The following is a 63,263-nucleotide window of genomic DNA, read 5'->3' as shown; positions in this document are numbered from 1 at the left end:
AAAAAAAAAAAAAAAAAAAAAAAAAAAAAAAAAAAAAAAAAAAAAAAAAAAAAAAAAAAAAAAAAAAAAAAAAACTCCTCTCCTACCATAGCATTTTAATGAGTTTGTAAATTATATTTTTTAATGTAGGTATCAGATGAATGAAGCAAGAACTAATCTTTACAAGGGATCAGAGTTGAAAGCAATATTCATCCTCTAGTCATTATGTTAGTGGACAATCTTTTACATGATATATTCGGTTGAATAAACAATGTTAGTTTGCATTTTCATATAAAAATACTTTTTTTGTTTTAATTTGTATGGAATTTAATTAATATGTAGTGTACTATGCTCAAATATTATTGAATAATATTGAATGTTATTATTTGACAGATAATAGTGGTTACAATTGATTTTCTTTCAAATTAAATGTGTATATAGAGCTTATTTGTAATTGTAATACATATTTGAACATACAAATTTATGATAAAAATATAAATAAATGGTAATTATAAAAATATAACTCTGTAATTATAAATAAAAATATTTTTAATGGTGGTTTAGAAACTACAAACCTTATTATGAAAAAAAAATTATTAACGACACTTAATAACTGCTACTAATATTTTAAATAAATAAATAAAGAAAAATATTTAGCCACGGTTAGAACCGCCACTATTATTTAACAAATAAATAAATGAATATAGTTAGCAGGGGTTATAAATGTCACTATTATTTAAATGAATAAATAAATTATATATTTAGCAACGATTATTAAATGCTGCTAAAATCAACACTGGTCGATAATTCTCACTGTTGTAAAAAATTGCTGCTAAATTCTTTGTGACATACTATTTAGTCACGGATTGAGAACTACCGGTAGGTAGCTAGTATCATGGCAGTTATAAACCACCGTTAAACAAAAACATAACCGTCGCTAAATGACGATTTTGGTTTGTAACGATTACTCATATATAGTACGTAGTTGTAAATGTGCATTATGTGCAATTGGATAATCTCCAATAAAAAACAAAAAGCTAGTAAAATTAAATGATTGAAATAAATAAAGAAACACATAAATCTTATAAATATTAGAAGATTGACTTTTAATTTTTAGGATAATAATAATTATTATTTGTTAGAAACTGTTGTACTTAGATTTTGATGATGTTATGATTGTATTTGGACTTAGATGTAACGGTCATATGAATGCAGATCGTAAAGATAAAAATAAATGAGCGCTAATTCAAATAGTGAACACGTCATCCCATAAAATACCATTAACAATGTCATTTAAAGTAACATTATTAAATGTACGAAACCAAATAAAATGTGTCACTTCACTCTATATAAACTTAAAATCAGCCATAGTCTGACATTGGATACAATATTAAGTCTTAACATTCTCATCTTGTAACTCTAGGCAAATTACATGACTCCCATGAAATCCCAAACCTTTACTTTCGTTGTTTCACTCATCTTCATATCCTTCATCTTTACTGTCTATTCAGAAGAGAAAATCAGGCTATGAAACCAAACCATAAGCTACAGCAACAATGACTTTAAGCCCAAGAAAAAGTGTTCCACGATTTTGAAGGCCACAAGCATGAAGTTCCTAGCGAACCCAGCCCGATATCGAATCGGTGAGCAAGCACGTATGTTGCACGATCGAATTTCCTTTCCAATATGCCATCACTAATTCTTAAGCAATTTAACAACAATACTATGTCGAAAATTAGGGCCTTTCTCAGATGAATTAAGAATGCACATTTTATTAGTTTGACGCTTTTAGTGTAGTGATGGAGAACTACCACAACATTTTTTGCAAGACACTATTTAATTGCAGATGGAGAACTGCCGGCAGACAGTATTGTGGCAGTTATAAACCGCCACTAAACAACAGTATAACTACCTCTAAGTGACGCTTTTAGTGTAGTAACATACTGATATCAGGTATATATACTTGAGATTTTTACCCTGGATTGTTGTTAATATGTGTTAACCTTTCATTCATTTGTAGTTATTGTAAGTTAGGTCAGTATATTGATTTATTATTTATTTATTACTTGGTTATATTATATTATATTATATTTAATTATTTATTAAGACATGCAATTCACAAAGTAGTGCAATTTAGATTCAGATTTATCTTGACTATTGTGCTATTTGTTTCCTCATATGAATGCTGGCTGGGCAAGATTATATACAAATTAGGGCAAGATTATATACAAATTAAGCCAGTCATCAACGTATCAATTCATAAAATCCCAGTAACAATACCATCAAAAGTAACATTAAATACTGAAAATCATATAGAATGTGTTACTTCACTATATATAAACTTAAAACCACCCGTCTAGCATGGGGTACAATATTAAGTATTGACAATCTCATCTTGTAATTCTAGGCAAAGTACATGGCACGTATGAAATCCCAAGCACCTTAGCTTTTGTTCTTACACTCATCTTCATCTCCTTCATTTTTAGTGTCTATTATTCTGTGTCGGCATCTGATGTGATGAGAAAATCAGGCTATGGAATCAAACCATCAGCTTAACAACAATGAGCTTAAGCACAAGAAAAGGGGTCCATGCTTCACATCCTTCTTATTCTGCTGCTGGAGGGAGTTTGAAATGTGGTAGCTAGCACGTATGTTGCACGGCTAGTAAATTTTGAACCAATGAGTTAATCGTTTTTTTTTGTTTTTTTTTTTTTTTTTTGTTTTTTTGGGTCTGGTTGAATTTAAAATTCTTGATCCAAATCCTAAACTTCAATTGTCGAGTTTATTGACAAACCCAACTAAAACTTTTGAGGTTTTCAAATTAACATTCAAAACTTTCAATTTAAATAAACTAGTTCATTTATACTTATGAATATAAACTTAATTATAGATCAATCAATCAATATAAACCCCCATTTCTAAATTCCAACTAAAAATAATTTATGTATTTACACTATAATATAATAATTATAATAAATTTTTTTATTTTCATAAAAAATATTTTATGTTGAAATTAATATGTCAGATCAAAATTTTATTTACAAATTTAATAAAATTGCTAAAAATGAACATACATATAAATTACGTATATATTTTGTGTCATATCACTTGTGAAACAAAGAATAACCTTAAGTGACTTCAGTAATCAGGTTATCCCAATAAATTTTGGCCTAGCCCATTCAGGCCATTGTACTTATCAATACCGTGCTTATCGAGCTAATATTTATTGGCCCTAACCTTAAAAGTTTTTGGTGCTTATCGGATTAGCCCATCAATTTCGATGTAAGAATTACTTCTCTAATTTTTATAGTCCTTGTAGTTTTATTATTACTATTATTTTACCTTTGCAATGTACCAAAAAGGATATATTATTTGGAATTTGAATATATATATAATAAATTAAAAGCAATGAACATATATAAAATGTACAATAATAATATACTTCGACTTTTCATATATTTGATGGCATACATAATACCTAATTAAGGTCCATTTGAACAGCTAGAAAATGACTTCTGAAAGTTATTTTTTAATATTTTACTGTGTTTGGGTGTTCAAAGAAAACAAAGTCAAAAGAAAATATTCGTTTTGGTCAATGGAAAAAAGTTCAATTTGGCGAAAAATATCCCTAGATTTTTAATCAGGAGATATTTTCCTGATATTTTATTTTCCGTCTCTCCCTTCTCTCTCATCTCTCTCCAAGTTACTTTTTAGATTATTATTACCATCATCGCACGTGTTTGTGACTGAGATTTATTCTGATTTTTTAGATTTATTTTTGGGAGTGAAGTTGATTGATTTTAAAATAGGGCTAAAGTACAAATAAGTCATGAAACTATTTGGAAAACAACATTTAAGCAACTCAATTCGAATGAGCTCCAAATAGATCTATGAATTTAGAAAAATGTAGCTAGTAATTGACATTTTTAGCAGGTAATTAACTTGCTGGTTACTGCTGACTATGATCGTGAATTTTTAATTTTTTGTTTTATTTTTTAGTTTTCACCATGCGTAATTTTCACCGTGGCAGATGCAAGGACTGACGAGGGAATCTGGGAACTAATTCCTTGAATCCCTCCACTCCATCGATTTCGACTACCTCATTTCTTATCTGGAAACAAACTATCACATGAAAAAAAAAAAAAAATCCATCGCGGAAAATTTTGAAAACTAAAAATTAAAAAAAAAATTCACGTGGTGATCCTAGTCAGCAGTAATCGACAAGTTACCTGCTAAAAAATGTTAATTGTCACATTTTTTAAGTTTGTAGATTTATTTGGAGTTTATTCCAATTGGGTGACATAATTGTTGTTCCAAATAGTTGGATGACATTTTGTACTTTATCCCATCTTGACTTTATAAATGTTGGATGTCGTGTCATGTTCATGAGCAATATAGATCACTCACTTGATTTGTGTGAGGGCACCAAATTACTCATCCATCGATTAGCATATCATATTTTGGAACCAAATTAAAGATTATGAGTGGCAATCATGCAAGAATGTTAGTTTTGATTCTCCAAATGTCATTGACACAATTGAATACTAAACTACTGTTTAAGTTCTAAATGGAACAATTTCCCTTATTAATGATTTCGTATGTTATGACTATCAACAAAATTTAAGGTCAAACTTTAAAGCTTGTTGGTGATGCTTTTGAAGAATTCGATCTTTAATCATCGACAACTTTTCGTGACTTTGTCATGGGTAAATAGTCCTAAATTAAAGGATTAAAAAAATTTATTTGTAATGATTGAAATGACTGTTGTAGTAAAACTATGAATGTTGTGTACAAAGAAGTCTTTTATAATTTGTAATTTAAAATTAAAGTTAGATTGTTGATAGTTTGTTTTTTGTGCTATTTTAATTTTCAATAAATATGAATTATAAATTATTTATTTACATTTAGGATTTTCTTTGAGCATGGCATATAATGTAATATAAATAAATGCATTTATTTACATATTGAATTTGTCACTTCGCTATATATAAACTTAAAATCACCATTCTAGCATAAGGTACAATATTAAGTATTGACATTCTCATCTTGTAACTCTAGGCAAATTACATGGTACCGGCCTATGAAAATCCAAACCTTTGCTATCGTTCTTGCACTCATCTTCATCTCCCTCATTTTAACTAGTGTCTATTCTCCTGTAGGGTGCCCACATCTGATCTCATGAAAAATTCAAGCAACAATGAGCTTAAGCACAAGAAAAAGCTTTCATGGTTCACATCCTTCATTTTATTCGGCTGCTGGGGGAGTTTGAAGGTGGCAGCACGCACGTATGTTGCACGGACAATATATACTATGTGGAGAATTAGGACCATTTCTCACATCAATTAAGGATGCACATTTTTTTTAGTGTTAACATTCGATCTTCTCATTTCTAAATCATATATGTAGTTCCGAATGCATTGGAGAAGGGTTTTCCATTAGGCTACTTTGCAAAAAAATATAGCAAGGAAATCAAAACTCAACATCATTTCTTGGTAAGTATCCTAATTCCTAATGATAGTAAATTTTGAACCAATGACTTAATTGTTTTTTTTTCTTTTTGGGTATGGTTCAATTTAAAATACTTGACTCAAATCTTAAACTTCTGCTATCTAGCTTATTGACAGGTTCAATTAAAACTTTTGAGGTTTTCAAATTAACATTCAAAACTTTCAATTTAAATAAACTAGTTCATTTATACTAATAAATACAATTTTTTTTTAAAACTAATTATATATAAACTTAATTATATATCACTCAATCAATATATAAACCCCCATTTCTAAATTCCAACTAAAAATAATTTACATATTTACACTATAATAGTATAATATAATATTATAATAAGTTTTTTTCATATAAACTATTTTATGTTGAAATAAACATGTCAAAATTTTATTTACAAATTTAGGCTCTGTTTGGCAGAGCTTATTTAGGCAGTTCTTATATTGTGGACCGCGGTCCCAAAACGACGTCGTTTCAGTAAGTGGGAGGCGGATCGCCCGTAATTGACACTACAGTTCATCTCAAAAGATACTACCTTACATTTGTTTTGATATTATCGAATGAAACTGTAGTTATATCAAAATGTAACTGCAGTTATGTTGAAATGTAACTGCAGTTGTGTTGAAATGTAACTGCTGTGTATATGAACTAAAAGTGAGTGGCGCAAATTCATCCGTCTGTTTTCATTAATCAAAACGACGTCGTTTTGATGCGCGGTCCACAATGCATTGTGGACCACAGTCCACGATATAATCTGCGTTAGGAGCTTATAGCTTATTTTAAGCTACTAATAAGCTATAAGTTCTGTTTGGTAATGTTCCTAAAATAATCTAGTAGCTTAAAATAAGAGCTTATTTTTAAAGGCTACCTAAGGTAGCGTTTCAAAATAAGCTAGTAGCTTCCCAACTTTTTTCCATCTTTAACCTTATTATTTTAAATAAATGACATCCTTAACCTTCCCAATTAAAACTTTTTTGTCTAAACCTTTTTTATTTTTTCTCTTCAATATGTTTGATTGTAATTTCAATTTGACATTTGTGTTTGAACATTGATTTTTGTATGAACTAATCTTATGAATTATAAACATTTTGTTTTACTTTATATGTTTTTTAAATATATGTTATTACTTTATATTTTATTAAAATATATTGATTTCACTGTTTTATATTTTAAAACTATTTAAAATTGTATGAAGATGTTCTTTTTAGTCATTTTACATTTATCAGTTTATCAAAAAACTAAATTTATCAAACACTTTTAAGCATAACAGCTAGCTTAACAGCTCTTCAAATTTCAGCTTCGAGCTTATAGCTTTTTCAGTTTTCAGCTACTTTTTAGCTTTCAGCTAGGTTTGCCAAACATAGCCTTAATAAAAATTAGGGAAAATTGTAATTTTTGCCCCTCCATAATATGTCAATTATTAATGTCACCCCTAAATTATTAGTGGTGTAAATGTTGCCCCTCAATTTTCAAAAACGGTACATATATTGCCCCTCCCATACCAACAGGAGGGGCAATATTTACACCACGAGAGGGCAATATATGTACTATTTTTAAAAATTGAGGAATAATATTTACACCACTAAAATTCAGGGGTGACATTGATAATTGGCATATTATGGAGGGGCATAAATTATAATTTTCCCTAAAAATTACTAAAAAGGAGCTTACATATAAATTTTGTATATATTTTGTGTCATATCATCACTTGTGAAACAAATAATAGCCTTAAGTGTCTTGGGTTATCGGGTTAGCCCAATAAATTTTGGACTAGCCTGTTCGGGTCATTAGACTTATTAATTGCGTGCTTATCGAGCTAACATTTATTGGCCCTAACCCTAAAAATTTCCAGTGCTTATCGGATTAGCTCAACAATTTCAATGTAAGATTGACTTCTCAAATTTTTATAGCCCTTGTAGTTTTATTATTACAATTATTTTACCCTTGCAATGTACCAAAAAGGTTATATTATTTTGAATTTGAATAATAAATTAAAAGCAATGAACATATATAAAATGTACAATAATAATATGGTTGTACTTTTCATATATTTGGTGGTATATATAATACATAATTAACAAGGTGTTTGGTTGGAGGGAATTACAATTCCATTCCCACTTAATTTCACCTAATTCCGAATGCAACAAAATTCATTCATTTGGTTATCCCATTCCTCTCCCCCCCCCCCCCCCCCCCGGATTTTAATTCTATGGATTGTAGGAAGAAAAAAAGAAAGTCTTGAGAAAAAATTACCACTCCCTTTTTTAATCTAAAATAGATAAATGACCTTCCATTCTAAATTATAGTGTGTATTATTCTTCGACTTCCTTTTGTGTATGTTCATTTAATTTAAATCTTTATATGCAACAGCTATTCAAAATTTGCATTATTTATATGCGTTATTTATATACAACAACTTTCGTGTATGTTCCTTTGAATTCTTTATATGCAGAACTCTTCAAAATTTGAATTCTTTATACGCATCTTATGAGGTATGAATGAAAACCAAACACTTTAAGTTTGACCTAAACGCAAAAAGATCAAATTGCGACAGCATTTTTTCTTCAATCTGTGTTCAATCTAAACGGTCCTCTTTAGCGAGATCAACGACTATCATTCAACCTCATCTTTCACCTAGACACATACTGTCTCTGCATACGATCTCTTTTCTATATATATGAACGTTTGTCTTTTGCAAAGTTGACCAATAGAAATAGGAGTATCAGACCTAGCTCTTCACTTCCTCCCATAGATATGGATGATCAATTAGGTAGCATGTACGGCATGCAAGATATGATTTTGGATGATAATGGTGGAAGCACTAGTAGAGCTCGAAATGATACCTTACAATTAGATATGAGTCAACAAAATCAAATACTACAAGTGCGTAAAGACATTGCAAATGCAATATGGGAAAATGTGTGGACCATGGTCCATGGAATAATGTTATGGTTCACACAAATTTATGGTTCACACTAGATGTTAACCATAAGAGCAATTAGGTAATTTATAACATTATTCCATAGACCGTGGTCCACAAATTTGTTAATATTCACTCTCCCCGGAAACTCTTCCAAACAAATGGAACAGCACGATTCCCGCAACACTACTCTTGAACCTTTCCTGCTCCAACCTGTTAATTACACAGAAAGCATTATATTTGTATACAGATCGAACATGCATAAGATAACATTGTTGACTTTGTTGTAGAATTTGGTGTGAAATCTATCATGCTGTAACTTAACAAAGTCTATGAGCATTAAACTATGCTCATTAAATTGGCAGGCATCACTACAATTTAGAATCATATTTCTGTTCACTATTATATATTCTTTGTTTCATGATATGAATGCTGATGGCAAAGATCATAATAAATGCTTTTTTTTTTTTTGAAAACAGATCATAATAAATGCTAGTTCAGCCAGTCAATGTCTTAACCCATAAAATCCCACTAACAACACCATCTAAAGTAACATTAAATGAGCGAAATCATAAAATGTGTCACTTCACTATATATAAACTTAAAACCACCTATTTGACATGGGGGACATCTCATCTCGATCTTGTAACTCTAGCAAGGCAAATTACATGGCACCTATAAAATCCCAAACCTTTGCTTTCGTTGTTGCACTCATCTTTATTGTCTATTCTCCTATAGGGTGTCCACATCTGATCTCATGAAAAATTGAGGCTATGAAACCAAACCATCAACTAAAGCAACAATGAGCTTAAGCACAAGAAATGGGAGTTTAAAGGTGGCACGCAGCACGCACGTATGTCGCACTGCACGGATTTCCTTTCCAATATGGATTGGCTAATTCTTTAAATTCTCAAGCGATTTAACAACAATACTATGTGGAGGATTGATAGTTAAAGAAGATTGGGCACTACTATTGGGTGAACGAATCTTAGTTCCATTTGACAACTTTGGTACACTATTCACTGAAGCAAGTAGATTATTTATTAGAGCACTTGCAGCACGCTGGGTTGACACAGGAAAGTAGCTCATTTTCAATTAATTATACTGATTGGATATTAATGTCAAAGTAGATATATATATTTACCAAAACAATCAAGGTAAAAAAAAAATTAGTTTTAATTATTTGCTACATTAAAAAAAAAAAAGTGTATAAATGCTAATGATTACATTTATCATGACTTGAAGCCAAAATTCCACTTCGGAAATGATATAATTGCAAAATATTAGACACTTCAAATCTAGGTTGTAGGTAGAGTCCTATGATTATCCTTTGTTAAATCAAGATGAACTAATTAGTAAGTGTCCATTTAGAATTCATCCAATCCGATCCCGTGGTAAGTTTTGTCATCTATCGATCGTTTGTGTAACAAATCAAAGGTAATGTATTCTAATATCTGTTTCCTTATTATTGTAGTCATGTTTGCCTAATGTATAAGTATTTTACTCTATTATTAGGAAATGTGAAGAAAAAATATTGAAAGTAGGAACACCAAAAAAATTGCATATACTTGTGGATCAAAGAGCTTTGTTAAGAGAAGGGCTGGGATGGTATTTCATTTTTTTTAATTGCCTAAGTTAAATGTTCATAGTTTCTTACTAATAATTTAATTTTCATATTGGAAGGTTGAGCTTGAGTACAATGTTAATTGCTCATAACTATAAAAAAAATATATATATATATATATATAAAATAAAAACTATCCAACCATAGCATTTTAATGAGTTTGTAAATTATATTTTTTAATGTAGGTATCAGATGAAGGAAGTAAGAACCAATCTTTACAATGGATCAGAATGGAAAGCAATATTCATCCTCTAGTCATTATGTTAATGGACAATCTTTTACATGATATATTCGGTTGAATAAACAATGTTAGTTTACATTTTCAAATAAAAATACTTTTTTGTTTTGTATGGAATTTAATTAATATGTAGTGTACTATGCTCAAATATTATTGAATAATATTGAATGTTATTATTTGACAGATAATAGTGGTTACAATTGATTTTCTTTCAAATTAAATGTGTATATAGAGCTTATTTGTAATTGTAATACACATTTGAATATACAAATTTATGAGAAAAATATAAATAAATGGTAATTATAAAAATATAACTCTGTAATTATAAATAAAAATATTTTTAATGGTGGTTTTAAAACTACAAAAAAAAACTTTATTATGAAAAAAGAATTATTAGCAACACTTAATAACTGCCACTAATATTTTAAATAAATAAATAAAGAAAACTACCACGGTTAGAACCGCCACTATTATTTAACAAATAAATAAATGAATATAGTTAGCGGTGGTTATAAATGTCATTGTTATTTAAATGAATAAATAAATTATATATATTTAGCAACGATTATTAAATGCTGCTAAAATCAATACTGGTCGATAATTCTCGCAGTTGTAAAAAATTGCTGCTAAATTCTTCATGACATACTATTTAGTCACGAATGGAGAACCGCCCGTAGGTAGCTAGTATCATGGCGGTTATAAACCACCGTTAAACAAAACATAACTGTCGTTAAATGACGATTTTGGTGTGTAGCGATTACTCATATATAGTACGTAGTTGTTAATGTGCATTATGTGTGATGATGTATAGATGGGAGTGTAAAAGTGGGTGTAAATGTCGTTCCGCTGAGAATTGGGGCTATGACACGTAATTGTATGAATTAAGAATACTAGGCACTAGAGTATGTGAATTAACTAGAATCCAAGTAACTAATAATTGAATGATGAAAATTAAAAGAAATAAATTGACTAATGAATTAACTGTTTGATAAGGGAATGGGTCAGATTACGGGAATTGTAATCTTGATGTTCCAATCAACTCAGAATTAGGGAAAGAATAATTAACCAAGGAATTTATGGGCAATGCACATAAGAATTCAATTCAGCTACTTTCGTAATCAATGAATAGAATTAGGCTACAATTGCCCCACTGTCGTGATGCATCAATCATAACCTTAAGCACCTAAGTATTGTAAGCCCCAAAAATTACCCCTATTCTCATAGTAGGAAAATTAGGTTGAAATTGGTAAGGCTTTAGGTCTCCATCCAACTTTCGTTGTAATGAATCCCTCTCCCAGACTAGCAATTAATTGTACCCATCAATCAATAACAAGTAGAAAGAAATTCCCAAATCAACATAAACCCTAGGTAAAAGATTCAATCCCTTTATGCAATAATTACCAACTGAACAGCAAGATTAACAATGGATCCCCAATCCAAACCCATAGGCGAATTACTCACGCATGATTGGAGAAAACAAAGCAAAGCAATAATAAATAACCATAAACATTGCAAGAAAGTAATAACTAGGGTTCAGACTCTGTAAGGGAACCCTCCTCCATTGTAGAGAATAGGTAGAATATATAGGAGATAGATGGGCCTTGGCCCATTATGCAACTTCCAATTCTTTTCCAATTTGTATTCTTGTTTCCTTTCTTCCTTGTAATTCTCTTTTCTTCCAGAACTTGTCCAAAATGTTCCAAAATTCCTCCTTTGTTGTTCCTTGTAGATAATTCAACACTTGGACAATATAACACACAAACAATTCCCAATTTCACTAGGATAAAAGAAATACAATTAAAATAAGGGGTGAATTATTGTATAAAATAGTAGATATCAATGTGCAATTGAAAACGTCCAATAAAAAAAAAAAGCTAGTAAAATTAAATGATTGAAACAAATAAAGAAACACATAAATCTTATAAATATTAGAACATTAAATTTTAATTTTTTAGGATAATAATAATAATTATTATTTTTTAGGAACCATTCTACTTAGATTTTGATGATGTTATGATTGTATTTGGACTTAGATGTAACGACCATATGAATGCTGATAGTAAAGATAAAAATAAATGAGCCCTAATTCAACTAGTGAACACGTTATCCCATAAAATACCATTAACAGTGTCATTTAAAGTAACATTAAATGTACGAAACCAAATAAAATGTGTCACTTCACTCTCTATAAATTAGCCATAGCCTGACATTAGATACAATATTAAGTCTTAACATTCTCATCTTGTAACTCTAGGCAAATTACATGACTCCCATGAAATCCCAAACCTTTGCTTTCGTTGTTTCACTTATCTTCATATCCTTCATTTTACTGTCTATTCTGATGAGACAATCAGGCTATGTAACCAAACCATCAGCTATAGCAACAATGACTTTAAGCCCAAGAAAAAGCGTTCCATGATTTTGAAGGCCACAAGGATGAAGTTCCTAGCGAACCCAACCCGATATCGAATCGGTGAGCAAGCACGTATGTTGCACGATCGAATTTCCTTTCCAATATGCCATCACTAATTCTTAATCAATTTAACAACAATACTATGTGGAAAATTAGGGCCTTTCTCAGATGAATTAAGAATGCACATTTTATTAGTTTGACACTTTTAGTATAGTGATGGAGAACTACCACAACATTTTTTGCAACATACTATCTAATTGCAGATGGAGAACTGCCGGCAGACAGTATTGTGGCAGTTATAAACCGCAACTAAACAACAGTATAACTACCTCTAAGTGACGCTTTTAATGTAGTGATATACTGATATCAGGTATATATACTTGAGATTTTTACCCTGGATTGTTGTTAATATGTGTTAACCTTTCATTCATTTGTAGTTATTATAAGTTAGGTCAGTATATTGATTTATTATTTATTTATTACTTGGTTATATTATATTATATTATATTTAATTATTTATTAAGACATGCAATTCACAAAGTACTGCAATTTAGATTCAGATTTATCTTGACTATTGTGCTATTTGTTTCCTCATATGAATGCTGGTTGGGCAAGATTATATACAAATTAAGCCAGTCATCAATGTCTTAATCCATAAAATCCCAGTAACAATACCATCAAAAGTAACATTAAATACTGAAAATCATATAGAATTTGTCACTTCACTATATATAAACTTAAAACCACCCGTCTAGTACAGTATTAAGTATTGACAATCTCATCTTGTAACGCTAAATAGGCAAAATACATGGCACCTATGAAATCCCAAACGTCTTTGCTTTTGTTCTTACACTCATCTTCATCTCCTTCATTTTTCCTGTCTATTATCCTGTGTCGGCATCTGATGTGATGAGAAAATCAGGCTATGGAATCAAACCATCAGCTTAACAACAATGAGCTTAATTAAGCACAAGAAAAAGCGTCCATGCTTCACATCCTTCTTCTTATTCTGCTGCTGGAGGGATTTTGAAATGTGGTAGCTAGCACGTATGTCGCACGGCTAGTAAATTTTGAACCAAATCGTTATTTTTTTTTTTGGGTCTGGTTGAATTTAAAATTCTTGATCCAAATCCTAAACTTCGATTGTCGAGTTTATTGACAAACCAAACTAAAACTTGTGTGGTTTTCAAATTAACATTCAAAACTTTCAATTTAAATAAACTAGTTCATTTATACTAATAAATATAAACTTAATTATAGATCAATCAATCAATATAAACCCTCATTTCTAAATTCCAACTAAAAAAAATTTATGTATTTACACTATAATATAATAATTATAATAAATTTTTTTATTTTCGTAAAAAATATTTTATGTTGAAATTAATATGTCCAAATTTTATTTATAAATTTAATAAAATTACTAAAAATGAGCATACATATAAATTACGTATATATTTTGTGTCATATCACTTGTGAAACAAAGAATAGCCTTAAGTGAATTCAGTAAACGGGTTACCCCAATAAATTATGGGCTAGCCCATTCAACCCATTGTACTTATCAATACCGTGCTTATCGAGCTAACATTTATTGCCTTAACCCTAAAAGTTTTCGGTGGTTATCCGATTAGCCCATCAATTTCGATGTAAGAATTACTTCTCTAATTTTTATAGTCCTTGTAGTTTTATTATTACTATTATTTTACCTTTGCAATGAACCAAAAAGGATATATTATTTGGAATTTGAATAATAAATTAAAAGCAATGAACATATATAAAATGTACAATAATAATATAGTTCGACTTTTCATATATTTGATGGCATACATAATACCTAATTAAGGTCCGTTTGAACACCTAGAAAACGACTTCTGGAAGTTATTTTTAATATTTTACTGTGTTTGGGTGTTCAAAGAAAACAAAGTCAAAAGAAAATATTCGTTTTGGTCAATGGAAAAAAGTTCAATTTGGCGAAAAATATCCCTAGATTTTTAATCGGGAGATATTTTCCTATTTTTTATTTTCCCGTCTCTCCCTTCTCTCTCATCTCTCTCCAAGCTACTTTTTAGATTATTATTACCACCACCGCACATGTTTGTGACTGAGATTTATTCTGATTTTTTAGATTTATGTTTGGGAGTGAAGTTGATTGATTTTAAAATAGGACTAAAGTACATATAAGTCATGAAACTATTTGGAAAACAACATTTAAGCCACCCAATTTAAATATGCTCCAAATAAATCTATGAATTTTGAAAAATGTAGCTAGTAATTGACATTTTTAGCAGGTAATTAACTTGCTGGTTACTGCTGACTATATATGATCGTGAATTTTTTATTTTTTTTGTTTTATTTTTAAGTTTTCACTGGCAGATGCAAAGGCTGAGGAGGGAATCTGGGAACTAATTGCTTGAATCCCTCCACTCCATCGATTTCGACTACCTCATTTCTTATCTGGAAACAAACTATATATCACATATGAAAAAAAAAAAAAAAAATCCATCGCGGAAAAATTTTAAAATTAAAATTTTTTTTAAAAAAAATTCACGTGGCAATCCTAGTCAGCAGTAATCGACAAGTATTCCCTTATTAATGATTTCGTATGTTATGACTATCAACGAAACTCAAGGTCAAACTTTAAAGCTTGTTGGTATGCTTTTGAAGAATCCGGTCTTTAATCATCAACAACTTTACGTAACTTTGCCATGGGTAAATAGTCCTAAAGGACTAAAAAAATTTCTTTGCAGTGATTGAAATGACTGTTATATTTAGTGAAACTATGAATGTTGTGTACAAAGAAATCTTTCATAATTTTTAATTTAAAATTAAAGTAAAATTAAAGTTAGATTGTTAGTAGTTAGTTTTTTTTTTTTTTGTGCAATTTTAATTTTCAATAAATATGAATTATAAATTATTTATTTACATTTATTAGGATATTCTTTGGGTTATGGCATATAACGTAATATAAATAAATGCATTTATTTACATATTGAATTTGTCACTTCACTATATAAACTTAAAATCACCCATCTAACATGGGATACAATATTAAGTATTGACATTCATATCTTGTAACTCTAGGCAAATTACATGGTACCGGCCTATGAAATCCCAAACCTTTACTTTCGTTCTTGCACTCATCTTCATCTCCTTCATTTTAACTACTGTCTATTCTCCTGTAGGGTGTCCACATCTGATATCATGAAAAATTCAGGCCATGAAACCAAACCATCAGCTATAGCAACAATGAGCTTAAGCACAAGAAAAAGCTTTCATGCTTCACATCCTTCTTTTTATTCTGCTGCTGGGGGGAGTTTGAAGGTGGCAGCACGCACGTATGTTGCACGGACAATACTATGTGGAGAATTAGGATCATTTCTCACATGAATTAAGGATGCACATTTTATTAGTGTTAACATTCGATCTTCTCATTTCTAAATCATATATGTAGTTACGAATGCATTGGAGAAGGGTTTTCCATTAGGCTACTTTGCAAAAAAATATAGCAAGGAAATCAAAACTCAACATCATTTCTTGGTAAGTATCCTAATGATATTAAATTTTGAACCAATGACTTAATCGTTTTTTTTTTTTTTTTTTTTTGGGTCTGGTTCAATTTAAAATACTTGACTCAAATCTTAAACTTTTGTTATCTAGCTTATTGACGGGCTCAACTAAAACTTTTGAGATTTTCAAATTAACATTCAAAACTTTCAATTTAAATAAACTACTTCATTTATACTAATAAATATAATTTTTTTTTTAGAACTAATTATATATAAACTTAATTATATATCACTCAATCAATATATAAACCCCCATTTCTAAATTCCAACTAAAAATAAATTACATATTTACAATATAATAGTATAATATAATATATTATAATAATTTTTTTTATTTTCATATAAAATATTTTATGTTGAAATAAACATGTCAAAATTTTATTTACAAATTTAATAAAAATTACTAAAAAGGAGCTTACATATAAATTTTGTATATATTGTGTCATGTCATGACTTGTATGTGAAACAAAGAATAGTCTTAAGTGGCTTGGGTTATCAAGTTAGCCCAATAAATTTCGGACTAGCCTGTTCAGGTCATTGGACTTATTAATTCTGTGCTTATCAAGCTAACATTTATTGGCCCTAACCCTAAAAATTTTCGGTGCTTATTGGATTAGCTCAACACTTTCAATGTAAGATTGACTTCTCTAATTTTTATAGCCCTTGTAGTTTTATTATTACAATTATTATTTTACCCTTGCAATGTACCAAAAAGGTTATATTATTTTGAATTTGAATAATAAATTAAAAGCAATAAACATATATAAAATGTACCATAATAATATGGTTGGACTTTTCATATATTTCGTGGCAACATAATATACCTAATTAAGCGTCCGTTTGAAAACCTAGAAAATGACTTCCGGAACTTACTTTTCAGATTTTACCATGGTTGGGTGTTCAAAGAAAAAAAAATCCCCATATTATTATTATTACCACCACCACACACGTTTGTGACTGAGATTTATTGTGATTTTTTTAGATTTATTCTTGGGAGTGAAGTTGATTGATTTTAAAATAGGGATAAAGTAAAAGTAAGTCATCCAACTATTTTGGAAACAACATTTATGCCACCCAATTCGAATGAGCTCCAAAAAAAAAAAATCTACGAATTCAGAAAAATGTAGTAATTGACATTTTTAGCAGGTAATTAACTTACGGATTACTGCTAACTAGGATCGTCACCTGAATTTATAATTTTTTGATCCAAATCCTAAACTTTGGTTGTCCGGCTTATTGACATACTCAACTAAAACTTTTGAGATTTTCAAAATAACATTCAAAATTTTCAATTTAAATAAACTAACTCATTTATACTAATAAATATAAAAATTTTTAAAACTAATTATATATAAACTTAATTATATATCACTCAATCAATATATAAGCCCCCATTTCTAAATTCCAACTAAAAATAATTTACATATTTACACTATAATAGTATAATATAATATTATAATCAGTTTTTTTTTTCATATACAAGAATTTATATTGAAATAAACATGTCAAAATTTTATTCACAAATTTAATAAAAATTACTAAAAATGAGCTTACATATAAATTTCGTATATATTTTGTGTCATATCACTTGTGAAACAAAGAATAGCCTTAAGTGGATTGGATTATCGGGTTAGCCCGTTCGGACCATTGGACTTATCAATTTGGTGCTTATCGAGCTAACATTTATTGGCCCTAACCCTAAAATCGAGTGCGAGATAAGAGAGGGAGACCTTAGAGCGTTGTTTCATGAAGTTATATTTCAATATTTTTTATTTTTTATTTTGGAAACAATATTTCAATATGTTAGAACAATGTTGCTTACTTGCTTATATATCATTCTAATGTAAAAATACTTTAAAATGAACATAATAATCACATAATTAAAATTTTAAAAAATAAATTATTAAATCTATAGTTATATTTGCATTTTAAATTAAAATACATCTATTTAGAATCAGAACATCAAAACAATATTTTTTAAATTGTTACCGTGCACTATATAGTGCACTCATTATGACTATATAACATGTAAGTTACTATTAATTTTATCCTAATTGACCAAACATTGTCCCATTATTAACTCTAATTTTTTAATAATTAACTAATCATTGACCGTATAGAGACCATGCACAGAATTTATACATCTTTGAGGTTATGTTTTTGACAAGTAAAAACCAAAGTCCCTTTTCCTGCTTTAATTTGTCCGATCCAAAGCGCCAAACCTTCCCATTTTTGTGTATCCCATGCTGTAAACCTTGCCATTCTGAGCTATGATTCCACTTTTAAAGATGGTCATATAATAGGACTTACTTCCCTTATTGTTAGTATGTATTTTATTAAATTACATAAAAAATTAGTTATATCTGTTACTATGTTTGGAGATAAAAAATAATTGAGAGTAATTTATTTTTTTACTGAAAAAATGTTTTAAAGAATAAGAGTAATTTATTTTTTTACTGAAAAAATGTTTTAAAGAATAAATGTTCATTCAAGTAGTATATATTTTAAGGGAATTTCTATTATGTTATACAGAAAAATGTTTTATTCCTAAGCATTAAAATGACGCATCTTAAGTGCACAAATCACGCACATTTATGATTTACACAACTATGTAGACCATTGTTCATAAACTAATTAATGATTGTACTGTGGGTCATGCCACATGGTTTAATTTGGTCCAACATAGCTTTATATTTAGGGTCATGCAGAGTCACCTTAAAGCATCCCAATAAGAAATTTTGAATGATTTTTACAAGTTTTAAAACTTATGAAGAGCAAAGAGGGAGAAGAGAGAGATTGGTCAAGGTGCTCTTGGCCCTTGATTTTTGCAAGAATAGTGCGCCCCACCAAGAAAGGAAAAAGGCAATTTTGCACGCGTGAGGCGCAAATCTCGCGATCGACTGAGTGCGTAAATCTTGATTTTTTTTCTTCAGATTTTGCTCTTTTTTTTTCTTTTTTTTTTTAATTTTTTTTTCAATTTCTTTTTCCTTTCCTTCCCCATTTTCTTTCCTCGTCACACCTGCAAAAACTCCAGCAATATGCCCATACTTCATTTTCTTTTTATTTCTTTACGTTTTAAACTTAATTAAAATTGTAATAGATTATAACTTTCTACATATATTAGCTCTTTTAGTATCCAAAAATTTTGAGTTTTCTTCGAGAATAAAGCAAACCAATTTTTCAGATTATTTTCAAATTAATAAGTTCAAAGATTATTTATGAAACCACTAGCTGGTATAACACGTGTTGTAACTGTGAGCATAAATGTGCAGTCCAACTATTAGCTTAGGCTTTTAGTTGGATGGAGCACATGCTTCAATTTGGTATCAGAGTCATGCAAAAGGTCATGGGTTCGAAACTCTGCGCCACCCGTAAAAAAAAAAAAAGACAATGGTCCACGTGTTGCTTCAATTGTAACAATAATGTAAAACAACAAGAACAACATAAGGATTTAGAGAAATCTCTCTTACACCTGTAAGGTTCACAAATCCCTTGTGTGACTTGTCCAAATGCTGATATGGATGGTAGTCAATTTAGATATAAGTTTCCAATTAAAGTATATATCAATGAAGATAGACTTATGCCTGATTCTAACTCGATAAAATAATTTTCTTTTTAAAAATCTTTCAATTTTTCATTCTCTCTCCGCCTTTGTATTCAACTCTATGTAAATCCACGGTTAAAAATCAACAGATTTTCGACCACCCAAAAGTGGTCGGAAATGGTCATAATTGGGTCTGAAATGGCCACTATTTACAAAAGGACTCCTTTAAACAAAAAAAACAAAAAACAAAAAATACTAAGGAATCACGCGCCCAACTAGCGCGTGTACTGCACATGTCTAGCTTGGTGAGGATGTAGCCAAAAAGTGCGGCTCAAGCAGCGTGCCTTCTCCATTTTTCTCAACAGTGGGGCCCATAGAAAAACTAAACTTGCAGGAAAGTGTACCAACTATCCAAGAGCGTCCCTACAAAGGAGATCTTTCACGATTTTTTATGATAAAATGTCACATGGAGGAGAGAGAACATATGTGAGAGAAAGCAAAGGTTCATCTGCAATGTAAAGTTATTGGAACAGTTAAATATGAGTCATTGGTATTGCCTAAATCAACGTCTAGAATTAACCTGATTAAAAAAAACACGCGGTGGCAATTTCGTCTTTTTGCATCCAGGTAAAATTTAATATGTGTGGTTTTTATGCTTAGGTGAGTGATTTTTGTACTATGTGACTTAAGGTGCGTCGCGTGTTGAAAATTTAAGTGCATCGATCTAAACCTTTAGGTGCGTGGTTTCCTTATTAAGGTGCGTGGTTTTCCTTTTTTAAGGTGTGTAATTTTCCTTATTAAGGTGTGTGGTTTGTGTGCTTTAGGTGCGCCAGTTGTTGAAACTTAAAGTGTGTCGGCCTAAAGCTTTAGATGTGTGATTTTTTTTCTTAAGGTGCGTGATTTGTATGCTTAAGGTGCGTCAGTTGTTGAAACTTAATGTGCGCCATTTTAAAACTTTAGGTGCGTGGTTTGTGTTCTTAAGGTGTTTTGTCTGTGTGCTTAAAGTGTGTGGTTTGTGTACTTAAGGTGCGCCATTTTAATATTTAATGTGCGTCTTTTTGTGTTAACCGCACGGGATCTTTTTGTGTTAACCGCATGGGAAGCTATATCTATCCACACTTGAACTCATTCCTATATATATATATATATTGGTGATCAGAACTACTCTTTCCATGAGTACGTGAAACTAATTTTGGCCTTTGATCTTGGTAGTGCGGATGGTTGTGATGTGATCTGTTTTAATTATTTATTTATTTAGAAGTAGTATTTTTGGCATTTTAAAATTCTAAACAATTAGTCTCCTTTGTGGCTTGCAGGTGGTGTTGTTGCGTTTGTGTTTCCTGTGCTTTGTTTTTTTTTAATTTGTTCTTTTTGTTATATCCCTTCATGGGGGCTTAGTATCGTACGTTGGATTTGTTGTGCGCTTGGTTTGTCCGGTCATTTTTTTTTTTTTTTGATTGGTTGTTCTATGGGTCCTTATGATGTTTGTATTTTTGTCGGGGGATGAGGGTGGGGTTTGGTGGCAGTATGCATTTGTTTGGTGCGTTGTGTGCATTGTAGAGCGGTGATGAATTTTGGAAGTGGTTTTGTAGAGTTGGTGGTATTTTTTACTTGCGTTTTGTCATCGTTTTCATTTTTTCAACGTATGGAGCTCAATCGAGTGTACTTGACGGGTGTGTTAATGATATTGCGCCCAGTGGAACAAAGTACTGGTCGCCAACTTCAAACGAGTCTATCAATTAAGCAATGTTTTGATAATTTAGAGCATGGTGTTGATCGATTTATATAGGCATTATGGATATAGTGTGCACTTCTTTGTTCTATTGTGTTGATTTTAGGTTGTTGTCTATTGACATTTTTTCATGGTTGTTTGAACTTGTTTGTAATGTTATGTTCATTTTAGAAACTTATTTTATTGGTATCTCGTTGTGGGAAAATGGACAAATAGCATTGGATTAACCTACTTCAATACTTTGGGCAATTTTTAAGTGAATTTGACAATGGAACATACAAATGCACATATATGTAATCACCGAACAACAGCCCAACACATGTTTAAAAGGTGATAAAATGTAAGAATAAATACACATCATCCCATGTTGAATGCACACAAACTGTCAAGTAAGTGCACATACTTGCAAACGGCCTACATGTACACAACGCTAGTGCACAATAATGCGCATTCGTCGGAAGCATGCCAAAGTGCACACGATAGAACGTAAAAGTGAACACATTGTCCCACCGTCAACGCAACGACATACGGAACAAATCGAAGTTAACTACTGAAATAATTACTGACGAATCAATATAATTGAGAGGTGAACCTTGGTTGAGTGTGTATTATTGAAAGATTTTTTAGTGTGACCCAAGGCTATTTCCCCTAGTTTTGGTTTATAATGCTTATTCATTTTCACTCCATTACAGGGTCAAGGTTTGGACAAAGATAACATCATTGAATCTTACTACATAGCTTGTCAATCAATTGTTTGTGAATGAGCTTAAGATCTTCATAATTTGACACTCGTCTGTTGTTCTTTCTTGAATATATATAGTTTGGAATCAATTTGATCAAAAATAGTTTTAAAATACCCATGAGAAAAATAAAAAATTACACAAAGCATTATATATTTGTATACAGAACATGCATAAGATAGCATTGTTGACTTTATTGTAGAATTTGGTGTGAAATCTATCATGCTATAACTTAACAAAGTCTATGAGCATTAAACTGTGCTCATTAAATTTACAGGGATCACTACAATTTAGAATGATATTTCTGTTCACTATTATATATTCTTTGTTTCATTATATGAATGCTATTGTAGAGATCATAATAAATGCTTCACATCCTTCTTTTTATTCTGCTGCTGGGGGAGTTTAAAGGTGGCACGCAGCACGCACGTATGTCGCACTGCACGGATTTCCTTTCCAATATGGATTCACTAATTCTTTAAATTCTTAAGCAATTTAACAACAATCCTTTTTTTTTTTAATCCGCATCCGTTCCTACTAACAACGGTAGCGGATTTTTTTCACTTATTTACAGAATTGTCACCGCGCGATTTTTTTTAAGAATACACTGCCGTTCTTTCATGTGCTATTTTGTAGTAGTGTCATCTGATTCTTAGACTATTCGATACTTCCATTATTCGGTCTTTACATTTCATGGATCTTCAACTCTTTTGGTCTTAAACTCTTATGAACTGTCCAGGTAGTTTACTTTAATTTGAGGATTGAACTACTTTATAGTTCTTTTACTTTTTGGGTGGTATAGTTTGTCCCTACATAAAACTTTGCAGATGATACTATAACTCATAACATGCATGTATGATCATATCATCAAAATCTAATAAACATAGTTTCTAAGATCTTTTTGCAAACATAAAATTAAAAAATAAAAATAAAATACTTTCTCAACCAGTTGAGGGTAGAAAGAATCAATATCGCCTCCATTAAAACTCAATCTCATTACCTCCCATATGGAAGAGCCACTACATACCATCTGAACACAAGATGCTTGGCATAACTTTGAATATATTTAGTTAACCAACTTCTCATAATATTCAATTATAGCAATAACTTTGAATGAAAGCAATTTGATCAAAAATAGTTTTAAAATACCCATGAGATAAAAACAAAAATGACACAAAAACCATTATACTATATACCTGTATACAGCACATCATAAGATAGATAACATGCATTATATTGCTGTAGAATTTGGTGTGAAATCTATCATGCTGTAACTTACCAAAGTCTATGAGCATTAAATTGTGCTCATTCTACGTTGGCAATTGGCAGGCATCACTGCAATTTAGATTCAGATTTATGTTGACTATTGTGTTATTTGTTTCATCATATTTGTACTAGCTAATTGCGAGCAAGAATATATATATACAAATTAAGCCCGTCAATGTCTTAATCCATGAAATCTCAGTAACAATATCATCAAAAGTAACATTAAATACGCAAAACCATATAGAATGTGTCGCTTCACTATACATAAACTTAAAACCATCCGTCTGGCATAGAGTATAGTATTAAATATTGACATTCTTATCGTGTACTTGTAACTCTAGGCAAATCACATGACACCTATGAAATCCCAAACCTTTGCTTTCGTTCTTGCACTCATATTCATCTCCTTCATTTTTACTAGTGTCTATTCTCCTGTAGGGTGTCCACATCTGTTCTCATGAGAAATATGAAACCAAACCATCAGCTACAGCAACAATGAGCTTAAGCACAAGAAAAAAGCGTTCATGCTTCGCATCCTTCTTGTTATTCTGCTGCTGGAGGGAGTTTGGAGGTGGCACTGTGGCAGCACGTATGTTGCACGGATAATAAATTTTGAACCAATGAGTTATTTTTTTTTCTTTTGTCTGGTCGAATTTAAAATTCTTGACCCAAATCCTAAACTTTGGTTGTCCAGCTTATTGGTAGAGTCAACTAAAACATTTGTTGTTTTTAAATTAACATTCAAAATTTTTTATTTAATTAAAATAAACTAGTTCATTTATAATAATAAATATAAACTTAATTATATATCACTCAATCAATATAATATTGATAGGTAATATACCCTGAAATTACTGCTATAGATATTTTAGACATTTATAAGATATCTGGTACGAGTCTAGGTGCCTATATAAAAGACCCTAGCCTTTCAAGTTGAGGTTTTTTTTTTTCCCTTTCCTCCTTTTCTCTAGGGCACCTAAGAAGCTATGTACTCTCTCTATTGTTCAAGAGCAATTAATAAAGGAGAGGAATTGAGAGCTAATTTACTATCTACCGTATACTCTACATACAATTTCTTTGCATGTTTTGTAGACTAGAATACATGAGGGAATTAGTTGTATCAAATGGCGCCGTTTGTGGGCAAGTTACACGGCACCTATAAAATCCCAAACCTTTGCTTTTGTTGTTGCAGACTTGCAGTCATATTTATATCCTTCATATTTTATGTCTATTCTCCTCTAGGTGTCCACATCTGATCTCATGAAACCAAACCATCAGCTATGTAAAGCTTAACAACAATGAGCTTAAGCACAAGAAAATGTGTTCATGCTTCACATCCTCCTTTTTATTCTGCTGCTGGGGGAGTTTGATGGTGGCACGGGACACGCACGTATGTCGCACGGATTTCCTTTCCAATATGGATTGACTAATTCTTAACTTCTTAAGCAATTTAACAACAATACTATGCGAAGAATTAGGACCTTTAATTTTCTCACATGAATTAAGAATGCACATTTTATTAGTGTTAACATTCGATTGATCTTCCCATTTCTAAATCATGTATGTTGTTACGAATGCATTGTGAAGAGAAAAAATTGACAGTTAAAGAAGATTGGGCACTCCCATTGGATGAACAAATCCTAGTTCTATTTAACAATTTTGGTACATCATTCACTTAAGCAACTAGATTATTTACTAGAACACTTACAGGCTGCGTTGACACAGAAAAGTAGCTCATTTTCAATTAATTATACTGATTGGAGGTTAATGTCAAAGCAATACAAGGAAGATATATTTATCAAAACAGTCAAGGTAAAAAAAATAGTTTCAATTATTTGCTACATGTATTCAAAAAAAAACAATTAAGTGTATAATGTTAATGATTACATTTACCATGATTTGAAGTCAAAATTCCACTTTGAAAATGATATGATTGCAAAACATTGGACACTTCAAACAATTCAAATCTAGGTTGTAGGTAGAGTCCTACGATCCTTCGTTAAATCGAGATGAACTGATTAGTAAGTGTCCATTTAAAATTCATTAGTGGTCAAGTTTTGTCAACTATAAAACTTATTTGTGATTGTAATACACATTTGAATATAGAAATTTATGAGAAAAATATAACTAAATGGTAATTATAAAACTATAACTCCGTAATTATAAATAAATATATTTTTAATGGTGGTTTTAAAACAACAACAAAAAGACTTAATTATTAAAAAATATATATATAAACGGCACTTAATAACTGCCACTAATATTTTAAAGATATATATAAAGAAAAAAAAACATTTAGCCAGTTAGAACCACCACTATTATTTAACACAATAAATAAATGAATATATTTAGCGGCAGTTATAAATTTCATTATTATTTGAATGAATAAATAAATTACATATATTTAGTGACGGCTATAAAAATGCTACTAAAATCAACACTGGTCGATAATTTTCGCAGTTGTAAAAAAATTGCTGCTAAATCCTTCGCGACATACTATTTAGTCACAAATGGAGAACCGCAGGTAGATAGCTATATCATGGCAGTTATAAACCACCGCTAAACAACAACATAACCGTCGCTAAATGACAATTTTGGTGTGTAGTGATTAGTCATATATATAGTACGTAGTTGTAAATGTGCATTATGTGCAATTGGATACGCAAATTATACTGTGGACCATGTTCATGGCTGATACTGTAGTTGTGTTGAACTGATACTGCAGTTGTGTTGAAAGGGAACTGTAGTTTCGCGGAACAGAGGTCGTTCATCCGTTCAACACAACTGCAGTATCAGTTCAACACAACTACAGTTCCAGACGGATGAAACGACTTTTTTTTCGCGCAACTGCAGTTCCCTTTCAACACAATTGCAGTATCAATTCAACACAACTGCAGTATCAGCCATAACCATATATGGTCCACAATGCATATGGTCCATGGTATAACGATTGCAATTGGATAATATCCAATAAAAAACAAAAAGTTATTAAAATTAAATGATTGAAATAAATAAAGAAACACATAAATCTTATAAATATTAAAAGATTGAATTTTAATTTTTTTATGATAATAAATATTATTATCTATTAGGAAATACTGTATTTTAATTTTGATGATGTTATGATTATATTAGGACTTAAATGTAAAGACCATATGAATGCTGATGGTAAAGATCAAAATAAATGCGCGCTAATTCGACTAGTACGCGTTAACTCATGCATAAAATACCATTAACATTGTTATTTAAAGTAACATTAAATGCACGAAACCAAATAAAATGTGCCACTTCACTCTATATAAACTTAAAACTGGTCACAATCTAACATTGGGTACAATATTAAGTCTTAATTAACATTCTCATCTTGTAACTCTAGGCAAATTACATGGCACCCATGAAATCCCAAACATTTACTTTTGTTCTTGGACTCATCTTCATCTCCTTCATCTTTACTGTCTATTCAGGCTATGAAACCAAACCATCAGCTATAGCAACAATGAGCTTAAGCACAAGAAAAAGCGTTCATGCTTTGCATCCTTCTTGTTATTCTGCTGCTGGGAGGATTTTGAAGGTGGCACTGTGGCAGCACGTATGTCGCACGGATAATAAATTTTGAACCAATGAGTTAATCTTTTTTTTTTTTATCTGCTTGAATTTAAAATTTTTGAAATCTTAAATTTTGATTGGCGAGCTTATTGGCAGACTCAACTAAAACTTTTGAGGTTTTTAAATTAACATTCAAAATTTTTTATTTAATTAAATAAACTAGTTGATTTATAATAATAAATATAAATTTAATTATATATCACTCAATTAATATTGACAGAGAATATATTCTAGAATTACCGATATACATATGTTAGACATTTAGACAGTATAAATGGCCCTAGCCTTTCAAGTTCGCTTTTTTTTTTTTCCCCTTTCTCACCTTTTCTATATAGCACCTAAGAAGCTATGTATTCTCTCTACTATTCAAGAGCAGTTAATAAAGGAGAGGAATTGAGAGCTAATTTACTAATCTACACTATACATACTCTACCTACAATTTCTTTGCATATTTTGTAGACCAGATACATGAGGGAATTAGCCGTATCAAATGGCACCGTCTGTGGGGACAACACTAAATGTTCTTGTTTTATTTTTTTCTTTCGGCTAAAGACTCGACAGCCTTCTTATCTGGAGTCGAAGCGAGTCAAGTAGGGAAGGCCACACTCCGGTGAATCGCAACCAGACCACTGCTTCTTCATCATTCTCATGCCTTTTCACAGATTGCACAGCTGGGTTACTTTTGTTTTGAAGAGAAGCAGCTTTCACATTTGGAGTTATATGATACCTGATAACATTAGGATCTACTACCTTTGTGTTCATTGGTAAAAATTGATCACTTTGTCATGTTAAAAATCAGATTGCTCGATCGGTAGCATTCAAACCCTCTATCGTGTTAGAGGTCCGATCCTTGATCGGTAAGATTAAACCTCATGAATCCTCAAAATCCTACGAGTTAGGCAAATCGACCGTCGATACTATAAGTATGGTCGAATGCATCGGCATCGTAAACTCGATCGAGTCATTTCCCGACCATAGTCAAAATTGAAAACAAACTCGGGAGGCCATCATATCTACTCCCTTGTGCTGACGATTTTGACATCATGGGGAGTGGGGGGCTGCTAGTAGGATTGTAGGTCGATTGTAGGGCAACTCCCTCGACCTACGGAACTCACTGAAGCAATTTCCGATGGTAATGCACATCCCGAGCAAAGTGACTTTGGTGACTATAGCACACCATTGTTTCCCGTGTATATTAACCTTCACGGTCTCATCATTAGACTTTCGAGTCTCCTAGTGTCCTTCCACTTGGGATTCTTAGTTCCTAAACTGAGCGTAAAAAGGGGAAAAAATGTCCCGTTCAAATGGTTTTGATTTTCAAAAACTCGTCATAATGATTAACGTGGTAATCAAGACCAACCGAGCGCGATCGGCCAAAAACAATCTTGTGACCAGGTAATCTGGATGAAGGCCGATTTGAATGAGCTCAAATCAGCTACGACCAGTTAGCAGTAACCGACAAGTTACTTACTAAAAATGTTAATTGCCACATTTTTTTGGGTTCGTAGATTTATTTGGAGCTTTTTTCAATTTGGTGGCTTAATTGTTATTTCACAAATAGTTAGATAGCTTATTTATATTTTATCCCATCAATCATTGACTTTAAAGGTTGGTTGTCGTGTCATGCTCCTAAGGAATATAGATCAGTCACTGGGTTTGTGTGACGGCACTAGATTACTCATCCATTGATTAGCATACCATAATTTGGAACCAAAGATTATGGCAATCATGCAGAAAGGTTGGTTGTGATTTCACATATGTTGTTGACACAATCGGATACTAAACTATAATTTAAGCTCTAAATGAGACAATTTTCTTTATTAATTATTCCAGTATGCTATGACTATCAACAAAATTCAAGGTTAAACTTTAACGTTTGTTGGTCTGTTTTTGAAGAATTCGATTTTAAATCATGAGCAACGTTACGTCGCTTTGTCATGGGTCAGTAGTCCTAAAGGATTTAAAAATTTTCTTTGCTGTGATTGAAATGACCGTTGAAGTAAAACTATGAATGTTTTGTACAAAGTAGTCTTTTATAATTTATAATTTATAATTGAAGTTTAATTGTTAGTAGTTAGTTTCTTACGTGTGCTATTTTGATTTTCAATAAATATGAATTATAAATTATTTATTTACATTTAGGATTTTCTTTGGGTTATAACATATAATGTAATAAACGCATTTAAAATTTAAGGGATTTTAATGTTGATATACCTATAAAAAAAAACATTATATCTGTAAAATTTTATATTTTTTTATATTAATAGTCTATGTTTCAATTTATAATGTTTTTGAAAAAATATTATAGTACATCGATCGCATACTAACTGACCCTAAATTATCAATTTAATCAATTGTGAAGAATCATTCCCATATATAATTTGCACGCTTTAAAGTTGAATTCCCAACATTAGAATTAAGTAATGACTGACAACTACATAAGCATGGGCACATGATTACTTGATGATGGAGATCCATATGAGGTAGCTTTCAAAAAATATACTTTATTTATTTATGTCAACTTTATTATTTTTGAATTGTCAGACAAATTAAAAATTTGTCATATATCATAAAAGGAAAATTCCACTTTTAGTTAATAAGACTAATACAATAATGCAATATTTAATTCCTAACTTCTTATTTGATAACATTATTTAGTCACACACTTTCACTGATATTATAATATTTGTTCATTTGTTAATAATTTTTATTAAATTAACATTAATTTCTAGAACAATACAATATTTTCACAAGTTTAGCACGCCACTTCGATCTGTTTGCTAAATACATTTATAAATGATGCAATAAATAATAATTTGCTAGAGCTTTTCATTAAAATATACTCCGTAGTTTTATTGCTTTTTTTTTTTGAGTACTACAATCTAACCTATACATAGTATCTGCTCAAACAACATGATATCCGTTGTTTTATTGCTATGTTATGTCTTTTCTTTTTTTTGAAAACCAAAATAATAATTCTATTAATACTGAGTTAGGTAACAGATGACGAATACAATCCGGTGGGGTTTGATGTCAAGAACGGGAGCCAGAGTGAGAGCCAAATGCCTTAGCAAAAGCGTGAGCATTCTTTTTCGCTGATCTCATCTTGTAACTCTAGACAAATTACATGGCACTCATGAAATCCCAAACATTTGCTTTCGTTGTTGCACTCATCTTCATATCCTTCATCTTTACTTTCTATTCTGATGAGAAAATCAGGCTGTGAAACCAAACCATCAGCTACATAGCAACAATAATGACTTTAAGCCCAAGAAAAAGCGTTCCATGATTTTGAAGGCCGCAAGCAAGAAGTTCCTAGCGAACCCAACCCGATATCGAATCGGACAGCAAGCACGTATGTTGCACGAATTTCCTAACCAATATTCCATCACTAATTCTTAAGCAATTTAACAACAATAGTATGTGGAGAATTAGATAGGACCTTTCTCAGATGAATTAAGAATGCACATTTTATTAGTGTTAACATTCTTCTCATTTTAGTTATGAAATGGAGAACTATCCGTAGATAGTATTGTGATAGTTATAACCCGCCACTAAACAACAATATAACCACCTCTAAGTGACGATTTTAATATAATGATATATCATGTATATATACTTGAGATTTTTACCATGGAATCATGGATTGTTGTTAATATGTGTTAACTTTTCATTCATTTGTAGTTATTAAGTTAGGTCAGTATATTGATTTATTATTTATTTATCACTTGGTTATATTATATTATATTTTATTTAATTATTTATTAAGATATGCAATTCACAAAGTACTGCAATTTAGATTCAGATTTCTGTTGACTATTGTGTTATTTGTTTCATCATGTGAGTGCTGGTTGTAATTAAAAGAATAAATACTAGCTAATTGTGGGCAAGAATATATACAAATTAAGCCAGTCATAAACGTCTTAATCCATAAAATCCCAGTAACAATACCATCAAAAGTAACATTAAATACGCAAAATCATATAGAATGTGTCACTTAACTATATATAAACTTAAAACCACGCACCCGTCTGGCATGGGGTACAGTCATCTTCATCTCCTTCATTTTTACTATCTATTCTCTTGTGTCCGCATCTGATGTGATGAGAAAATCAGGCTATGGAACCAAACCATCAGTTACAGCAACAATGAGCTTAAGCACAAGAAAAAGTGTTCACGCCCTTCTTTTTTAATCTGCTGCTGGGGGGAGTTTGAAGGTGGCAGCACGCACGTATGTCGCACGGACAATACTATGTGGAGAATTAGGAGCATTTCTCACATGAATTAAGAATGCACATTTTTTTAGTGTTAACATTCGATCTTCCCATTTCTTAATCATATATGTAATTACGAATGCATTGGAGAAGGGTTTTCCATTAGGCTACGTTGCAAAAACATATAGCAAGGAAAACAAAACTCAACATCATTTCTTGATAAGTATCCTAACAATAGTAAATTTTGAACCAGTGACTTAAACGTTTTAAATTTTTTCGGTCTGGTTGAATTTAAAAATTTTGACCCAAATCCTAAACTTTGGTCGTTGTGAGATTTTCAAAATAACATTCAAAACTTTCAATTTAAATAAACTAGTTCATTTATACTAATAAATATACTTTTCTTTTTTTTTTTTGAAAACTAATTATATATAAACTTAATTATATATCACTCAATCAATATATAAACCCCCATTTCTAAATTCCAACTAAAAATAATTTACATATTTACACTATAATAGTATAATATAATATTATATTAAGTTTTTTTGTTCATATAAAATATTTTATGTTGAAATAAACATGTCAAAATTTTATTTATAAATTTAATAAAAATTACTAAAAATGAGCTTACATATAAATTTCGTAAATATTTTGTGTCATATCACTTGTGAAACAAAAAATAGCCTTAAGTGGCTTGGGTTATCGGGTTAGCCCAATAAATTTTGGGCTAGCCCGTTCAGGACATTAGACTTATCAATTTCGTGCTTATCGAGCTAATATTTATTGGCCTTAACCCTAAAAAATTTTTGTGCTTATCGGATTAGCTCATCGATTTTGATGTAAGATTGACTTCTCTAATTTGTATAGCCCTTGTAGTTTTATTATTACTATTATTTTACCCTTGTAATGTACCAAAAAGGTTATATTATTTTGAATTTGAATAATAAATTAAAAGCAATGAACATATATTAAATGTACAATAATAATATGGTTGGACTTTTCATATATTTGGTGGCATACATAATACCTAATTAAGGGTTCGTTTGAAAACCTAAAAATAACTTTCAAAAATTATTTTCCAGATTTTATCGTGTTTGGGTGTTCAAAAAAAAACAAAGGCAAACGAAAATATTCATTCTGGTCAATGAAAAAAAGTTCATTTTGGCGAAAAATATCCCTAGATTTTTAGTCGGAATATATTTTCTTGATTCTTTATTTTCCCGTCTCTCCCTTCTCTCTCATCTCTCTCCAAGTTACTTTTCAGATTATTATTATTACCACCACCACATTTGTGATTGAGATTTATTCTGATTTTTTTAGATTTATTTTTGGGAGTGAAGTTGATTGATTTTAAAATAGAGATAAAGTAAAAGTAAGTCATCGAACTATTTTGGAAACAACATTTATGCCACGCAATTCGAGCTCCAAAAAAGCTCTACGAATTCAGAAAAATATAATACTCGTAATTGACATTTTTAGTAGGTAATTAACTTGCGGGTTACTGCTAACTAGGATCGTCACCTGAATTTATAATTTTTTGTTTTATTTTTAAGTTTTCACCGTGCTTAGTTATCACCGTGGCAGATGCAAGGACTAAGGAGGGAATCTGGGGACTAATTGCAGCTTGAATCCCTACACACCCTCGATTTCGACTATCTCATTTCTTATCTGGAAACAAACAATCACATATGAAAAAAAAAATCCATTGTGGAAAATTTTAAAATTAAAAATTAAATCCACATGGAGATCCTAGTCAGCAGTAACCGATAAGTTACCTGTTAAAAATGTTAATTGCCACATTTTTTCAAGTTTGTAGTGGCTTAATTGTTGTTTTCAAATAATTGGATGAGATTTTATACTTTATACCATCATTCATTGACTTTAAATGTTGGATGCCGTGTCATGTTCCTGAGCAATATAGATCACTCACTTGATTTGTGTTAGGGCACCAGATTACTCATCCATCGATTAGCATATCATATTTTGGAACCAAATTAAAGATTATGAGTGACAATCATGTAGGAAGGTTGGTTTTGATTCCGAAGATGTCTTTGTAATCGAATACTAAACTACCGTTTAAGTTCTAAATGAGACAATTTCCCTTATTAATGATTTCGTATGCTATGACTTTTAGCAAAATTCAATGTCAAACTTTAAAGCTAGCTTGTTGGTGCTGCTTTTGAAGAATCCGATCTTTAATCATGGACAACTTTACGTGGCTTTATCATAGGTCAATAGTCCTAAAGGCCGGACTTCAAATTTTTTCTTTGCAGTGATTGAAATGACCGTTGTAGTAAAAGTATGAATGCTGTGTACAAAGAAGTTTTTTATAATTTGTAATTTAAAATTGAAAGAAGTTAGATTGTTAGTAGTTAGTTTTTTCTGTGTGCTATTTTAATTTTCAATAAATATGAATTATAAATTATATATTTACATTTAGGATTTTCTTTGAGTTATGGCATATAATGTAATAAATGCATTTATTTACATATTGAATGTGTCACTTCACTATATATAAACTTAAAATCACAAAAAAAAAAAAAATTCTAAAAATCACCCGTCTGGCCGTCAGGTATGGGGTATAGCATTAAGTATTGACATTCTCATCTTGTAACTCTAGGCAAATTACATGGTACCGGCCTATGAAATCCCAAACCTTTGCTTTCGTTGTTGCACTCATCTTCATCTCCTTCATTTTAACTACTGTCTATTCTCCTGTAGGGTGTCCACATCTGATCTCGTGAAAAATTCAGGCTATGAAACCAAACCATAAGCTACAGCAATAATGAGCTTAAGCACAAGAAAAAGCTTTCATGCTTCACATCCTTCTTTTTATTCAGCTTCTGGGGGAGAGGGGAGTTTGAATTTTGAAGGTGGCAGCACGCATGTTGCACGGATAGTAAATTTTAAACCAATGAGTTGATGAGTTTTTTTTTTTTTTTTTATCTTGTTGAATTTAAATTTTTTGACCCAAATCCTAAACTTCAATTGTCGTGCTTATTGGCAGACTCAACTAATATTTTTGAAGTTTTCAAATTAACATTCAAAACTTTCGAGTTAAATAAACTAGTTCATTTATACTAATAAATATAAACTTAATTATATATCATCACTCAATCAATATAACCCCCATTTTCTAAATTCCAACTAAAAATAATTTATATATTTACACTATAATAAAATAATTAAAATATTTTTTTTATATACATAAAAAATATTTTATGTTGAAATAAATATGTCAAAATTTTATTTAAAATAAGCTTACATATAAATTCCGTTTATACTTTATGTCATATCACTTGTGAAACTTGTTGGAAAAAAAATGGTATAAATGGCATTTTAAGTGGCAATTTTGTGGTATAAATATATGTAGGGTCCACATCCGATTTGGGTCAGGTCAAAGTGGATTCGGATTCTTCGTAGTGAGACGAAGAGATCGATATATTATACGCTCAAAATGGATAATGGGTGAATGAGAAATTGGTTCTCAAAGTAAACCCATTGAGATGGAAAAAGTGTGGGAAAAGCATTTGTCCCACATTGGTTTGGGAAGAAGATTTCACCCACTATATATACAAGAGTCCTTATATGACTAATTAACTTGTATAGCATAGATGCTCTCTTTCGCGTGCAATGGTGCAAATCAAATCTCAAAATGAGCCTTGTGCGCGCGCGAGACCACCACATTGGACATCTTCACTCTCCGGAACTTCCAATTCGAAAATTGGAACTTCTTCAAGCACCGGGGCATAACAATCTACTATCTCTTCAACACCCACCCACCTCTTTTCTAGCATTTTGTTCTTTTCCAACCTCTTCTACAATCCTTGGATTGGCTTCCAATGTCGGGAGAACATCTACAATGGGGTAGTTAACCCGTAGTGAGCTTGTCTTCATGAGCTCCTCCATCATAGATAACATTTTCGTTTCAACCGGCTAAGTTATGCCAAAACTCCGAGCGATTTTTTCCATCTTAGGCCACTGCCTGCGACCTCTCAAAGGTGCGCAGCAGCGCGCGAGACCACATACGCAATGTCTCGCGGCTGGTTGGGCGGTATCGAGACATCAGTCGAGTGGGCAGTTCGAGACATCAGCGATGTCTCGTGACTGGCAGCGCGGCTGGCTGGGAAGTATCGAGACATCAGTCGAGTGGGTAGTTCGAGACATCCCGATAACATTTTCGTTTCAACCGGCTAAGTTATGCCAAAACTCCGAGCGATTTTTTCCATCTTAGGCCACTGCCTGCGACCTCTCAAAGGTGCGCAGCCCATCTTAGGCCACTGCCTGCGACCTCTCAAAGGTGCGCAGCAGCGCGCGAGACCACATACGCAATGTCTCGCGGCTGGTTAGCAGCGCGCGAGACCACATACGCAATGTCTCGCGGCTGGTTAGGCGGTATCGAGACATCAGTCGAGTGGGCAGTTCGAGACATCAGCGATGTGTCGTGACTGGCAGCGCGGCTGGCTGGGCAGTATCGAGACATCAGTCGAGTGGGTAGTTCGAGACATCAACGATGTCTCGCGCCTGGGCAGTTCGAGACATCAGCGATGTCTCGTGACTGGCAGCGCGCGAGACATACTGATGTCTCGAGGCGCAGTTGCGATGGAAGCTTGCGATAGCGGTGATCTCTTGGTCGCACTGGTCGATCTCTCGCGGCTAAGAGTTGAACTCTAGAAGCTTGCACAGTTCGGCCTATCATAGGTCTGAGTCACCTCTCGAAGGCGATCTTCCGCGCGTAACTGCAGTGACCTCTCGCAAGAGGCTCTGGCCAGAACGGTTCACATCCATAGTGACTGTTCAGGTGATTAACTCAATACGTTATGGAATTAATATCAGATTATCAGATTAATTCCAATATTTATTTTTTGAGTTAATACCATGTTAGTGGCAGAGTTATTACTTGGCTAGTGGGTAGAGGTTACAATGCCAGATTTGAATGCCATATTGAATGCCATTGATCCATCATCTCCTATATATATTTCTAGGTGAGCAGCAGATTTTATGATGAAGTAGTGTCAAGAACACGAACAAAAAATCACTCTGCAAAAGTGAATTTTCCACCTCGAAACTTTGATCTCCTTCCTTCAAGCCACCTATGTTCATCCCACGTTCTCGTTCGCCGGGTCCCAAGTTTGTGTGCTCAAACGCAGGGATCGTAGTACGTTTTATCTTGGGAAACCTAGGCTGCAACGCTCCAGCACCCCGGGAGGCGGTAAATAAGGTTTTAAGGACAAAGGCAACTCGACTCGTGCTTACAACTACCCCAAAGTCCGTTCATCTCCGTCCCCCCTTTTCCAGGTTTATCTAACATTTGTTGTAGGTTTAAATTCCTGGAATTTTATTTGTTTTTGTGGTTTCTCTATTTCGTCCATTTTCTTGAGTTTTTCAAGAATTATTCCCAACAAAACTAAAGAGTAGCCTTAAGTGACTTGGGCTATCGGGTTAGCCTAATAAATTTTGGGCTAGACCGTTCGTGCTATTAGACTTATCAATTCTATGCTTATTAGGCTAATATTTATCATCCCTAATCCTAACCACTATCGGGCATATCAAATTAGCCCATCGATTTCGAGGTAAGATTGACTTCTCTAATTTTTATAACTCTTGTAGTTTTATTATTACTATTACTTTACCATTGCAATCCTGCAATGTACAAAAAAGGTTATATTATTTTGATTTTGAATAATAAATTAAAAGCAATGAACATATATAAAATGTTCAATAATAATATGGTTGGACTTTTCATATATTTGGTAAACATAGAAAATGACTTCCGGAAATTATTTTTCAAATTTTAGCGTGATTGGGTGTTCAAAGAAAACAAAATCAAACGAAAAGATTTATTCTGGTCAATGAAAAAGGGTCAAGATTATCTTCCTAAATTTTTAGTCGGGAAATATTTTCTTGATTCTTTATTTTCCCTTATATGCACATCAAAACCTCATCGTCTACCATGCTCAATGGTTGCTCATGTCATAATCCATAATTGCGGGCACTAACAATGATGCCTCTCATCTTTCCATTAAAGTATTTACGGCATGTTTGGTTCGCGAAATAAGCTTGGAATGGCATAGCATTCTCAGGAATAGGCCTATTCTTTTGTTTGGTAATGCTTTCTATTCCAAGGAACAATATTCCTAGGAATGAGCTATTACCCTTGCAAGGGTAATAGCTATTACCATACCCCCCTTAGCTTGGTATTAACCTATTCCTGAGTTCTCAGGAATAGACAAAAAATTTTTATTTACTATTTTACCCTTAATTAAACTTAAATATATTTAGATCACAACACTCTGAATCAAATTTATTTTTTTTATAAAAATATTATTTTTGTAGTAATATTTCGTAACAATGGTAAATAATCCATCCATGTTCGTGGGCGAATAAAACCAAGCAGTGTATCATGAAATTTGCAGCAATCATTTCACACAACATTTTTCAAAGGAATATCATACAATAAATTGATCAACAATAAATAATATTCATAAATTAATTTCCTTTTCTAAACATACACACCAATGGTACTAATGATTGCAGAAAACCATGAAAAGAAAAAAGAAGAAATCAATACTAATTCATAGAGGGACTCGTAAAAAGAGATTGATCCCTTGCATCACTCCCGCCATTGTATTGTTCTTCCCTTTTGAAGATTCACCACTTGGCAATGTATAGAAGTGTACGTTAAGGCTGGTGATTCATCTGCGGATGAACTTGCAACTGCAACCCAAGTCCAGGGTCCATACTTGCGCTGCCAATTACCAGGGAGAAGCCATCTGTTGAACTTGTGAGATGAAATCATTCAAGGCCTATGATAAACTACGCATTGAGCGCACAAACAAGCGTTACCTTGGTGCAAGACAGAATTTAATAGTAGTAGTAGTAGTAATAATAATAAATAATAATAATATATTTTGTATAAGGGTATTTATGTCTTTTAAACATATATTTCATTTTTATTCCTTTAACCAACCAAACGTTGTAATACAATTTCTAAAGCCTATTCTTCCAGCGAACCAAAGAATAGAATACAATCCATGTTCTATTCCTTACCTATTTCATTCCCCATGGAATAGAATTCATATTCCTTACAAATTCATTCTGTGAACCAAACGTGCTGTTAGTGCTAGAACCAACTAACGAATTACCTCATGATTCACTAGGCGGGCAAAATGATATCAAGGTTTGCTTATTTTATCGAGGGATATGTAACTTCTAAATGCAAGAAAATCTCTAAGTGTCTTTTAAGATAGCTCGTGCTAGCACCTCTTCCACCCATAGATAGTTTTCGCTTGCAGTACGCAAAGCAAGATGTATACAGAGCTAGACCTACCCAAAGAAGGAGAGTACAACAACAAGGGAATCGAAATTTACTATAAATTAGGCCCCTAAAATCACATCCAACATTCAAAACATGCTCCAAAATTATCAAATCATCCCTCTATAAATAAAATAAAAAGGCAAATAAATCTATAAAAAAAATTAAAAACAAAAAAACAAAAACAAATAAAAACAAAAAACAAAAAAAAAAAAAACAAATCTCAGTCACAAACGTGTGTGGTGGTAATAATAATAATATGAAAAGTAGCTTGAAGAGAGATATAAAGTTAGGATAATATACATTATACTTTAGAATAATGTACATTATAACTTATAAAAATGTATGTTGCAGTAGGTCGCATAAAAAGAAAAAATTATGTGAAACAACGCCATTTTTGAATTATTGTCCACACAGTTGTGTGGACCACGATCCATGCAATAACTATTGATCTTCACCCCCAAATGGCCTTGCCCCTTGAAGCATGGGCCTCTTGCAGCCCACCAATTTCACTCGACAAAACATAGTGGCCCCATTAACCAATTGTTATACAGTGGATCATGGTCCAAATTAAAACGGCGTCGTTTCTTTAAGTAAAGAAATGGAGGCCGTTATATTTAACAAATCTAGTACTTATGATGTGCTCATAATAAAATGAATTACAGTGTATCTAAAATGAAACTGAATAGCATGCCTCACATATTGAGTATATATTATCAAATGAAACTGTAGTTGAATTAGAATGATATTTTAGGTGTGTTGAAATGATACTACAGTATGTATAAAATTAAACTAAATAACATGTCTCACATATTGAGTATATATTGTCGAATGAAACTATAGTTATATTAAAATAATATTTTAGTTGTGTTATAATGAAACTACAGTGTATATAAAATGAAATGAAATAACAGTTTCACATATTTGAGTGTATATTCTCCAATGAAATCGTAGTTGAATAAGACTACAATACATGAAGGGCATTTGGTATTTTTCTATCCAAATTATGGGTGTTGAAGATGTGGAAGAGAATTGGGGAAGAATGAGAGGTGACATTTTCTTTCTCTAAATTCTGCGTGTTGGAGTTGTGGAGGAAAACTGGGGAAGAATGAAGGAAATGGTGCTAATATTTTTAAATTTGCAAAGATTGATTTAATAATTCTTGTTTTTGGTTGCTTTCATGTTCCTGAGTAGCATTTAATATTTTGTTTAAAAAAAACATTTAATACTTTTAGATTTGACGATATTAACCTTAGATTTAACACCACTTAACAAAAATTATAACAAAGGACTATTTGTAAAAATAAAAGTTAAGGTATGTGTTTTGGTCAAATTGAAAGTCGAGGACCAAAAGGAGTACTATCCCAATAGTTAAAGGACCATTTGTGGTATTAACTCTTAATTTAACTAAATTTAGTTCATATCTTTTTCTTTTAAATTGACCGATTTCAGTCTATTCCTGGGAGTGAAGTCGATTGATTTTAAAATAGGAATAAAGTATAAATAAGTCATCAAACTGTGTAGGAAACAAACTATCACATATGAATCATAAGATGCAGTATCTTCATTTACACAGTGGCAAGAGTGTTGGAGAAAAAACTCAATTGTGGAAAATTTTTAAAATTAAAAATTAAAAATAAAATCCACGTGGTGATCCTCAGTAGTAACCAGCAAGTTACCTGTTAAAAATATTAATTGCAATATATTTCAGGTTCGTAGATTTATTTAGAGCATATTCCAATTGGGTGGCTACTTAATTGCTCTTTTTCAAATAGTTGGATGACTTATCTGTACTTTATCCCATCATTCATTGACTTTAACAGGGCGTTTGGTTGGATGAAGGAATTAGGTAGGAAAAGAATTGCAATTCCATGAGAAAAGAACAATGCGCGACTAAAGTGAGTTTAAATTCCAGTGTTTGGTTTGCATGAATAAACTTATTAGAAATTTCAATTCCAATGTTTGGTATATGGGAATTGAGAAGGAATAAGTAGTATAAAGTCCAAAATATTCATTGTTTATTATTATTATTATTATTATTATTATTATTATTATTAATCTTAAATGACAAGTATCTATTGGACTCATTTGCATATTCAAACCTCAAAAAATAAAACATATTAAATTCAAAAGCACTCATCTACCGTATCTCTTGAACTAAAAAAACACAAGCATTTGATTTGGTTAATTAGGAATTTTGAAGAGTTATGCATATAAAGAATTCAAAGGAACATACACGAAAGTTGTATATAAACATTGCATATAAAGAATACAAATTTTGAATAGTTGCTGCATATAAATATTTAAAGGGACATACACAAAGGGAAGTCAAAGAATAATACACGCTATAATTTTGAAGGGAAGACATTGCAATTCCCTCCAACCAAACAAAGGAATTTAGTTGCCTTCGGAATTAGGCAGGAATTAAGTGGGAAAGGAATTATAATTCCCTCCAACCAAACGCCCTGTAAAGGTTGGATTTCGTGTCATCTTCCGGAAGAATATAGATCACTCACTTGGTTTGTGTGACGGCACCAGATTACTCATCCATTGATTAGCATATCATACGTTGGTTATGATTTCACATATGTCGTTGACACAATCGGATACTAAACTAACATTTAAGTTCTAAATGAGACAATTTTCCTTATTAATGATTCCGTATGACTATCAACAAAATTCAAGTCAAAGACCTTGTGGTCTAGTGGCACCCGGTTGTACCCCACATGGGAGGGGTGGGTTCGAGTCTCAGTGGAGACGATATTAGCTCTTTGTGCTTCATTTGGTTGAGAAAGTAGCTATGAACAAATACTACATTATAACAGAGTCCATAGTACTAAAAAAAAAATTCAACAAAATTTAAGGTCTCAAACTTTAAAGCTTGTTGGTCTGTTTTTGAAGAACTCAATTTTTTTTTAAACTGAAGAATTCGATTTTAAATCACGGACAACATTATGTGGCTAGTGATTGAAATGACCGTTGTAGTAAAACTTCGAATGTTGTGTACAAAGAAGTCATTTACAATTTGTAATTTAAAATTGAAGTGAGATTGTTAGTAGTTAGTTTTTTATGTGTGCTATTTTAATTTTTAATAAATATGAATTATAAACCATTTATTTACATTTAGGAATTAGGATTTTCTTTGGGTTATGGCATATAAGGTAATAAATGCATTTAAAAGTTAAGGAATTTTAATGTTGATATACCAAAAAAAAAAAACATTATGTGTAGAATTTTATATAATTTAATATTAATAGTTTATGTTTCAATTTATATTATTTTTAAAAAATGTTACACTACATCGCACGGATGACATACTAACTAATCCGAAATTATCAATTCAATCAATTGTAAAGAATCATTCGCATATATAATTTGCACGCTTTAAAGATGAATTCCCAACATTAGAATTAAGTAATGACTGACAACTACATAAGCATGGGCACATGATTACTTGATGATGGAGATCCATATGAGGTAGCTTTCAAAAAATATACTTTATTTATTTATGTCAACTTTATTATTTTTGAATTGTCAGACAAATTTAAAATTTGTCATATATATTATAAAAGGAAAATTCCGCTTTTAGTTAATAAGACTAATACAATAATGCAATATTTAATTCCTAACTTCTTAACTGATAACATTATTTAGTCACACAATTTCACTGATATTATCATATTTGTTCATTTGTTATAATTTTTATTAAATTAACATTAATTTCTAGAACAATACAATATTTTCACAACATTAGCACGCCTCTACGATCTGTTTGCTAAATACATTTATAAATGATGCAATAAATAATAATTTGCTAGAGCTTTTCATTAAAATATACTCCGTAGTTTTATTGCTATGTTATGTCGTTTTTTTTTTTTGAAAACCAAAATAATAATTATAATTCTATTAATACTTAGTTAGGTAACAGATGGCGCATACAGTCTCCGGTGGGAATTGATCCCAAGAACGAGAGCGAGACTGAGAGCTAGCCGCCTTATTTAACTAAAGCGTGGGCAATCTGGTTCACTGATCTCCTAATATATATATATGTGTGTGTGCACGCGCGCGCGTATATATATATATATATATATATATATATATATATATATATATATATATATATATATATATATATATATATATATGTATGTACTTTGTGTTTGATAAAGATGGATTCATCCATTTTATGCCATTGCAAAAATATACAGTACAAATTTACAATTTTACAAAGTATATGACAGTATAAAAATTTTCAAATGTAATAATATTTATATCCACATTACTAAAATTATCATTTTAAATTTAAATTGAAATTGAAATTGAAATATATACATATAATATATATAACGATCCGATTAAAAGAAATAAACTATACTAAATATATTTTCTTAAATTTCTGTGTTTTTATGTTTAGTATTTTTTATTTTTTTTTTTGCAAAAACTTTTGTGAGACCGTCTTAGTGTCTTATGGATCCTTATCCGTGAAACAGGTCAAGTCATTATAATAATATAATACGTAATTGAAAAATATAATACTAATCAGAAATAAAAAGTGTTTATTACTTATAAAGGGGAAGTGTAATACTTTTGAAAAAAATGTAATACTTTTACATTTTGATTTAAAAATAATATATTTTTCTTCAAAAATATTAAAGTAATAAACCTGATTAATATTACATTTTTCATTATAAGTATTACATTTCCATCTTGACTCAATCAATCTCACGAATAAGAAACCTTGACACAGTTTTACGGATAAAAATTCGTAACACGGTCTTTCAGGAGAGTCACTCTTTTTTTTTTCTTTTTTTTTTGACGGTTATTGGTGAAGGAGGATTATATATGTTTTATGGCATTTGAACCAGGTTGTCAAGCAGTATATCCACTTGGGTGGAGTCATTTTCATAATGAAATTATTGTCAGACAGTAATATGGTATCCACTAACAGACTATCAGTTAAAAAAAATTATCACACGTTATGTTACATCAATGTTCCATAACATGCCTGTATGTATAGAAATTGCCTTTGCTTTTAGTGAATTTTTTTTGTCTTATTGATGAAAACGACAATTTTTTTATGACAATTATATTAAAATTTTATCGTACTAGATTGGTTGTTTATTAGTTGGTATACCAATTATTTAAAGCTAGGCTTCAACAATATTCAATCAAGTGACACGTAATCCAAAGATCTAAAAACAAAATTTGCGCAACATAATAATTATAGTGAATTTATTTTTAATTTAATAATTTAACACTAATTTTTTATTCTTTTATTTGAATAATGAGTATTGATTTTTGTTAAAAATTTTAACATAATGTATCAAAATATTTATTTTATACAACTAAAATTACAAATTATATTTTTTTATTGATAAGATATTTATTTATTTATTAAATTTTACACATATATAAGTGCATTTAATATTAGCAAACATTTTATGATATTTACATTTCATGAATTATATTGAATATTCTTCTTCTCCCAATTATATTGAATATCCTCATATCACAGATATCCAGCATCGTATCATAGATCGACTCCACCATCCTTTATTCATAGGTTTGAATTTAATGGTCGGTGAAGAAGTCATGGCACATATGGGCTCCATGTTCCCCCTAAAATTAAAAATAGGAACCATTTTTTTTCATATAAAATACAGAATTAATTATATTTTTGGTCCTAAAATTATAGGTGACAATCCATTTTTAGTTCTTTTTTATCAAAACATGCACTTTTGGTCCTAGTATTATTGTAGCATGACCATTTTTGGTCCTCTATCAACAAAATAGTTTAAATTTCGTTAAATACAACGACATTTTGATCATCAATTATGAATTGTTTCAAAAAAATAAACCTAAAAAATATAGTGCGGGCGCCAACCTACTTTGTATAAAAAAGATCTAAATTCCCTTATATTTAACGAAATTTCAACGATTTTGTTGACGGAGAATCAAAACTGGTCAAGTTACAATATGACTAGGACTAAAAGTGGAATGTTACCTATAAATCTAGGACCAAAAATGGAATTAACTCTAAAATACATTAAATTAATGTGAAAGTCCAAATGAAAAAATATGTTTTTTAATTCAAATTAATTACCTTTTTATTGTTTTGAAAATTATATAAACATGATTTTCTCTTGAGTGTTGAATTATATTTGGTACACCTTTGTTTGATTTTAGCTTCTTTTTTTTTAATAGTGACGAGGAAAACATGCAGTTACTATTCAAGGGTGTACACTAAGTAAACTCCGTCTTGTGACTATTGTAACCAATAAAGACCCACAATGAGATGAACGGTTCAAACTTGAGATTTACCAATTTATCAAAAGTTGCCCTATAATTTTACCATTTATTATCGATCAGTAATGATGCTAGCACCTGATACAACCATACATATCTACATATTTGCATCAGGTACAAATGTTCAATTTGAAAATAGACACACGAGTATAGTGTTTTAAATTTTGTTGATTTAGAGCATCTCCAAGGGGCACCAAATCGGTTAAAAACAATGATATTCTACCATTCTGTCATTTTCTTGAGCTCCAAGCGGTGTCATCGTAGTGGCAAAATGCCAAATTATTTAGCGTTGATAAACAGTGTCGTGCCATATATGGCGCTGTTCATCCGCAACAAATTAGAGATGGGGAAGAAATGTATCATTTTGCCCTTGCTTCTATTTTATAATGTCAAATTTATCCTTATTTGTTTCATATAAAACTTTATTATTTTGTTAAAACTTGTATTTAAAGTTTGTATTATTAAATATAAATTATACCATTTTAAAGATCTCATTGAAACGATCGAAACAAGACTAATATTGAATATATATTAATTAAAATTTTAAATAAATCAAACATAACTAGAACATAATAAAAATTAAAATACATACGACATAATATTGATATTAGAAAATACAAAATAATTTTAAAAATAATATAAAATTAATAAATTCCTAGTCCACTCCCACTTCCTCCCAAATTATCAAAATATTTTTGAAATTCACAGTTTGATTCAGCTCTTCCGTGCTCTTGCTTGGCATAGACAAATTAAAGATAAAGAAGCTCATTATGCACTCTGCATTGATTGAGCATTTGTGGGAACGATATGGTAATTTCGATAATTAAATGTACTAGATGTTTTGTGCTATATTATTATTATTATGGAATAATTTAAATTTTTAAAAATATTGTTAAATTCATTTTTTAAATAATTAATGTTATGAAAAAATTAATGTTCATACAAATTATTATTTACATCACAAGTTATATTTTATATTAAACTAATTAAGTTTGAAATAAATTATATTAAATTAATTAAATTCAATCCGAATTAATAATTGAGAAATTAAATTATTTTAGTGTAGAAATTTGGTGTTTTGGTATAAATGGGTTGGAGATGAAAAAAATTGATATGAGAATATGCTGAGATTATTCTTTTTAATGCGACATTTGATGGAGAAATTTGATATTTTGGTGTAATGTGGGTCGGAGATGGCGCTAAGACAAAATTCATAAATGAAGTCTTCATCAATTTGATTATTTCTTTGCAGAAAGAATAAAATAATAGACTTAGAAGAAAGATGATTATCTCTGGATAGTTGTCTTATTTAGAGGGAGCAGGGGGCATTATTATATTTTTAAGGTGCAATTCTCCCTAAAATAATTATAAGTATAGGTACGGTTGGTTAAACAAAATAAATTTTAAAACAAAAAAATGGTCAATTTGAATATTTGATACGAAAATAAAATTACCTAGGAGGGTTTGTGTGATACACGTCAATATTGAAGAACTTTTCAAACAAGGTCAAGCTCCGTTTCGTAATTTTAATTATAACTTTCAGAAAAGTTAGACATCTTAAATAATCATTATCTAAGCCTTGCAATCATAAATGTGTGGTCTTCTAGTTTCTTGAGTGTCTTTCTAGTACTTGTTGCATAATCAATTGTGTAACAAATTAAAGGCTTGTTAATCCGGCCTGAAACCTCCTTTCCCTTAAAACACATATTGTTGATTCATTAAGACTAAATTTTTTTAGTTTAGAATAATGTATAGTCAATATATTGGTAAATATTTAATCTTTGGTTTTAGAAGTCTGATGTTTAATACAATTAATAACAAATTTATGGTTTTTTTGGGGTGATAGAAAAAACCAGAAAGACCTTGTAGCAAGCTCAATTGAAAGACTATTGACAAGAATCAAACTTATGACCTTTATGGGTACCTATTCAATCTTGTGCCACTTAATCATGGTTTCGTAATTTTAATTATCATATCACTCCAAAATAAATAAAATAAAATAAATCAAAAATATCTTCACCTAAAAACGTGACAAATGCCATTGCATGGGAGCATCAGGGCATGGGATCAAGATGCATTATTAAGTTTATCCTTGAGACTTTTTTTCCAAGGTTTTGCAACTTGCAAGTTCCATGGACCTTAAATGCTCTAAGTTTTAGAGAGATATATATCATTCAAAAACTAAAAATAATTATATGAATTTGGTGTTATGTATGTGTACCATGGAAATGTTCAAGTATGTTATGAAGACCATGTGGACAGCGGTTACAAGTTTGATCAAGAAAGTATGGACAAAAATTAAACTCGAACGGGTAAAATCATATTTTATTGTAGTTGTAACAAAATATGCATTAATATTGCAATCCTATTTATTACGGAGTATTACTTGGATAATCACGATGTAATATAATGTTTCTACTTACAAGCTATTTGAAAATGACTTACAATGAACTATTTTTCAACATTATTAAAAGTATTTTTGATATATTATTTATCATTGCAACTTAATTATTCCTTTGCAAACAGTAACAAAATTAAGACTTAAACACAAATTTAACACATCATTTGCAAATATTATAATTATTTATATTTAAATTTTAAATTTGTTATTAAAATTACGTTAAAATTATAATTAAAATTATAATTATAATATTTGTAAATGATGCCTGTTCTTTTTTCACATTTATTCTGATCTCCATATATAAGAAATAATTCGTTAGAGAAGGAAAATAAATAAAATACATATTTTGTCCTTATTTTTAACAATCCAAACGTCTATTTAACAAAGAGCTAAGGGATAAAAATTGTCACTTTTAAAATAATTAAAGGAATAATGTGGATACATTAAATAATAATTCAAGGGGAAAGTACTATAAGCATATAAATTAGAAGGCAAAAGTGTCATTTTCTCATAATATTCTCATCACACATTTGAATTCTATTAGCAATGTGAATGCAGTTTGAAGAATTTGACATGCAGATGGAGTTGGGTTTAAAAAATTGGTAAAAACAGTTGCATACATTTGTTTATGATGGGGTAGTTCAAATTTCAACTTTGTAAACCCCAGAGATTCCAGATCCAAACAGGATTTAATATTCTTCTATTGTGATGTGTGCATGGCCGATGCCTGATGCCAGATCTAATCAAGAAGTGCTACACAACTAGTGAAAAATTGTTCATTATGATCCAATAAGACTATAGAGGAGTTAATTACAGTGACTTAATTGATTAACAGATACTAAATTTTTTATCATTGTGTACTATTTTGAGAGATTGCTCCTACATTGTTACTGGTGAGACTCTATCATTGATCTCTTGTAACAAATTTTATCTGACTAGTACACAACTTTCTTTTACCAAATAAAATTTATATCATAAGTTATAAGCGTCTAAATAAGTTATTTCAACTAAACTTTTGTTAATATATACTTAAAAAAAATTTAGAAACAATACTAGATTTTTGTTAAAATTATGAACAAGGTCTGAAGTAATACTACACGTACATTTTACTATTTTACTCTATTTTTTAATCACTGCTTACATGTCATCATTTAATTCACTAAAAAAAATGCGGGTTACAATTTTTATTACAGAATACTTTTTTATCTCCCTACAACAAAATCAAAATACGTGACCAGAATTTTACTACCCATATATCATTTTTCCTTTTTTAGAGATTGAGATTTGAGAGATGAGTAAAGGCGAGTGGTCCTACAAGTCAACTACTACGCAGACAAAGATTTCCACCGACGCTATGTGCTTTGCTGTTGCCAATAATACTCTCAAGATGCATTATAGTAACTAGTACGTACTGTTGACTTCTTATCCCCTGCCTTTTCTTATTTCATTTTCTCAAACCAAACCACAGGTGAAACTAATTTATTAACAATTTTCAGAATGCCTTAATTCCATAAAATTATATTCCAAGTTGAAACTGTGCCTTATTGTTTTAAAAAATAAAGACATCTTTTTTTTTTTAATATTATGCTTGATGGTTATGAATATTCTGGATTGTTGAGTTTGGTAGGTGAAATGGTCCTACGAAACTAGGAGATCATGGTCCATATTATAATATGAATCATTTTTATTTCTAAGTAGTATATTCAAAAATGAATATTCAGCATACTAAAAGTAAACATTTAATATACTAAAAATTAACCTTTTAGTATATAAAAAAATTAACCTTATGTAATCTATATGGTCTAATGATTAGGTAGAGGAGAAGTTGGTCTCGTGAAGATACAATGAGCATAGAAGTTTGGTAGGCTGAGATGGCAAGCTAAAGGATGGTATAGTTGTGGTGTTATAAGTTTGTTAGAATTGAAAAATGTATAACTTCTCAACTAAAATTCTAATTTGATAATTAGATTGCATAATTATATTTTATATATTATATATTTAACAAGTAGGAATTGTAATTAAGAGTCTAGTCATGGTATTGGTATCACTAGGGAGAACGATAGATCACTTCCTCTCATAGAAATCATGTCTTCAACCTATATGGGCAGTTCAAGTGATCACATTAGTGAAATTTGTCGCAAAAATCATATTTTTAACTTAATGGGTTACTGAGTCACCTAATTTAACCCTTCATAATTTTGTCGAGCCAAAGTGTAAAGACTCTTGGGACGGGAGAATTTGCCTTTTGTGGGCAAGAAATCATGTCTTCATGTAATACATACTCCGTATCATTTTCATTTTTATAGTCGAAAATTAAATTGAGAAAAATCACTATAGTGAAAGATTGACTTGAGTAAAATTACTAGAATCGAAGACTAACTTGTCGAAGATTGACTTGAGTAAAATTACTAGAATCGATGACTAACTTGGATAAAACTACTATAGTCTAGGATTAAATTGGGTCTTAATAGATTACTCAATCGAATAAAACCATAATTCGAGGACCTAATTAAGTACAAAAAATCATTCATAATTAATCCAGAAAACTACTATAATTGAGAACTAATTGGTACTCTCGTTCTACAGAATTTTATCATATTCTTGATTCTAAATCACAATTTAGTCCTTGCATTTTGAGCTAATTCTCGAATTTACCTAATTCAAGAAAATTCAGTTCTATAAATACTTCTTTTTTGAGATAAAAAATAATCCTTCCAAATTTTATTTTTAATATTTCATTTTTTAACGGGACATTATATTAAAAAATGTATTTATATTCAATGATTATATATGAATTAACTAATCTGGCAATGAGTTAATATAAAAATGTCAATGCAATAATTAAATATAAAAATAATAAAATAATGATACTTTGGAAGGTGAAAACTAAAAAATGATTTATAGAGAAGTGTAGCAGGATAGCGATGGCCTAAATTTTGATTCCCAATTATTCTGCTTTCCTGCACTGTTGCATGCTATTAGTGCCCCACTTCGTACGAATGGAGAATTATTTTTATTATCATTTTAATTTTTATTTACTGAAATCAAAATTTATTAAATACGGAGTATCTTATTTTACTCATTGAACCATACTAAAGGTTTGAAAATTAAAAAATAAAGAAAAAATTAACTACACAGAAATTGTCATGAGCATTCATACATACTTCATTTTTGCGGTTAAATGAAATATAAAACCTGAAATACGGTTTTTAAACTATTAAAACTGTCCTGAGCAGCTCAAACTGGTTACAGTGGTAAAATTTATCACACATTTATCACAAGAGACCAAATATCAAGTCCCACCAACAACATTGTGGGAGCAACCACTCAAACGAGGAGTGCTGCTGAGGAAACCAATGGAAGTGACAATGTTTTGAGAAATTTCTTATGTTTAATTACCACAAAAGCATGTTTTGACAAGCAATTTCAGAGGCAAAAGCATCTATCCATGAAACCATGGGTGTCCAATCCACAAGCTATATGCAGGCATAAAACATTGCAAAGATAAACCCAAGACAAAAACAAACTAAGAGAAATATCATTATTAGCTTAAACTTTACAATATACATATATATATAGCCATGCCTAGTTTGCACAAATGACTATATGGTTCCAGGCAGACAAAGACAAAACATACCTCTGATCCACTAGACATCTACACTAGGGAGCAATGCACTCCGAAAGGCCTCAAACTCTATCAAAACGGCAAGCTCTTTGATGTTGAGCTTGAAGTGAGGGTCTTGAAATGATCAGAAGGAACAAAGTCCTGTGGCAGATTAGCCCTCTTCACGATTTTCTTCATGTTATGCTGCAAGCTCTGTTGAACTAATTGCTTCACCGCTTTTTTCTCTTCGCTCATCATACTGTTTTCCTCCTCTAACGTATCCCTTAGTTGACGACTTGAACAGGCAGATGTTTGCGGGGCAGATAATGTTGCACTCACGTCGCCAAAGCTTTCGGACACTTGCTTTCCTTTGTCAACCCTCAAGCATTCCAACAACCTTGAAGCCCTTTTCTGCGCCAATGTGCTGCCTAGAAGCGTTAATTCAAGCAAGGAGGAAACGATTCCTGTTTCGAGCATGGCTTGTCGATCTGCATATGACTTGTGCGCCATTACCATCAAAATGTACGATGCCTTCTCTTGGCACCCTGGTGAATCCGTCCAGTTCAACACATCAACCAGTATCGGAAATGCATCGGGAACTACACTAATCGCCTTTCGCCCTTCTCCTATGGGCACTATATTGGTAAGAATAGAAAGCATCCTATCGCTTACTTCCATGTCTCCCAACTTGCTCATCAGAAACGGCACCAGATCAGTCTCTAGGATTTGGAAAATGTTCGAAGGCGAGATTGAAAGATTGTACAGTGCTCGGAGTGAGTCCAATCTAGCTTGATAACCATGCATATCGTCCAAATCTTTGAGAATTTTCAACAAGAAGGAAATCGCACCCGAGGAACCGATGATGGGTTTGTTTGCATCCAGAGCACTCAGACCAAGAAAATTGGCAACAATGGCTTCAACCACAGCTGGCTCTGGGAAACCATTTGGAGATTCAATTAACATTAGCATCTTATGAACAGCCCCGGCCTTCACGATTGCGGCTTTGTTTCTGCAATAAGTCAACAGTAGTAGTTTGATTTATAAATTATAACTACAATATAAAACAAGCACATCAAGCAAGATAAACTATCAACCTCATGTGGCAAAAATTTAAGAAATCACCTAAAAAATTATGAGCAGTTTGAAGCTTAAAACAGAGGATAAGTTCCAAAGTAGATTATAGACTAGAAGGTTCCATACTTCCATTACAAGAAAGCAGAAGTCACTGGAAAGATTTTACAGATTTCTACTGATTGATAATTTGATGTGTTGAACTAGAGAATTTTAAGAGTGTTCGTTTTCCTAAAATTAAAGCAAAACTTGCAGAGATTTAAACCCTAATCCGCATTTCTCCATTTATTAGACTGGAAGAGAATTAGAGAAACAAACAAAAGAAGGAAATACTGACAAGAAAGAGTAAATGAAGAAGCAAAACGACAATTATGCCACTGAAAAATATGCAGTAAAGAAGGCGGAAGAGAAAAACGAGAAAGAAGCTCACGCGTCATTGCCGATGGCGAGATTGAGCAGAGCGTAGAGGGCGGCAATGTGGGATGCGGAGTCGGCGGCGTCGAGCAGCGCGACGAGCGGCGGAATGGCTCCGAGCAGAGCGAGCGTTGCTCGGGCCTCAGAGTCGTCCTTAGTCAGCATTCGGACCTCCTTGGCTCCCTCCAATACGCCGTCGGCCTCGCTGCTCTGCAGCCGCTTCGTCACGCCCTTCAACCGCTCCAGCGCCTCCACCTTCCGCCGCACCTCCTCCGTCTCCTCCTCCTGCTCCGAGTTCTCCGACAGCCGGAGCAGGTCCGAGAGCTTGTCGGATCCGGAAAATTTTGATCCGCATTCAGATCTTTGACTCTGATGGCGGCGGCTAGGCTTCCTCTCCATGGTGGATTTGGAAGCAGCATCGGCATGCTTCTGTCGCACCGCTCCTCCGCCGCCGCCGCCGCAACGCACGGCGTCGAGGATCATGCGGCGGAATGAGGTTGACCAGAGCTTGAGATGGCTGTAACCGCCGTTGGAGGCGGCGGCGGGGGCGGGGCGGTCAAAAACCACCGATCCGACGTCGTTTCCGAGATGACACTTGCCCATCTCTCAGTACAAGTTTCTATGCTCAGTGCGGTAGTAGTGGCATTTGCATTTATACATCGAAAGTAGATCACAGTCTGTTTTAGTACTCTATAGTAGTAGTACTAGGAGCAATGCATATAGTACTCCTCTGTTTTCTATTGCTAAATGAGTGGACTTTTCTTTATCTTTTTCTTTTTCTTTTTTAAATAAAAGAATTTGTTACCACTTCAAACCTTAAACTTGAAAGAGATAGAAATGTGAACTCAACATTTCAACAATACAATAATTATTTTTTTTGAATACTACTTACTCTATTACACTGCAGTATCTGTTCATAACTACTTTCTCAACCTATTGAAGCCGTATAAAGGGAAGGGTTTAATGCCACTGGACCATAAGGTACTTGGCAACAATACAATAATTATTAAGATTAAAATATTTTACTATTACATTCTCTTCCTAAAAACCTTTATCATTATTCATCTATTTGTTATTATTGCATTAGATAATTTTTTTTATATTTAATTTTTGATTGAGTTAAATAATTCAATATAACTAATAAAAATAAATAATTTTTAAAGAATTAATTTTATTTTTTATTCTAAATTTATAGGTGTAATGTGCACTTTTAGTTATTTTTTAATAACATTTCTGATTGGTCATAGCACTACTATGACATTACCATTTTTTTTGTTATCTGTCAACAAACTTCCTTAAATGCCTTAAATATGAACGCACTTTAGTATTATCAATTCTAAGTGTTAATGTTTTTCTGTGTAGTTGTGAATTAAGAATTTTAATTTTTAAAAAAATATAACGGGTCAGTCCACTTTGTAGTTACTTTTTATATTACAAAATTAATTTTATAAATTATATGCATTAAAAAAAAACAACGTAAAACAAAGAAAATTAAAACATGTGCTCACACGCCCCAGGAGTCTCTTTTTGAGGGGGAAGAGGAGATTCGAACCCATGATCTTTTGCATGGCTCTAATACCAAATTAAAGCATGTGCTCCATCTCAATTAAAAGTCTAAGCTGATAGTTGGACTGCACATATTATATTTATGCTCACAAAGAAATGAACATGTGGTGGAACATTCAGCTGGGGGCTCAAGGGTACGGTTCATGAGCAGTGACCCAACTAAGCCTTCATTACTCCAATTAAAATTGTTAGGAGAATATGATCAATGAGACTAAATTCACTTAAATTGTTTGTATAGTTGTGAAACATGTGGTGGAACATTTAATCTCTATAATGCTAAAGTCAGTCAATTTCAATTCATTATTTTAAAAAAGAGTTAATTTTATTTTTTGTCCTAAATTTATAAGTGACAGTTCACTTTTAGCCATTTTTTATCAAAATATCCTTATTTTGTCTTAGTATTATTGTAACATTACCATTTTTGGTCCCCCATCAACAAAATCATTGAAATGTCATTAAATGCAAGGGCAATTAGATATTTTTAATACAAAATAGATTGACCCATTATATTTTTTATGTTTATTTTTTTGAAAAAAATTATAATTAATGACCGAAATGCCTTTATATTTAACGAAATTTAAACTGTTTTAATAATAGAGGACCAAAAATGGTTATGTCACAATAATTACTAGGACCAAAAGTGGATGATATGATAAAAAAGGACTAAAACTGAATTACTACCTATAAATCTAGGACAAAAAATTAAATTAACTCTTTTAAAAAACAATACTAATTATAAATATTGTCAATAAATTATTATAATTTAAAAATAATATATAAAATTAAGAGTTAATTCCATTTTTTGTTATAGATGAAAGTTCACTTTTAATCCTTTTTTATCCAAACGTCATCATTTGGTCATACTATTATTGTGACATGACCATTTTTAGTCCTTTATCAATAAAACAGTTTAAATGTTGTTAAATTATACAAAAGCACTTCGGTCTTTAAACATAAAAAGATTGAAATGTCCTTGTATAAACATTAAAAAATATATAGATATAAATATAGTGGGGTCAACCCACTTTGTATTAGAAAGATCAAAATGCCCTTGTATTTAACAATATTATAACGATTTTGTTGACATAAGACCAAAAATGGTTACACAATAATACTAGGATCGAATTAAGATGTTCTGATCAAAATGATTAAAAGTGGACTGTCATTTATAAATCTAGGATAAAAAAATTAACTAAAATTAAATTATGAAATATAAGAGTAGGAATGTCAACTTCAATTTTCATATTAATCTATAGATTAATGTGATATTCAAATTTAATTATTATATGACGAACAAAGTTCTGTAGAACATTCTTTAAAAAAAAAAAGTACAAATAAGAACATGAGTTAATATTTATTTTTTATTTTTTATTTCTTGAGAGTGAAATACTTTTCAATGTGAAAAATAATTAAAGGTAAAACATTGGATACATCAATATTCATTATTGTCAAAGACTTGATATTTAAATTTTTAGGATCGTCATCATATTGCCATATTTTATAAGTATCTGTCTTGAATCATATTTCATTTTCATTCTCCTTTCATCATAAATTTTGTTCCTTTCATCATCAATTCCCTTCATTATCATCTTCACTCCTGAGGCAAGGCGGTCGAGTTGCCGAGAATCACCCATCCCATGTCGTTTCGAAGATGACACTTCATTAAGGTAACAAGTTTTTTTTCTTTTTTTTTTTTTTGTTTGTCAAAAAAGTTCGAGCCAACTAACACCCAATGGGGAGAGGGGGTAAAATGAAACAGAAAATTAGTGACCATCCTGATTAGAGGCGGGAATGGGTCGGGTTCCAAATAAGGACCTACGACGACTCAACTTAGTTTTGACTCGGGTTCTAAATGAATTTAAACTTACCATAGTTATATTTAGTAATTTATCATTTCTATAATTCTTACTTCAATAATATTAATATATATATATATACACACACACACACACACACAATTATTTAAAAATATTAATATTATAAATGAGCAGCAACATAATGCATTTGCAGTTGAATTGAGACAAGATTTTTGGATATCAATCTGTGGAAGTTGTTGAATTGAGATAGTTGAAATCAAGTATTATGTATATTCATATATGAATATGAATTTATAAAGGATATATCTCTAATTAGAAGAAGACTATATTTTTTTCTAAAAAAAAAAAGAAAAAAAAGAAGACTATATTTAAACAAATTTTATTCATTTTCAAAGACAAAAATATTGTAATACAATGTTGAGTACTCTTAAAATTACAGTGGAATATATTCATCACAATGAATTTGAATTTCTTATATTAATTTCAAATACATACACAACAAAAATTTTACTCGAATATCTATGAAACTTCGACAACTAAAAAAAATGCATTATATCTATTTCAAAATGATTTACTAATTGAGTTTAAATATTGGGCACAAATCTTCGCGCAAAGCGCGTAGAAAAAACTAGTATATATAAAAGGGAAAATGGCACTTTTTCCCCCTATGTTATGTGCATATAACACTTTTTCCCCCTAGGTTATTAAAGTGGGAGTTTTTCCCCCTGAAATGTTAAATTGACATTTTTACCCTTAAAAATAATTATTTCATTATTTTTCTTCTCCAACAAATTATTACGTATATGTATGGATGATCACGATTCGGTTTGAACCTAACCAAACACTGTAGCAATATACCGAAATATTATGGACGGTTCTGGTTACGATTCACAATCGAAAAAATAAAATTAAATAATTGTTGAACCGTGAACCGGAACTGAACCACAGTCATATATAGTGAAAATGATCAAACACTTATTTGATAAATCAGTACGGTTCGGATCCAATTTTGATTTTGAACCGCCAATCAAAACTTATTTATTTATTTTTATAATTTTATTTCTTATTTAAAAATAGTCTAAATTTAACAATTATTTTATTTTATTTTTTCGGTTCTGAATCGTAACCGTAACCGTCCATACTTTTTAAGTTCAATTGCTACGGTGTTCGATTAGGTTTGTATCTAACCGTAATCTTCCATACATATTAGTAATATAATTGGTTGAAGAATAAAAATAAATGAAATAGTTATTTTTAAGGGCAAAAATGACAATTTAACATTTCAGGGAGAAAAACTACCACTTTTAAAATAACTAAGGGGGGAAAACTGCTACTTTAATAACTCAGGGGGAAAAAGTGCTATATGCACATAACTTAGGGAGAAAAAAGTGTCATTTTCCCTATATAAAATAAAGTCGAATCCAAGGCCATAAAATTTTCCCTCCAAAAGTGCGAATGAGCTTTGGGTAAATGGGCTACAAAAATGGAATAAGTTTGGCCCACAAAGTTTTTTAAAAATGTAAATATATATTGGCCCAACATTTGTTATATTAAAACTTCTATTTTTTATTATGTTATATCATTTAGTGTCATATATATATATATATATAGGGTCAGGTTCATGTGTGGCCGTGCTCTCCCGTGCGGCCGTGCGGTTCACACCACTCAATGGTATGAAATACACCACTCAATGTTAAGAAACACACCACACAAATATGCACTGTGGTGTGTTTCATTGTGGTGTGTTTCTTAACATTGAGTGGTGTATTTCGTAACATTGACTGGTGCATGACCGCACGGCCGCATTTGGACCAAAATCTATATATATATATATCTTAATCATACGAAAGGCATTGTTGAGTTTATACAACACAAAGATGTAAGCTAAAAAAAATATGAACAAATTTATAAATTTATGTAATCATGAATTAATTTCTACGAGTATTATATATCAATTCTTATTTTAATTACAAATATTTATATTAATAATTACAAATCAAATCAACATAATTATTAAATTAAAAATTATATATATAAATGAATAAAGCTCATATCAAATTTTTATATATAAGTTTAATAATACTGTATAATTTAATATTTTCCTTTTAGTATGTGTGTCAACAAATGTCATAAAAAGATATTTACTAACTTTTTAATAGTTTGTAATTTTGATTAGAATTTTAATAATTTACAACGAAATTTTTAATAATTTATTATAATTTTAATTAGTTATTTTTATAATCAAAATAAAGCTTGATCTAAAACCATAACATTTATACTTAAATTTTCAATACCGTGCATCACATGGGTAAAATACTAGTTATTATTTATTACAAGTAGGGTAGCATAGTTGTTATTATTATTATTATTATTATTATTAACTATTAATGATACAAACTTATTAGTTCTATTATTATTATTATTACAAATTTATTAGTTTTATTATTATTATTATTATTATTATTATTTATTACTATTAGAAGCACTATAGTACTATAGTGTAGTTGTTCTTGTTATTATTATTATTAATGATTAATGATTTTCAATTGTTCTTGTTTTTAGTGTTTGAAAAGATTTTTTTATGAGTTAGTCAATAGTGTGTAGATTTGATAAGGTTTGGACAAAATTGTATAGAATCAAAACACTAGACAATTTTGTGAAAAGTATTAATGTCGTTACTTTCTTTTCAAAAAGAAGGTAATTTGACTACTTTCTTTTAGTTTTTTGTTTTGACCCCTAATGCCTACAAAGAAGGCAATTGTAATTGCCTTCTTTTCACTTTCTTTTGAATTGAAAAGGTAGACTAGATTGATTACCTTCTTCTCATTATGGTTTTTAAAAAGAAGGTAATATGCATGCCTTTTTAGCTTAAAAAAATAGCAGACAAAGGAGATAGAAGAAGGTAGTACCACTACTTTCTTCAGGCATAAATACATGGAGGGAGAAGATGAGAAATAGTCTATGAGATATAGTACTACCAGTGTGGGCGCCGCATCATTGGTAATCATGCCTACAGTGTACGTGAGGGTTATCAACCACAGTGCACTGCTTATACTGAATTGGTTAGTATGTGTTATTTTTAAAAATTCATACGTTTACGATTATTATGTTACGAATTTGATGTGTTATATATTTTTTGTGGCGTAGATATATGGGTTGCGGGGCCTGGGTTTTACCGGGAGGCGCCCAATTAATAATGGTGATAATAATGATACCATTGTGGAGATGACCGGATAGCTTTCAACTTGATACAATCGTCCTAGCTTTCAACTTGATACAATCGTCCTAGCTTTCAACTTGATACAATCGTCCCCATTTGCATATATAGCGCATGTCCCTAATGAGATGCTTGACAATGCCCCTAACCCAGATGAACCGTTTCAAAGTCGTCGTCGCAATAGCGAACAGAGGCTGGGGCGTGCGGGAAAAGGCGATAAGTGTGGGCGTGGGCGTGTTATGCATCCAGGCGTCCAGACTGAGGGAAATACACGGGCCGATCAAGCTAATGAAGAGGAAGATGATGAGGAGGAGGGTATGGATGATTGTGTTAGGAGGGACAATCTGTTGCCCGTTACGATGAGTTCATCTTTTGACGAGGATGAGTCGAGCCCTTCTAGTAGTGCGTATGGGAGCCGTCAAAGAAGTTCAAATGCCTATGGCTTCCATACTACTAGTTCTAACCAAATTCCATCATCATATACCCAGTTTAGGGAGTACTCATCATACACGCAATCTGGGGATGTTTCATTCGCTCCGCCTTCATTTCAATATCCAAATTATACGACCCCAGCGAGTGTAGTGTACGACCCCACCCAACCTGGGTTATCATATTAACAAGCCCTGCCTCACATTTATAATTATGAAACTCGTCCTACATACAACAATATGCCTTCGTGCCACCTAATACAAGACTCTCAACTAGGAGAGCCATCCGGTTAAGGTGGTAGGCAAGGGCATTTTGGGGGGCAAGCACCGACAATGGATAAGTTTCTCCCTCAACCGGACCAACAACAACCACGACGACAATCAACAAGGCGCGGCCGCCCAACATTGTGTGGAACTGGTTCACGCCATTACGACCTCAGGTACAAACATATATGCAATTTCCCTAATTTATATTGCCATTGAATTTATTGTTTTTAACAAGACTTCATTCACTTAACTTGCAGGGGACACCACTAATGCAGTTATTGATTACTTTACATTCAAAAAAGCACCTAACATTTTTTTTCATGATTATTATTATGTATGTAAAATTGTTAAAAACTTGTGAATCTTATTTCAAGTTACTTACATTATTATTTTTTATTTATGTAATTTAAAATTTAGTTATAACAATATATTTTAACATCATGTAAAACCTATTTTTGTTGCAATGTCACGGGCCTATAAAGACTAGTATCATTTTATAAGTGTGACATATGACTATAAATTTTTAATTTATTTGGAGACTTTTTATATAAATTGTTTAAAATGTAGTATAATCAAAAAATTATGATACTTTAAATTAAAATATATTTCTTGGTAATTACTTTCATATCTGCACTGTTACATTGGCTGTCAGAAGTGGGATTTGAACCCATGCCCTTTTACAAGGACTAGAACTTGAGCCTAGCGCCTTAGACCACTCAGCCATCCTGACAATTTATGATATAAAATTTAAATATTTTATGTATTAGCATTTATACATATTTTTTTTAATACGTGGTGTGTTAAGAGGATTGGAGTAGATTTGAGTACCAGCTAAAGCTTAGGGGGGGAGTGTCAAGAGGATTGGAGTAGATTTGGAGTGAACCCACATCCAATATGCTAAAGGTGGATTTGAACGATATCATCTAATAGGAGTGTGGATCTAATCGAATCTAATATGCTAACGACGAATTTGGTGGATTGAATGCGTATAAGATGACAGATTTTAAGTTTTTAAAATAAAATAAATTATAATACAAGTTTTCAATAATTCAAAAATCATAATCATAAATTTTCAAGTATCTCATTAAATAAAACAACAAAATATCAAAATTTTAAAAATATAAATAATTAATTTAAAATTCAGAAAAATTAAATTTTAAATTCTTCATTCATCTTCAATGCAATGTTGAATTTGTGATGTGATGCCATGAAGAAGAATAAATCTTATTTGAAGAATGAAGAAGGTGGAAAGTTGGAAATAGCATTTAAGAAAGAGAAACCTAAAACCATATGCTAACTGTAGAAAATTTAAAAAGGGAAAAGGGTCAAATAGGCCCCTGAACTTTTCTCAAAAAGTTAATTAGACCCACAAACTTTTTAAAAGTGCAAATGAACACATTAACTCACAATTTTAAGGTATTGAAGCCCATTAGCCGGTTACCTACCTGTTAGTGCCGGTAATTACACATCTTGCTTGCCAGATCATATTTGTTTTATATTTTTGGGTGCCACATAAGCTAAATTTAAAAAAAAATGAAAATAAAAGAATTAAAAGAGAATTTGTAAAAGAGAAATCATTTCTTCTTCCCCATAGAATTTATATATTGGCTTGTCTAAATATGATTTTCGATTGGCTACTTAGACAAGCCAATATATAATGGATTACTTGGATATTGGCTATTATTTTTGTATCACAATAATGCCAACTGCCAAGTTCCAAAATTGATTGTACTATATTTACCCCCATTATTGTCCTATAAAGGGACAATAAATATTGTGTTGCACCAATGATAAATGGGTATATTATGAAATTTTTTGACTAGATGATGTCAATATTATACCCACCTGAGCTCCAGAAAAGTCACGAGATTATTATAAAGTATATTTATTCCATTGACAGTTGGACATATTTATTTACAAAATCCCTCTATACATTTTGGAAAATTAATGTATGGGATTTAAAGAATGTTATTTTCAGGGAGTATCATTTTACTTAAATCATGAATATTATGCCCTGAAGTTTATGTTGGGGTTATGGTTGTACTCTTTTTCCCTTAGCTAAGTTTTTCCATTGAGTTTTCTTAGCATAAGGTTTTTAATGAGGCAACCGGTGCAACACATAATTTAACATGTACCATGTACTCTTTTTCCATCGACTAATTTTTTCCCACATAATTTTTCTACCAAGGTTTTTAACGAGACATGAATATATTTAAACGTATATTTTATACTATTTTGTCTAGGTTTTTTCACAGAATTTTCCTATCAAGTTACGAGGTCATGTTCAAATAATGTCCAAGGGCTGATGAATGAATACCTTTTTGGTCACTCAAAAGGACTTTAACTAACAAAAATTTAAATAATTCGAGAATCAAAATAGTTGAAATTAAAAGTTAAGGGTTACATTAACAATTGAAAAACAATTTAAGGACCAAAATAATAATTTTTTCAATTATAAATAAAAATTGACATTACCAATTACATCAATATCTATAGTAATAAATTTATAAGAAAATATATAAAAATAATATAATAACAATACTACAAATATAAAAGCAAAAATTTAAAAAGGGTAACTATAAATAAAACTTAATGATATATATATATATATATATATATATATATATATATATATATATATATAGGATTTGGATCATTTAAATGAGATTGTGAGATTAAATCTTGGTCATCAATTATTTGTTTTTAATGGTTCAGATTTGATGTGGGTTTTTAGTTTATTTTGTGTAATTATGGTATAGAGAGGGGTTGTTAAGTCTTTTTGCAATTTTGTTAATTTTTTACCATTTTAAATTGGAAAAAGTGTCAAATAGGCCACTGAACTTATCGCTTTTGTGCAATTGGGCCATTGAACTTAAAAAGTGTGCAATTCAACCATCAAACAAGCAAAATTTGTGCAATTGGACCATTTTTTCAAAAATTTTCTAGTAAAATCCAATTATATTACTAACATATATGTATTAAGAGTGACATTTTCTTCTACCATACTAGTTGGAAGTCAATATTGAAATGTTTTTAACTCAAATTGAATTAAAAAATTTTGTAAAAATGGTCCAATTGTACAAATTTTGCTTGTTTGATGGTTGAATTGCACACTTTTTAAGTTCAATGGTCCAATTGCACAAAAACGATAAGTTCAGTGGCCTATTTGACACTTTTTCCTTTTAAATTAGGTGTTATTTTAAAAGTTGTTTCCTTATGTGATTGGTCTACACAGTCGTTTATGTCTTCCGTTTCTCTCCTCCCCGCGAAACCCAATAGTCTCCGGCTCTTTTCTTCTCCGCGAAACCATACGCCTTCGGTCTGTGTGCATACCAACAATCTCAATGGTTGGTTCTTCTTCCAAGCGGCCCAAGCGGTTTAGAAGGAGTTCGTCCGGTGGTGATCCAGGTATTCAAACTTTTACTTGGTTTTGTGTTGTTTTGTATTCGTTTATATGTTGTTTGGGAGGTTTTTTTTTTTTTTTTTTTTTTTTTTTAAATTTTTTTGGTT

At 31.1% G+C, this 63,263-nt stretch overlaps 1 protein-coding gene, 1 long non-coding RNA gene and 1 other non-coding gene across 3 annotated transcripts in view; 1 reads left to right on the top strand and 2 right to left on the bottom strand.

Moving 5' to 3' along the window:
• Window positions 1-50,740: 50,740 nt before the first annotated feature.
• LOC116016998 (U-box domain-containing protein 15) lies at window positions 50,741-53,093 on the bottom strand. Its single transcript, XM_031257494.1, has 2 exons — window positions 52,475-53,093; window positions 50,741-51,982 (listed from the first exon to the last, which is right to left on the bottom strand). The coding sequence occupies exons 1-2, from the start codon at window positions 53,059-53,061 to the stop codon at window positions 51,067-51,069; spliced, it is 1,503 nt and encodes a 500-aa protein (XP_031113354.1). The 5' UTR covers window positions 53,062-53,093; the 3' UTR covers window positions 50,741-51,066.
• Window positions 53,094-60,399: 7,306 nt separating this feature from the next.
• Window positions 60,400-60,483, bottom strand: TRNAL-CAA. The gene has a single exon. It is a non-coding gene; the product is annotated as a tRNA-Leu (tRNA).
• Window positions 60,484-62,971: 2,488 nt separating this feature from the next.
• LOC116015010 overlaps window positions 62,972-63,263 on the top strand; it is a 2,184-nt gene continuing 1,892 nt past the window's right edge. Inside the window, exon 1 of the long non-coding RNA XR_004097529.1 lies at window positions 62,972-63,161. This is a non-coding gene — a long non-coding RNA (uncharacterized LOC116015010). The remainder of the gene's footprint in view (window positions 63,162-63,263) is intronic.

This window comes from Ipomoea triloba, chromosome 1, assembly GCF_003576645.1.
Source record: "Ipomoea triloba cultivar NCNSP0323 chromosome 1, ASM357664v1".
NCBI classification, from domain to species: domain Eukaryota; kingdom Viridiplantae; phylum Streptophyta; class Magnoliopsida; order Solanales; family Convolvulaceae; genus Ipomoea; species Ipomoea triloba.
The sequence above is the reverse complement of the archived record's forward strand: the minus strand, read 5'-3'. Positions and strand labels throughout refer to the sequence as shown.

What these genes read in the sequence shown, in the direction of transcription:
- LOC116016998 (XM_031257494.1), bottom strand. Translation starts at nt 53,061, where the DNA reads ATGGGCAAGTGTCATCTCGGAAACGACGTCGGATCGGTGGTTTTTGAC. An exon ending in CTCGCCATCGGCAATGACGC is followed by an intron (nt 51,983 to 52,474) that starts GTGAGCTTCTTT and finishes GACTTATTGCAG; the next exon opens with AAACAAAGCCGCAATCGTGA.